Source organism: Saccopteryx bilineata, chromosome 6, assembly GCF_036850765.1.
Source record: "Saccopteryx bilineata isolate mSacBil1 chromosome 6, mSacBil1_pri_phased_curated, whole genome shotgun sequence".
Lineage (NCBI taxonomy): Eukaryota > Metazoa > Chordata > Mammalia > Chiroptera > Emballonuridae > Saccopteryx > Saccopteryx bilineata.
In genome coordinates, this window is record NC_089495.1 from 181,132,701 (window position 1) to 181,204,789 (window position 72,089).

General features: G+C 39.6%; 1 pseudogene; it reads left to right on the top strand.

Annotated features, from left to right (window-relative positions):
- The first annotated feature begins 38,713 nt into the window (after positions 1-38,713).
- LOC136309427 (protein FAM50A pseudogene) lies at positions 38,714-39,743 on the top strand (annotated as a pseudogene).
- Positions 39,744-72,089: the final 32,346 nt, after the last annotated feature.

Sequence of the window (72,089 nt, forward strand, 5' to 3'; positions counted from 1 at the left end):
ACGAGATTGCATTTTGAAGCTTCCTGTACTCTACACTTCTTGATACCTAAACTGACACAAATCCAGCTCAGTATAATGAATACTGTTGTGGTCATTGCAGTATTTGTTCACATTTCTCCTTACTTCCTGCCCCGAGTGTGGTGGTTCCTTCCTATCCTGTTGTCTTAGGATCACATGACTTGCTGTGATCTATGGAATAAGGGCTAGAGTGTCAATTCTGAATAGAGGCCAAATAATAAATACTATCATATGTGCCCAAGAATTCAGGCCAGATGGGGTGATAACAAGGGCATACTCAAACTTAAGATTTCAGCAGTTAAAGCTAAAGGTTGATCTAATTTCAAACCTGGTGTTAATATGCATAAATATTATTCGTTTTGAAAGTAGAAAGTGCTGATGCACATCTTTGGCAGTAAGGAAAGTATTTTGAGGCAAAGACTCCACACAGTGTCCACTTAACAAACCCTCACTCTTGTGTAGTGTTTGGTGATTTTTGGTGTGAAGTAACAGAATCAATGATCACATCTCTCCCAGTAGGTGTGAGCCACTGATCCCATGATCTGTGGTCCGTGAGCTGACCAGAGAGATATGTACTGTTCAGATTCAAGTTACATCCAATCAGTGACAATTCTGAACTTATATTTATGCAGTAAAAACAACAATAAACTATGTACGGTGACAGATGTAACTATCTCAATTGTGGTGATGGTCATTTCACAGTGGGTATGGTATATCATAACATCTAGTCTTACACCCTAAATATATACAACCGTTCTTTGTCATTGTACCTCATTAAACAGCTGGTTACTTTTGTGCTGAATTCCAATAGTTTAGCAAATAGAGAAAGCCACAGAAAAGAGTGAAACAAGTACACATGTGTACTACCCAAATTTAACAAATATTCAGTCAGTTTTATATTGTTTAAATAAAAGAATTAGGGCATGAAAGGTAAAGCTTTTGTTTTTCTCTCCTCAGTTCCTTTCTCAGAGGCAACCATTATAGTGAATTTGGTTTTTCTTCCTTATACTGAAAAGTATCACAATTCTTTTATTTATATTTTCCAGCTTTTTAAAGGTATAATTGACACATAATATGGTATAAATTTAAGGTAGATTGTGAAATATTACCTCATGAGGTTAACACCTGCATAGTTACTTTTTGTGTGTATGGTGAGAACATTTAGATCTGCTCTCTTAACAACTTTCACATATACATTACCATATTCTTTTTTTTTTTTTTTTGTATTTTTCTGAAGCTGGAAATGGGGAGGCAGTCAGATAGACTCCCACATGCGCCTGACTGGGATCCACCCAGCACGCCCACCAGGGGGCGATGCTCTGCCCATCCGGGGCGTCGCTCTGTCGTGACCAGAGCCACTCTAGCGCCTGGGGCAGAGGCCAAGGAGCCATCCCCAGCACCCGGGCCATCTTTTGCTCCAATGGAGCCTCAGCTGTGGGAAAGGAAGAGAGAGAGAGGAAGGAGAGGGGGAGGGGTGGAGAAGCAGATGGGCGCTTCTCCTGTGTGCCCTGGCCGGGAATCGAACCTGGGACTTACACACGCCAGACCGACGCTCTACCACTGAGCCAAACAGCCAGGGCCATTTACCATAGTCTTGATCGTAGTCACCATGCTGTACATTAGATCCCAGACTTATTAGTCTTCTCACTGCTAGTCGGTTCACCTACGTCTCCCCATCACCCCCACACACCAGCTCCTGGCAACTACCAATTTACTCTGTTTCTTTGAGTTCAGCTTTTTTTTTTTAATTTTTATTATTTTTTTTTAAATTTTAAAGGTAAGTCTCACCTCTTTTGGAAATAGAAGTACAAGACGGTACAAAATAGGAAAATAATGTCTCTGAGTGAGCCACCTGGGAAGAGGATGGGATGACCTTAGCATTCAAAGGGAAGAAAGACTTGGTGGGCCAGATTTGCAGAGGAAGTTGGATAATTCTCTTCCTCTACATATACATGTAATTTCTGTATATAGGAAAACGTAGAGCAAGAGGATATTTCAAAATCTCCTTAAAATGATTTTGCTTGAATCCAAGTCAGCATGTCCTAGGAGTTAGGTTCATTATCAAGGCTGGTACAAGTTTTTTCTGTTAGGTTTGGATGTGACCACTCTTTGAGGCAGGAGGTAGATAAGATGCCTCAACAGAATTACTTCTAACCTTTGGGTGTTTTAATCAATGACATCTTGATGTGTTCAGGTTTGAGTCTGGGTCCTACTTTCTTTTTCTAATAGTTGTGTCTACCTAAAAATTTGGACCAGAAATATTACTCTAAATAATGCACATAAGTATTTTTATTTTGATAAAATGTTGTTGTTGTTTTTGTTAACAAAAGAATTGAGCTTGATTATATTTTCTTCCCTCCAATTTTGCAATTCCCTGAATAAGACTCCCTAAGTCTTATCCTTTTGGAATAAATATTTTTTTATTTCCCCTAAGTATCTTTATTCTTATAAAACTACATATAGTATATATTATAAACTTTATACATACACACATATATTACATGCACGCACAGAGAGAGAGAGAGAGATGGAGAGCGAACACATGTGAATAATTTGTTGATGGGCTTTTTTTCTTCACATGACATAGTTCCTGACAGAATAATATGGTTCTCAAGATCCAACTGCATTTGTGGCAATGTCTGTACATTGTAAAATAATTGAACTGCAATTGGTGGCAATATTTCTGTCAGTTTTTATAATAAATACATTTAGGCTGTGTCCCATCTGGTGAAAATGCGAGTTGCTGGCTAGTGACTTGAATGTTTTTTGCTGTATCAGGAGGCAACTTACAATGGACACATCTCTAGCAGTTGATCAAAATAAAGGGAAAACTTAAATAACTTACATAATTCTAGGCTTTTAAAATGGATTAAATATTTCTACTCAATTTGTCAACACTTAGTAATGAAATGAATGGAGATTACTAATTAATGTTAATTTTAAGGGCTAGTATTCATTGTTATTTTTCCTCCTAAACCCTCCAAACCCAATAGGGTATTTATTATACAAAACTTTCTTTAATGGTTGCATACTTTAATAAATAAATTTGTTTTAAAACTGTCCTTTTCCTGGGTAGCAAAGAGTATATTCTGCATGATTTCAATTCTTTCATATTCATTGAGACTTGACTCTGACCCAGCACATGGTTTATCTTTATTAATGGTATAGTCTTGTTGGGTGGAGTGTTCTTTAAATATCAGTTTAGTTACATTAGTTGCAAATGTTCTTCAAATCTACAACATTCTTACAACTTTTTAGATAACTTTTTCTGACAATTACTGATATTCATAGGTTAGTCTTATTTTCCTTTTAGTTCTGTTAATTTATGCTTCATGCATTTGAAGCTCTGTAATTGGTTACATGGTTACATGATCCTGACTTGTTTTAGCTTAATGAATAAATTTGATGTTCCATTTTATCTCCATTATTGGCTTATTTGCTACACATCTTTGTTCTTTTTTGTTTTGAGTAATAGTTTTCTAGAATCTAGGGTGTACAACAGGGGTTCCCAAACTTTTTACACAGGGGGCCAATTCACAGTCCCTCAGACTGTTGGAGGGCTGGACAAAAAACAAACTATGAACAAATCCCTATGCACACTGCACATATCTTATTTTAAAGTAAAAAAACAAAACAGAAGTAGTACTGTATGTGAATGATACCGCACTTTGCGGTGCTGCCACATACAGTACTCCAGGAGCAACTAACATTAATTAGTAATCACCATTCATTTCATTACTAAGTGTTTACAAATTGAGTAGAAATATTTAATCCATTTTAAAAGCCTAGAATTATATAAGTTATTTAAGTTTTTCCTTTATTTTGATCAACTGCTAGAGATGTGTCCATTGTAAGTTGCATTCTGTGCTCCTCTCACTGACCACCAACGAAAGAGGTGCCCCTTCCAAAAGTGTGGCGGGGGCCAGATAAATGGCCTCAGGGGGCTGTAGTTTGGGAACCCCTAGATATGCATCCTTACCTACAGTCAACCTTCAAATAGTATTATATGACTTCAAGTGTAATGTTAAGAACCTTATAAATACTTCCATTTCTGTTCTTCTGTTCTTTGTATAACTTGACATACATTTTAGTCTTACAAAAATGAGAAACGCCACAATTGGTTGTTATTTTTCCTTAAACTAGGGGTCAGTTTTTTTTTCCCCCTAAAGAGCAAGAATGGTGGTGTAGGCCATATTGTCGCTATCAAAATTTTAAAACTACTGAATTCTGCCATTGTGGTTTTGAAAACTATCACATACAATACATAAATAAGTATTGTGTTTCAATAAAACTTTATTTACAAAAAGAAGCAGAAGTTTGTATTTAGCCTGTGGGCTATAGTTTGCTAACACCTGCTTTAAACAATCAGTTCTCTTATTGATATTAAAACACAAATAATTTCCTGTCATTGTGATGGTTTTCTTTTAAAGACCAATGGGTATGCATTCTCACAAATGGTGATGTATTAAAATAAGATTTTTTTTCTAATAAAAAATTACTTTTGGAAAATAAAGTGAAACATATTTACTGTTTTTTGTTCATTTCTTTGACTGGACTTGAGATTTTATCTGATATGATTTTCCTTCTGCCTGAGGAATTTCCATTAATATTCATCATGCCATTTGCCATTTTGCTATAAAACAAACAAAAAAACAACCCAGAATAGAAACATAAACTTCTCAGCATTTATATGTTGAAAGCAACTTTATTTTCAGTTTTTAAAACACTTACAAAGAGATAAAGATGCATAGTAGAAATGTTTTTTTGTTTTTTCTTTCAATATTCTAAGATTCCTTTGTGTTCTGGCTTGCATTATTTCTGACAAAAAGACGGGAAATTCTAATCTTATTTCCCTGTAAGTAATGTGCCCTCCCTCCTTACCCACTCCCCCTAACCTCTGCCTGCTCTTAAGATTTCCTCCTTGTCACTGGTTTTCCGAAACTTGATGATGATGTTTCTTGATACAGGTTATCCTGTTTAGTTTATTGTTCTTGGATTTATGAGTTTATACTCTCTATAGAATTCAGAAAACTGTGAGCTACTTTTTTTCCTGCATGTCCACTTTCTTTTATTTTTCCTGATTTCTGTGGTAGGCTAATAATGGCCCCTCACCCTAAAGATGCCCATGCCCTAATACTTGGAACCTAGTATATGTCACCTTACATAGTAAAAGGCAACATTTAACCTCACATTGGCAGATGTGATTAGGTTAAGGATTTGAAGATGGAAAATGGTACTGGATGATCTGGATAGGCCTAGTGTAATAACCAGGATTCCTGTAAGGGGGAGAAAGGCGAGCCAGAGTGAAAAGTGACGTGATGATGGAGCAGAAGTTGGAGGGATGTGTTTGTAAAATAGAAGCTTGGACACAAGCCGAGGAGGTGCAGGGATCTCCACAAGCTGGAAAGAGAAGGTAGGTTCTTTTTTTGTTTGTTTGTTTTGTTTTGTTTTGTTTTTTACAGAGACAGAGTCAGAGAGAGGGACAGATAGGGACAAGACAGGCAGGAGCAGAGAGAGATGAGAAGCATCAATCATCAGCTTTTCGTTGTGGCACTTTAGTTGTTCATTGATTGCTTTCTCATATGTGCCTTGACCGTGGGGCTACAGCAGACAGAGTAACCCCTTGCTCAAGCCAGCAACCTTGGGTCCAGGCTGGTGAGCTTTGCTCAAACCAGATAAGCCCACGCTCAAGCTGGCAACTGCAGGGTCCCAAATCTTGGTCCTCCTCATCCCAGTCCGACGCTCTATCCACTGCGCCACCTCCTGGTCAGGCGAGGAGGTGGGTTCTTGTAGAGTCTCCAGGAAGGCATGTAGCTCTCTGCCTCCCTTGTTTTTAGCCCATTCCACTTGTTTCTGACTTCTGACTACTAAACATTAAGATAATAATTTTTAAGCTGCGGAGTTTAATTTTTACAGCAACAATAGGAAACTAACACGACTCCAATCATCTGTGTATTAGAGTGCTTGAAATGGTCTCCTAGTCACTGAACTCTTCTTTTCTTTTTCTGTTTGATCAGTTTTATTCTGTGTTTGGTGTTAGATGGCTTCAATGGCTATGACATAATTAGTGAATTTGTTAATACTTCTATTTTTCATGTCAATGAAGAATGCCTATATCTGTATAATAAGATATAAAGTTATTTTTCTTTTTTCTTGATGAATAATTTCATTTTGTGGCTCAAGAATTTTCATAAAATCCATGTATAAATGCAACTCCAATACTTAAAAATAAAAACTTAAAATTCATCATGCTTTATGCTTTTTTAACCTGGTTTTTGTCCTTGGTGCAAGGAGGAATATCTTTAAAGGAAGAAGAGTAAGAATTTTGGCAATGTTATGCAAATACATGCCCACTTCATGAAACTGTAAATTTATCATATTTTAAAAAGCATTTCCCCCCAAAGAGAGGTTAATTCTTTCCTAATCCTCTTGATAAAGAATAGTTTAAACATGAAAGTCCTATCTCACTGTTCCAAGTAAATAAGTTACTTTTGAGCCACATATTGGCTCTGTGTGTAAGAATCACATACTTATTTTTCTGTCCACTGAATGCTTTGTTGGTTAATCTGGGTCCTAGTTTTCTTCATGACCTGTAAAATTGTCTTTTCCAACTTCTTGGCGGAAGCAGATTGCAACCTTGATGATGTTTCCTGTGGCCTACCCCTTGCCTTGGCTATGCTCAGATCATATGTCCATCATCGGAAGCGTGCAAAATGTGGTCTAACCACGAAAGAGACTTCCAAGACAAAATCATAAATAGAGATACTTTAGTTTAGAATGGCAAAATATCTGTACCATCTGTGAATGCGGAATTTGCAAAAGAAAAGTGAGTAGGAAATCTATGGTTTTCCTTTAGAACTTCCATATTCAAATGGACCCAATATAGAGGTTATTTAACCACAAAATATATATTTTTAAAATAGCTTTAATTATGGCTCTGGCCAGTTGGTTAAATGGTAGAGTGTTGGACCAGTGTGTGTATGTCCCAGCTTTGATTTCTGGTCAGGGCACACAGAAGAAGCATACATCTGCTTCTCCACCCCTCCCCCTCTTGCTTCTTTTTCTCTCTCCCTCTCCCTCTCTCCCCACCCCTCCTCCTGCAGCCATGGCTCGATTGGAGTGAGTTGGCCCCTTGCACTGAGGATGGCTCTATGGCCTCCACCTCAGGTGCTAAGAAGAGCTCAGTTGCTGAGCAATGGAGCAACACCCTAGATGGGCAGAGCATAGCCCTGTAGTGGGCTTGTTCAGTGGATCCCAGTCGGGGTACATGCAGAAGTCTGTCTGCCTCCCCTCCTCTCACTTAATACAAAAAACTAGCTTTAATTATTATTATGCTGGCCTTCTATAGACTGTTTTCTTCTGATTACAGCATAGAACACTTATATGCTTTCATTTTGTATACTGTAACTGAAACAGATTCTTAACACATCTGAGCAAAGAGTAGTAAGAATAATAATGAGTATAATTATTTATTTATATAAAACCTTTTATATAAATATATATTAAAACAATTATATACTATTTAATGATGAGAATAATGAGGGCATACCTATATAATTAATAATTTTTCCTATTAATGTTAAACATAAATTATGAAAAATTATTAGCCTTTTTAAAAGGGATGGCTTGAAGAATTTCCTGTTGGTCGGATTTAGTTAAGAAGTACTTGAAATAATCTGGGGCAAGGAGAGGGAGGGCTTGGAGGAAGAATAATTTCTACTTAAAATTTCATCATAGCTTTTCAAATACAAACAGAAGGACATATTTAGAGAGCCTAGAACTTTTTGAGCTCTTTAGCTTCAAGTATTTTGTACATCATTTAAAGTTAAATATAAACAGGAGAGATGGTGATATTTTAAAATGTGTAGAGCAGTACCACCTTATTAGTATGCTCTACAAATGCCTAATTTCTTGAAATGAAGAGAAAAGTAAATAAACTACTGTTTAGAAAATACCTCCTGGTCAATTTGATGCCTAAATGAACATAGCTTGGCTGATGATCTGTATTTTATTCACATTTAACTTAATCATTTTACTAGATAAAAATTTAGACAATATGAAAAATATTCTTTCTGTAGTTATTAATAATACTTGCGGGATGACGTCAGAGTAATGGCGGAGTAGGAAGCGATACCGATAAATCTCCCCCAAAACTCAACAAGATCTTCAACCAGAAACAGAAAAACCTATACTTGGAGCCTCCAGATGCTTCACAATACACCCGAAGGTATGGTCGAGTGAAAAATTGGCTAAATATATAACCAAATCCTGAAGGAAATAGGGAGTAAGAAATGCTCCGCCTTCCTCACTAACCTAAACAGGGCGGCTTTCTCTGGTAACTGTGAATATAGAAACTGAGGCGGGCAAAGGGGGTGAATACATCCAGGCCGCGCACAAAAGGCCGAACCAGGCTGTGGCACGGAGATCCTAGCGGAGGAAAAACTGTTCCTGTGGCAAGCCGGGCAATACAAGCTAACACTCGCGCCAAACCCAAACAAAGAAAGACAAGCGGGGCAGCCATTTTACCCGTTCTCCTGGTTGGTGCGCAGTTAGTGGGCGAGAGATCTCTTCCTAAGCCCCAGAAGTGGGTGTCTGTGTTGCCCCACAGAGAGGCAGGGTCAGAGGCCTTTCTGTGGGCCGAAAGCAGAATCTCTGGGCAGCCCCAGCGCCCTGGGAAAGCCGCGCACGGGAGGGAGCGAGAACTAATTCCAACGGTGGAAATTTTCCGTGCTGGTGAGGGTTTCACTCAGGGAACCGCGGCCGGCCTCATATCCTGGTGTGCGCGCGCAGATAGGTAGTGAGCGATTCCTCCGAGTGCCTCGGCAGGGCGCGCCCGTGTTATCGCACAGAGGGGCAGAGTCAGGGGCCTTTGTGTGGGCAAAAGCGGAATCTTGGGCCGCCCCAGCGCCTTGCAAAAGCCGCGCACGGGGACGGAGCGAGAGCGAATTCCAGCGCTGCAAATTTCCATGCGGTTGGGGGTTTCACTCAGAGCGTGAGACTACTGGCCGGATATCCTGGTCTGCGCGCGCAGATAGTGAATGAGAGTTTCCTTCAAGCACCCCGGAAGTGGGTGCCCGCCTGTGTTACCGGACAGAGTGGCAGAGCCAGAGGTCTTTGAGTGGGCGGAAAGCCCGCCTGATTATGCTAGCAGCTCTGACTGACTGAGCCTTACCCAGAGCCCTGTGCTGAGTGGAAATAGAGTGGGGAGTTGCCAGCTCTTTGAACCTCTTACTATCCAGGCAGAGGCAGCAACAACCCCATAGCTGGATTATCAGGCTACTAATTGAGGAAGGAAAGACTAGGAGAAAGGCTCCAGGAACATGGACTCTCTCACTGTCGGAGCCTATGAAAGCTAATGAGCCTTGACTCCCAACGAGACTAAAGCACAATACATGACATTGCCATAGAGACTTATCAACTGCAAACCTCTACCTGAGCGTGCCAAAGGGGCAGAACCTGGGGTACAGAGTCACCGACCAGGAAGAGGGAGAGAAAAGAAAAAACAAGAAGATAACCTCTCAAAATCAAGAATAATCTGCAGACTTTATAACCTATCCCATTTTATTATATTTGTTCGTTTGTTTCTCTTATCTTCATTCTTGATACTTTTTTTCCTCCTCCAATTTGGCCGATTAACTCTCTGCTGGTCTTACTCTCTCCTCTCCTTGAACTACACTACCCATAAGTGTTACATCTCCAATTATCTTTTTTCTCCTCTTCCTTTCTCTCTATGAGGGTTGCACTCCAAAACCCTTAACTCTCTCTCTCTCCTTTCTTTTTTCTTCTTTTACTGGTTCCCTCTTTTTTTCTCTCTCTCTCTTTCTTTTCTCCCTCTATATTAGTTTCTTCCTTTCTCCTTTACATCTCCTCTCATTCAAACCTCAATAACAAACAAATTATCTTATCTGGGACTCAAACTTATGTTTGTGGCATTTTGGGGGTTTTTTACTTCACCTTTTTAACTCACTAGCAGTGCTCCCATCCCTGGCTCTCCATTTTATCTAGTTCTTGTTCCACTAAATACAATAGTATTTTTTTAATTTGTCCCCCCATTTTTCTGTTCTCTTATTCCTCTCATCATAACTCTTAGACAACACCAACACCAAAAGGCAAATCATTTTATTCTTGACCCAAATTTTTTCCTTATTTGCTTTTTGTGGGTCCATACCGCCTCCCTTTTTTTTTTTTTTCCTTTTTTTTTTTTGCCCCTTTATTACTTTTCCCCAATTCAGGACCTCCATCACAGGCATTGTTTGTTATAATTCACAGTTCACCACAAGATTTTCTCAAGAAAAAGGGGAGTGGAGAGGAAAAAAGGAGGAGGGAATAATTTCCTTTTTTTAAAAAATTATTATTTTATTTTTCTTTATTTCATTATTAATTTTTTAAAAAAACAACAACTCTTTTTGATTTTTTATTTTTTTTAACTTTTTATTCTTTATTAAATCTCATTAATACTATCAACAAAACCACCCTCAGATGCCATTAAGGAAGAGAAAATCGAATATCATGGATACAAAAGAAAGAGAGGTAACACAGCTAGATGAGGAAAAATCTATGGAGAAAAAATTTAATATATTGGAAACCTTGGAGCTAAATGACAGAGAATTCAAGATAGAAATCCTAAAAATCCTCCGAGATATACAAGAAAACACAGAAAGGCAATTTAGGGAGCTCAGAAAACAACTCAATGAACACAAAGAATATATGTCCAAAGAAATTGAAACTATAAAAACAAATCAAACAGAGATGAAAAACTCAATTCACGAGCTGAAAAACGAAGTAACAAGCTTAGCTAATAGAACAGGTCAGAAAGAAGAGAGGATTAGTGAAATAGAAGACAAGCAACTTGAGGCACAACAGAGAGAAGAAGAAAGAGACTCAAAAATTAAAAAAAATGAGATAGCCCTACAAGAATTATCTGACTCCATCAAAAAGAACAACATAAGAATAATAGGTATATCAGAGGGAGAAGAGAGAGAAAATGGAATGGAGAACATACTCAAACAAATAATAGATGAGAACTTCCCAAGCCTGTGGAAAGAACTAAAGCCTCAAATTCAAGAAGCAAACAGAACACCGAGTTTTCTTAACCCCAACAAACCTACTCCAAGGCATATCATAATGAAATTGACACAAACCAACAGCAAAGAAAAAATTCTCAAGGCAGCCAGGGAAAAGAAGAATACAACATATAAAGGAAGGCCCATTAGATTATCATCAGATTTCTCAGCAGAAACTCTACAAGCTAGAAGAGAGTGGACCCCAATATTTAAAGTCCTGAAAGAGAGAAACTTTCAGCCATGAATACTATACCCATCAAAGCTATCCTTCAAATATGAAGGAGAAATAAAAACATTCACAGATACAGAAAAGATGAGGGAATTTATCATCAGAAAACCCCCACTCCAGGAATTACTAAAGGGGGTTCTCCAATCAGATACAAAGAACAAAAAAAAAAACAGAGCCACAAGTAAAAGCTCCAAGAAGAACACAATAAAACCAAATTTAAACTGTGACAACAACAAAAAGAAAGAGGGGGAGAAGATGGAGATTAACAGTAGCAAAGGACGATGGAGTGCAAAAGTACTCACAAAATAGTTCGCTACAATGAACAGGGTAGGGACCCTTTTCATTACTCAAAGGTAACCACCATTGAAAAAACCATCACAGAAGCACATGAGATAAAAAAGATAGCAACAGAGGAAAGATGTATGGAATACAACCAAATAAAAACAAAAGATAGAAAAACGAAAGAGAAGGATCAAACAAGACACAAAACTAACAGAAAGCAAGATATAAAATGGCAATAGGGAACTCACAAGTATCAATAATTACACTAAATGTAAATGGATTAAACTCACCAATAAAAAGGCACAGAGTAGCAGAATGGATTAAAAAAGAAAATCCAACTGTATGCTGCCTACAGGAAACTCATCTAAGTAACAAGGATAAAAACAAATTCAAAGTGAAAGGCTGGAAAACAATACTCCAAGCAAATAACACCCAAAAAAAAGCAGGTGTAGCAATACTCATATCGGATAATGCTGACTACAAGACAGGAAAAGTACTCAGAGATAAAAATGGCCATTTCATAATGGCTAAGGGGACACTGAATCAAGAAGACATAACAATTCTTAATATATATGCACCAAACCAAGGAGCACCAAAATATATAAGACAGCTACTTATTGACCTTAAAACAAAAACTGACAAAAATACAATCATACTTGGAGACCTCAATACACCGCTGACGGCTCTAGATCGGTCATCCAAACAGAGAATCAACAAAGACATAGTGGCCTTAAACAAAACACTAGAGCACCTGGATATGATAGACATCTACAGGACATTTCATCCCAAAGTGACTGAGTATACATTTTTCTCCAGTGTACATGGATCATTCTCAAGAATTGACCATATGTTGGGCCACAAAAACAACATCAGCAAATTCAGAAAAATTGAAGTTGTACCAAGCATATTTTCTGATCATAAAGCCTTGAAACTAGAATTCAACTACAAAAAAGAGGAAAAAAATCCCACAAAAATGTGGAAACTAAACAACATACTTCTAAAAAATGAATGGGTCAAAGAAGAAATAAGTGCAGAGATCAAAAGATTTATACAGACTAATGAAAATGACAATACGACATATCAGAATCTATGGGATGCAGCAAAAGCAGTGATAAGAGGGAAGTTCATATCACTTCAGGCATATATGAACAAACAAGAGAGAGCCCAAGTGAACCACTTAACTTCCCACCTTAAGGAACTAGAAAAAGAAGAACAAAGACAACCCAAAAGCAGCCGAAGAAAGGAGATAATAAAAATCAGAGCAGAAATAAATGAATTAGAGAACAGAAAAACTATAGAAAAAATTAATAGAACAAGGAGCTGGTTCTTTGAAAAGATCAATAAAATTGACAAACCCTTGGCAAGACTTACCAAGGAAAAAAGAGAAAGAACTCATATAAACAAAATCCAAAATGAAAGAGGAGAAATCACCACGGACACCGTAGATATACAAAGAATTATTGTAGAATACTATGAAAAACTTTATGCCACTAAATTCAACAACCTAGAAGAAATGGATAAATTCCTAGAACAATACAACCTTCCTAGACTGAGTCAAGAAGAAGCAGAAAGCCTAAACAGACCTATCAGTAGAGAAGAAATAGAAAAAACCATTAAAAACCTCCCCAAAAATAAAAGTCCAGGCCCTGACGGCTATACCAGCGAATTTTATCAAACATTCAAAGAAGACTTGGTTCCTATTCTACTCAAAGTCTTCCAAAAAATTGAAGAAGAAGCAATACTTCCAAACACATTTTATGAGGCCAACATAACCCTCATACCAAAACCAGGCAAGGATGGAACAAAAAAAGAAAACTACAGACCAATATCTCTAATGAATACAGATGCTAAAATACTAAACAAAATACTAGCAAATCGAATACAACAACATATTAAAAAAATAATATATCATGATCAAGTGGGATTCATCCCAGAATCTCAAGAATGGTTCAACATACGTAAAACGGTTAACGTAATACACCATATCAACAAAACAAAGAACAAAAACCACATGATCTTATCAATAGATGCAGAAAAGGCTTTTGATAGAATACAACACAATTTTATGTTTAAGACTCTCAACAAAATGGGTATAGAAGGAAAATATCTCAACATGATAAAGGCCATATATGATAAACCATCAGCTAACATCATATTAAATGGCACTAAACTGAAGGCTTTCCCCCTTAAATCAGGAACAAGACAGGGTTGTCCACTCTCTCCACTCTTATTTAATGTGGTACTAGAGGTTCTCGCCACAGCAATCAGACAAGACAAAGAAATAAAAGGCATCCATATCGGAAAAGAAGAAGTAAAGGTATCACTTTTTGCAGATGATATGATCCTATACATCGAAAACCCCAAAGAATCCACAAAAAGACTACTAGAAACAATAAGCCAATACAGTAAGGTCGCAGGATACAAAATTAACATTCAGAAGTCAATAGCCTTTCTATATGCCAACAATGAAACAACTGAGAAGGAACTCAAAAGAATAATCCCCTTCACGATTGCAACAAAAAAAATAAAATACTTAGGAATAAACATAACAAAGAATGTAAAGGACTTATATAATGAAAACTATAAACCATTGTTAAGGGAAATTGAAAAAGATATAATAAGATGGAAGAATATACCTTGTTCTTGGCTAGGAAGAATAAATATAATCAAGAGGGCTATATTACCCAAAGCAATATACAAATTCAATGCAATTCCCATCAAACTTCCAATGACGTTTTTTAAAGAAATAGAGCAAAAAATCATCAGATTTATATGGAACTATAAAAAACCCCGAATAGGCAAAGCAATCCTAAAGAAAAAGAATGAAGCTGGGGGCATTACAATACCTGACTTCAAACTCTATTATAGGGCCACGACAATCAAAACAGCATGGTATTGGCAGAAAAATAGACACTCAGACCAATGGAACAGAATAGAAAGTCCAGAAATAAAACCACATATATATAGTCAAATAATTTTTGATAAAGGGGCCAACAACACACAATGGAGAAAAGAAAGCCTCTTCAATAAATGGTGCTGGGAAAACTGGAAAGCCACATGCAAAAGAATGAAACTGGACTACAGTTTGTCCCCCTGTACTAAAATTAACTCAAAATGGATCAAAGATCTAAACATAAGACCTGAAACAATTAAGTACATAGAAGAAGACATAGGTACTCAACTCATGGACCTGGGTTTTAAAGAGCATTTTATGAATTTGACTCCAATGGCAAGAGAAGTGAAGGCAAAAATTAATGAATGGGACTACATCAGACTAAGAAGTTTTTGCTCAGCAAGAGAAACTGATAACAAAATAAACAGAAAGCCAACTAAATGGGAAATGATATTTTCAAACAACAGTTCAGATAAGGGCCTAATATCCAAAATATACAAAGAACTCATAAAACTCAACAACAAACAAACAAACAATCCCATAAAAAAATGGGAAGAGGATATGAACAGACACTTCTCCCAGGAAGAAATACAAATGGCCAACAGATATATGAAAAGATGCTCATCTTCTTTAGCTATTAGAAAAATGCAAATCAAAACAGCAATGAGATACCACCTCACACCTGTTCGATTAGCTATTATTAGCAAGACAGGTAATAGCAAATGTTGGAGAGGCTGTGGAGAAAAAGGAACCCTCATCCACTGTTGGTGGGAATGTAAAGTAGTACAACCATTATGGAAGAAAGTATGGTGGTTCCTCAAAAAACTGCAAATAGAACTACCTTATGACCCAGCAATCCCTCTACTGGGTATATACCCCAAAAACTCAGAAACATTGATACGTAAAGACACATGCAGCCCCATGTTTATTGCAGCATTGTTCACAGTGGCCAGGACATGGAAACAACCAAAAAGCCCGTCAATAGATGACTGGATAAAGAAGATGTGGCACATATACACTATGGAATACTACTCAGCCATAAGAAATGATGACATCGGAACATTTACAGCAAAATGGTGGGATCTAGATAACATGATACGAAGCGAAATAAGTAAATCAGAAAAAACCAGGAACTGCATTATTCCATACGTAGGTGGGACATAAAAGTGAAACTAAGAGACATTGATAAGAGTGTGGTGGTTACAGGGGGGAGGGGGGAATGGGAGAGGGAAAGGGGGAGGGGGAGGGGCACAAAGAAAACAAGATAGAAGGTGACAGAGGACAATCTGACTTTGGGTGATGGGTATGCATCATAATTGAACGACAAGATACCCTGGTCTTGTTATCTTTGAATATATGTATCCTGATTTATTGATGTCACCCCATTAAAAAAATAAAATTATTAAAAAAAAAGATAGATTTAACTATAAAAAAAAAATAATACTTGCTATAAAAAACAATTCTCACATTACAATCGCTATTATAATGAGCAGTATTTTGTTCCCCTATCATAGTATGTGGGACATGTTGTTTTACTAGGTGGCTTTTCTCTTAAGTGTTCACTCAGAGCTCCAGGCTTTTAACTCCAGCAGAGCGTCTCTGCTTTCTTCTGGACTTCCTTAGAATCCTGTGCAGTGATCTTTAGAATGCCCCACAAAGATAGTATCACCATTGCCCTATAAACATCCCACTTTTACTTGGGATTGACATCAGCGATATGTTGAAGAAGATGTCGCACACTTATATCTCCTCCTTCGACAAATAACAACTTGGACATCCATCCATGGACAAAAAAAAAAAAAAAATAATAATGCTTATGTGGGGTCCCATATGCTAAGGAACACAGGAGAAATCCCACTCACTAGTGCTTTGTGTAATCTGCCTACGGACCATGATTGGACTGTGGACATTGCAGTGGCCTGTGAACCAGTCCCAGACATTCTTGGCCATGGTCTGGGGCTCCTGGAGAACACTGGTCTCGGGAGTTACCTGCGGGTGGCCAGCCTTTGTGGAGATCCAGGTTTCCAGAAGAGAAGTTCCAGCACACCACTAGAGTGAAAGAAAAAAAAATACAAGTTGTACATATTGGAAAGGGCAAGATCAACAGTTTTGACTACCTGTTTCATCCCTCTCCTCAAGGTGGCGCTGCTCCGGGCCAAGAGAGACCACCTTGGCTAGTGATTTCCCCCCCAGGGGTAAGTGAGAGCATGTGTGAGCCATGGCTTCCCCAGCTGTGTGGGATGCTGCCAGAGAGGCCCCTTTCCCTCTCCCCGACCAGAGCACTGAGCAGCGGGTTGCAGGACTGAGGTGAGGATAATGGCCGATAGGATTCTGTCAAGGACACAGACTCTACTAACAAGCTCACAGACTCCCATCAAGAAGGCCTCCAGGCCTGACCAGGCAGTGGCGCAGTGGATAGAGCGTGAGCCTGGGACTTTGAGGACCCAGGTTTAAAACCTCAAGGTTGCCAGCTTGAGCTGGGGTTCCCTGGCTTGAGCCCAAAGGTTAATGGCTTGTAGCCCAAGGTTACTGGCTTGGTTGGAGCCTCCTGGTGAAGGCACATATGACAAAGCAATCAATGAACAACTAAGGTGCCCCAACGAAGAACTGATGCTTCTCATCTCTATCCCTTTCTGTCTGTCTCTCTTTGCTAAAAACAACAACACAGGAAGTCCTCAAGCAGGCCAGCAGGCCACTGGGGACTCCTTGCCCATAATACCCCTGTCTACCCACAGGCTCTCTGCACACTCCACTTGCCGCAGCAACACAGGCCCCCTCACCTGTGTGCTTTCTGCTTTGGCAGGTGGCTATTGAATATGTGCAGAAAGCTGCCCCAAACCTACAGGAGAGACTATGGACATGAGCTTTAGCACAGCCCTGGGGAAAGCAAGAGAGAGGCTTTCGGCACTGGCCTGGGGTGTTGCAGGATCAGGGAAAGCATACAGACTCTAGAATCCTGCCGGAGTGTGCAAGAAGCATGGGGTAGGCATGCCATAGGTCTGGGGCAGCCTCGGAATACCTGCAGGCCGATGAAGTTGCTTCTCTCCCAGAGTTGGTCAGTAAAGACCAGAGACGTGACTGCCACTTCAGATACCAAGATAGCAAAGCAAGGTTTTCAGGGACATGCAAAATCAAGGACACATGATATACCACAAGAGGAAATACAATCATCTTCTAGTCACAGACCCCAAAGACATGCCATCTGCAATTTACCTAATAAGAACTCACAATAGCTGGTTTAAGGAAGCTCAGTGAACTACAAGAAAATACAGACAATTCAACAAAGTGGAAAGCCAGCAGGACACCCTTGATCACATTCAGTGAGGGACTGCAGATGGTGCGAACGGTGGCCAGTTCCTTTCCAGCTCCCTGCCATTTGTCAGCCTGGAGCTGCCTCTTCTTTCCAAGGAGACTGAGTTCTACATTGATGAGATTGAAGTCCCTCTGCAGGGCGTCCCGGGAACCCTTCACCATAAAAGTCGGAGTGCTGTTCGTATTTCCCAGGATGCCGACAGGCTGATAGCGGAGAACGATCTTCATCCTCACGCTAGGTGCGGCAAAGTGAGATCTCTTACAGTAAATAATACTTCGGAGTTCTCAGACTTCAACCTATGGACAAAAGCCTACGTCATCTAAATAGGATGATCAAGTGATGTTTTTGTAAGTGGACCGTGTGGGACCCAGGCTCTGATTGCAGTGTTCTGTACGTGTGTAGTGGAGCTGGGTGTGCTATGGTTGGTGGGAAATGGAGCCTGTCAGGATTACTCTTACTTAAAAATCTTGTGGTGGATTAAGATGGCTTATAAAGGTATATTCTCTGTTCCTCTTCTTGCGAGGTGGTACTGATCCCTCCCCCCCCCCAAAAAAAAAGAAAATCTTGGCTCAATTTATCAGCCTCCTGGACCAGTAGAACATTGCAGAAGTTATGTTTGGAACAAGCCTGTGGCTTTCACCTGGGGTCTCTTGTGGTATTTTCTCTTGAGATACACCTTCTCCACATGCGGCTGCCACGCATCGAGAAGACCATGCCCCATGTGCAGCAATGGGTGGGTACTCGAGTCCAGCTTCCCAGCTGTCAACCCCAGCCCACAACGACTGACCACGAGGGCCAGCCATCTTGGACACCCATCCAGGGCGATGGGAGCCGCACATGCCATCTGACCGCAGCTGCCTGGGAGGCCTCAAATATCCGTTTCCCAGCTGAGCCCTGTCAGCACACAGAACCATGAAAGATCATAATGAATTGTAGTTGAAGCCGCTATGTTTGGGGGTGGTTTCTTACCCTGCAACAAATAAATGAAATAAAACCTCAGGGAAATAGTTAAATTTTTGGAAAGCTTGGGAAAATTAGCCAGTGATCATTTGTCCTCTCACTGGCTCGGAGAAACAACTTGAGGATTTTGTTTCAAATTAATATTTTTATCCAGAATATTTAGGGGAAAAAAATTTAGTGATAAGTTTATGAACCCTCCAAATCAGGGCTATTCCAATTTTCAGAAAAGAATTTTTGCTTGGTACCTTTTCCTATGAACTGCTTATAAGATTTTCTTGTTTTTTTCTTTCTCTCTCTCTCTCTCTCTCTCTCTCTCTCTCTCTCTTTTTTTTTTTTTACAAATTCTTATTTTTCCCTGTTCTTCACCTTCTGAAGACGGAATCCATTGGCATTTAAACACACCTGGCGTACAAAGCTTGGAGTGTGGCAGTTTGACCATATTTGCTCTCCATTCTCAGTAGAAATGAATACCCATGCTTTACAGTGTTCAGTATGAACAATAATCACTGGGGATTAGGTGAAAATGCAGATTCTGACTTGTAGGTCTGGGGTCATTTTGGGAGTGTATACTTCTAATATTCCCAATTAATATTGATGCTAAAAGTCCACTTTGAAGAACATGGGCTTAGGAGACCCTGATATTGAAGAGAAGTAGAGATTTAATACGAGGAGAGATGAGTTTTATGCTTGGAGAAAAGTAACTAACAGGTAAATGATTGTCATGTGTCAGATTTTATTACATTAAATTGGTCATTACCAGTAATCATTATAACAACTTCCTTAAATATCCAGGTTTATCATATAACATATTAAAAAGTAAACCTACTATCTGTTTGCAAATTGTTTGCTGTTAATACTGGAAATTATCTTAAATTTAGAACATAGATCTGTTATGTTTTGGCTCTTCCTGCCTTGCACACTCACACTCCTGCATATCCTCTCTTCTTCTGCAGAGAGGTTTTCAAAACAGGGAAGCATGAGATTGAATTAATGATTGTAAATTTCCCATTTGATCTATAGAAAAGTAGAGGACTGTTTGTTACATAAAGTATCTACATACGCACAAGATATTGATAGTACAGTTGACATGGTTTATGATTACAAGTCCATTTAGAGGGGCTGCTAACATTGAGGGCCTAATTAGAATACAGAGGAACCAAATGAAAAATGCCAGGCGAATGTAATGTTGGGGAATTTCATCCCAAATTGTGTTGTTTTGTCTCCCTGGGTGTCCATCCATCTCTCCACCACCTTGCTGTAACCAAATTTTCATTTTATTTTTCATCTAGCAAAATGGCAAATATATATATAATATATACAATATATACTATATATAATATATATAATATATAATATATATAATTCTGATTTAAAAAAATCACAAGAAACTGGGCATTCTCAAACATTGCAGATGGAATTCAAATTGGTTCAGTATTTTGAAGAAAGCAGAGCAATCTGCATCAAAAAATTTAAATATTTTTAATGTTTTATTTCTAAGAAGAAAACTGTAACAGTTATAAGTAAAGAGTTGTCTTTAGAAGAATGGTCATAATGTGTTCCAAAAACATTAAGTGGAAAATTTCAGAAATAAAATTGACCATCATAAGATATGAATTTTTGCTGCCTGTTCATTGAAATTTGTATGTAACCTTCATAGAAAAATACCAGGAATATACTTGATATAACCAAATGTTTACAGAGCTAGAATTGAAAGGATATAGCTGTACGTGAATTTATTTCCCTTTTTGTCTTTGATGCCCAGTCATGTGCCGAATATGCAATGACAGGGCAAATATGCAAAGTGGAATGGTCCACTGAGATTATAACGGAACTGAGAAAGTCCTATTGCCTAGTGATGTCACGGGTGTCGTAACATGGCAGGGCAATGCTTTCCTCACATGTCTGTGGTGAAGCTGGTGTCCACAGCCTATGGTGCTGCCAGTCGTAGGAAAGCACAGTACAAACAATAATGCACAGTACATAATACTTGATAATGATAATGACTCTGTTACTGGTTTGTGTGTTTATTATACTTTCAGTCCTTATTTTAGAGGGTCTCTTTCTACTTATTAAAAAAATATGCTTTAAAATAGTATGCAGTCTTACACTGGCAGCAGCCTCACAAGTTTTGTGCTTACTGCGTCTCTTGATTGCATCAGTTTCTCTTGTGCTTGATTCGATCTCATTGTTTTGTACAGTGTCATGCTATACAGGCTTGTAGCCTAGGAGCAGTAAGCTATGCTTCTAGCCTAGGTGTGCAGTAGGCTGTATCCTCTAGGTTTATGCAAGTGCACTCTGTGATGTTCGCACAATGACAAAAATCACCTAACAATGAGTTTCTTGGAATATAGCCCCATCATTAAGCTGCACATGCCTATATAGTCTTAATCATTTTCACAGAGTAGACATTTTTGGCCATAATATTTAAGATGTTTTAAAGCAGCTTCGAAACACTATTTTAACATGAAAACATTTCTTCCCTTTGGTTTTCTATTTTTCTTCTTTTCTTCCTTAGCAGATTTGCTCTTAAAAGAAAACCCCAGTGTTATAAATCCAATTTAATTATCTCAAATAACTTCTTTCCAGAAACTGGGAATGTAATTATCCCACTCTTTCACTTTAGTTCTTTAGCTGTGTGTTTTTTCCTAGATATATGTTATGTACTCCTCCTGGTCTAATTCTGTCAGCACTATTTTTTTTTTGTTTGTTTGCTAAATTCATCATCTTCTATTATCCATCTGCTTATTTAATAAATGTTTTACAACACCTACTGTGTGGCATATACTCTTCTTCTAGGTTCTAGGGACACAGAAGTGGAAGAACCAGTGGGTAAACATTCTCATGGAGCTCAGTCTCTTAACAGGTGCAGAAAGACAAGGAAGTAAATAAATAATGAAATACCTAGTATTTCAGAATGAAATGAAATGAAGTGAGGCGGCACTCGATACAGCTGGGAGCGGGTCAAGATTATGATGTAAAATAGGGTATATCAAGGAAGGCCTTTCTGAGCTGGTGATTCTAACAAAGACATGAAGGATGTGAGATAAAAGGGCCAGAGGAGAGAAAGAAGTCATATATTTAGGCTATTGAAAATAATTCCTTTCAAAATCCCAAATTCCAAATTTGCCAAGTAATCAAACTTTAATTTTTATTAATTGTGTATTGGCTGACTAGAAAAGAATTATTAATTTTTTAAAAATCTTGAAATGAAACAAAATATAAAACCCCCCCCACAACTCTGAAATCTGATTTTTCAAAGACATATTTCATTGTAAAGAAATCCAGAGGTCTAAATTAATAGAAAGCATGTGTCCAAGACAGATACCCTTCCCCGAAGGCAACAACTGTGACCTTAACAGCACCTTAAACTATTCGAAAGTCATCATAAGGCAGAAAGACACTAAGTTAAATATCGATAAATTTAAGTTATTGAAAATAGGGAGAAAAAAAGTAGAAAAAATAAAAGGCTCTTCATAAAGTCTCTCCTGAAATTTATGACCAAGAAATGGTAACTCATCTTTACGGCATCTCGCTTTAATAGAGTATTAAGAAGAAATTGCCCTCCATAGCTAGAAGTTTAGATGGGCTTCTGTTAAAATCCTCTACCATGCACTCATTGCTGTAGATGGTTTCCTGTCAGAAGACTGTGTAAATTAGCAGCTTGATGTTCTAAGACTGGGTTAAGTGGTCTGCCTCAGACAGGGCAGAATTTATGGCACGAAGTACAAATGCTTAAGTCATCATACAAGATTCCATTTTCTGACGCTGGTTTTACATTAACACTTGGCCTATCATATAGCTCACCACGTCCTCCCTTGGCATCAGGAGGAAATGTGTACTTTATCATAGAAAAAGCATGGGGGAAGTTGGTAATCTTTTTCACCGAAAGGCTCTTGTAATAAGATGGGGAAGGAGGTTAAGAAAACAATAGATGTGTAAATGTCATCAGAGGGTATACATCTGTAAACCATTGCCTTCTGAAATTTGGAAAGCGCGCAGGATAAACAGTCCTCCATCACATGTTTTCCTTTTGTCTAGCCCTCCTGTTGTCCGGAGTCTCGTGAGATGAAATGCACACCCCGAAACAGCATCCCCGATGAACCACAGTGGGAGGATATTACACTACTTTGTGGCCTCGCTTGCTCTATTTTCGCCCCCCGGTATTTTCTTCTGCAGGTGCCAGGTCTGGTTCAGGGCTGAAGCTCAAAGTTAAAACCAAATCAATTGCATACACAGGTGGTCAGGCTAGAAATGTGTTTGAATCTGAAAACCAGAAAAATGCTTTACGTTAGAATGGTTCCAGAAAGTAGTAGGAAAAATCTTCAGGAGACACGATGCCAGCATAAACAGTCGTGGGCTGCTTCAGACGCAGTTGACCCTTTCACTGCTCACTCCTTTTACACGTTTAGTTTGCTGGGTTTTTTTTTTTTTTCTTCAGTTTAGCGCGAAGCACAAAAAGTGGAGTATTTTGAATACAAAGGAGGGGGGTAGTTAGGGTTTGTAGGCAAGAAAATCAGAACTGGCAAAAATTCCATGTTCGAAATAAAAAAAATATATAAATATTTATATATACGCACACATTATACATATATAAATAGTGATAAGGTCCCATGCTTTCGATGGCTCCCTGGGTTAGGCAGGTTCCTCTGACCAGTGACTTTAAAACAGTTGGGATTGGGATAGCCTGTGGTGTGCTCAAAAGCTCAGACGTTACCAAAATACGTCAGCTACTACAAATTGGTGGCTTTGCGAGACTGTGAACCCAGGGACCGGCAGGTCTTTTCAGGAAGAAATCTGATATCTGATTCTGTGTATTGTGTGTGTGTGTGCAATTTTCTGTGATTTTGTTGCTTAATTTGACTCGCAGACAGCCAGATTGAGATCATACACCTCTGAGTGTATTACAAGCCCCTTATGGCCTTGCTGTCTCACCCACAAGCCCCTGACTGACTGAGAATTGAATGGGTAGGCTAGCGGTTGCAGCAAATTTAGCACACTGTAGGCTGGGTTTTTTGTTGCTCAGTAAAACTCCAGTTAGTTACCTTTCTATAGAGAAGGAATATTTCTTTTTCACAGAACTAATACTTACGTTAACATTTATAATTAATTGTATACTTAAAAAAAAACCACCTGGGCTCTTAAAAAAATATTTTTCTTAAAATCATGCTATTCTTGACTTGAGATATTTTTCTATTGAAAGTGCACTGAAATTCTAGTGGACCTTAATGTGGTAATTCAGGGTGCAGTTTAACAAGAAGTAAATCTGTAATTATTGTGTTAATCTTTTTTTTTTTTTTTTTACAGAGGCAGAGATAGACAGGGACAGACAGACAGGAACGGAGAGAGATGAGAAGCATCAATCATCAGTTTCTCGTTGCGCGTTGCGACTTCTTAGTTGTTCATTGATTGCTTTCTCACATGTGCCTTGACCGTGGGCCTTCAGCAGACCGAGTAACCCCCTGCTGGAGCCAGCGACCTTGGGTCCAAGCTGGCGAGCTCTTTGCTCAAGCCAGATGAGCCCGCGCGCGACCTCGGAGACTCGAACCTGGGTACTTCCGCATCCCAGTCCGACGCTCTATCCACTGCGCCACCGCCTGGTCAGGCTATTGTGTTAATCTTGAAGATGATGGTAAATATGCTTGAGACTCAAAAGGATATGGTCTCATAAGCTTCCAAGGACTTACTGGTAAGGACGAACTAGGCTTCCCTGAAGAACGAGACATCTCAGTTCAGAAGAGGCCACTGTAAGAACTGAGTACTAAAAGGACCCCACACATAGAGGTCCCAGAACATGGGCTGGTCAAGCATCAGGATCATGTTCACATGGCTATGCTATATTTGTAGAATTGAAAGAGGAGCTGTCTCAAGTTATTTCAAAAGACCTAAATTCCATTGCCAGTTCTGTCACTAATTCATAGGATTAATCTATTCCCTCTTAATTTTCAATAAAAGAAAGTCTGTCTCACACTTTTTTTTGTATTTTTTCTGAAGCTGGAAATGGGAAGGCAGTCATACAGACTCCCGCATGCGCCGGACTGGGATCCACCCGGCATGCCCACCAGGGGGCGATGCTCTGCCCATCTGGAGCATCACTCTGTAGCGACCAGAGCCATTCTAGCGCCTGGGGCAGAGGCCAAGGAGCCATCCCCAGCACCCAGGCCATCTTTTGCTCCAATGGAGCCTCGGCTGCGGGAGGGGAAGAGAGAGACAGAGAGGAAGGAGAGGGGGAGGAGTGGAGAATCAGATGGGTGCCTCTCCTGTGTCCCGAACCTGGGACTTCTGCATGCCAGGTGGACGCTCTACCGCTGAGCCAACTGGCCAGGGCCTGTCTCACACCTTTTTGAAGATGCTGAGTACCCTACCACATTTCAAATTAGTTTCAAAAGGGATGTTAGTTGAACTATATTGCTCTAAAAGCATGTTTAATTGCAAAGTCTAGGGTGAACGTTTTATTCTAACTTGACCCAATGTTAACCATTCCCGGATTGGAGTTTTAATCTGTCTGTGTAGCCTTGTGGATAAACATCAATGTGGCCCTTATGCTGAGTTCTCTGCCCTAACAATTTTCCTTCTTACTCCTGCATCACCTGGAAGTATCTTGACCACTCTTTATTTTATTTTAATTTTTTCTTTTTTCCCCTCTTTTTTTTCTTTTGTATTTTCCTGAAGTGAGAAATGGGGAAGCAGAGGGACAGATTCCCACATGTGCCTGACTAAGATTCACATAGCAAGCCCACCACGGGCAGTGCTCTGGCCATCAAGGTCATTGCTCCATTGTAACTGGAGCCATTCTAGCACCTGAGGCAGAGGCCATGGAGCCATCCTCAGCACCCAGGCCAACTTTGCTCCAATGGAGCCTTAGCTATGAGTAGGGGAAGAGAGAGACAAAGAGGAAGGAGAGGGGGAGGGGTGGAGAAGCAGATGGGTGCTTCTCCTGTGTGCCCTGGCCAGGAATCGAACCTGGGACTCCTGCACACCAGGCCGATGCTCTACCACTGAGCCAGCTGGCCTGGGCCTTGGCTACTCTTTATTATATGAAATGTTTCCTGACATTTATTTACAGTCACCAAGAATATTTATGTGAATGGAAAAAAATAATGAAAAAAAATGGACACATATGGACAATGGAAAAGATAACCAGCAGAAATTCAAGATTCTTTCCCATTTGGAAAGATCAACTCTGCCATCAAATAGATTTGGTTGCATACTTCTGGTTGGTTCCTGCTGACTTGTTGTTTATGTTTAAGGAAATCTTGGAAGAGTTACTAAATTAACTGTAAAACCACTGGGTATCAGCCACAGATTTCTGTTATCTATGCCTACGTACCATGTGCGTGCTGTGTGGGAGGCTCACTGGGGAACACGGCTATGGTGGGAGCCCCTGGTGTGGCACCCGTAGCTCTGCAGCCAGAGGGGAAGGTGGAAATAGCATGTACCAAATTCAGTCATGGTAAGACAGGCTGTAAGTACTTTGGTGGCTATAAAGGAGGAGACCTCACCAGAGGCCATAAGGCCTTTGTGATGGAGAGAAAGGCCTTTGGAGATGGCCAGGAGGTGAGTGTGGTTAACAACTGGACGAGGAGCGTACTGGGCACAGCAGCCGGGAGGTGGCTCTCTGCTGGACCTCTGCACGTCCTGTGCTGCTTCAGCTCCAGCCACAGCTGTTCCTTTTCCCTTCCCGGGGTTGCTCGTGCACTCTGGGAATTGTGGCCATCCTTTGCTGCTAAAAGTACAACCCCATTTCCTGAACATGTTTGCCTTTGCAGAATTCTCCTGAAATAAATACCAGCGGAATCCTTGAAAAGAAATAGGAATCACAAAAGGGGGGGGTCACAGGAAGCCTGTGTGAGAGAAGTGGGTGTATGCGTGTGTGTGTACCTGTGTGAGAGAAGTGGGTGTATGCGTGTGTGTGTACCTGTGTGAGAGAAGTGGGTGTATGCGTGTGTGTACCTGTGTGAGAGAAGTGGGTATATGCGTGTGTGTGTACCTGTGTGAGAGAAGTGGTTGTATGCGTGCGTGTGTACCTGTGTGAGAGAAGTGGGTGTATACGTGTGTGTACCTGTGTGAGAGAAGTGGGTGTATGCGTGTGTGTGTACCTGTGTGAGAGAAGTGGGTGTATGCGTGTGTGTGTACCTGTGTGAGAGAAGTGGGTGTATGCGTGCGTGTGTACCTGTGTGAGAGAAGTGGTTGTATGCGTGCGTGTGTACCTGTGTGAGAGAAGTGGTTGTATGCGTGCGTGTGTACCTGTGTGAGAGAAGTGGTTGTATGCGTGCGTGTGTACCTGTGTGAGAGAAGTGGGTGTATGCATGTGTGTACCTGTGAGAGAAGTGGGTGTATACGTGTGTGTACCTGTGTGAGAGAAGTGGGTGTATGCGTGTGTGTGTACCTGTGTGAGAGAAGTGGTTGTATGTGTGTGTGTGTACCTGTGTGAGAGAAGTGGTTGTATGCATGTGTGTGTACCTGTGTGAGAGAAGTGGGTGTTTGTGTGTGTGTGTACCTGTGTGAGAGAAGTGGTTGTATGCATGTGTGTGTACCTGTGTGAGAGAAGTGGTTGTATGCGTGCGTGTGTACCTGTGTGAGAGAAGTGGTTGTATGCGTGCGTGTGTACCTGTGTGAGAGAAGTGGGTGTATGCGTGTGTGTGTACCTGTGTGAGAGAAGTGGGTGTATGCATGTGTGTGTACCTGTGTGAGAGAAGTGGGTGTATGCGTGTGTGTGTACCTGTGTGAGAGAAGTGGGTGTATGCGTGTGTGTGTTCCTGTGTGAGAGAAGTGGGTGTATGCGTGTGTGTGTTCCTGTGTGAGAGAAGTGGGTGTATGCGTGTGTGTGTACCTGTGTGAGAGAAGTGGGTGTATGCGTGTGTGTGTACCTGTGTGAGAGAAGTGGTTGTATGCGTGTGTGTGTACCTGTGTGAGAGAAGTGGGTGTATGCGTGTGTGTACCTGTGTGAGAGAAGTGGGTGTATGCGTGCGTGTGTACCTGTGTGAGAGAAGTGGTTGTATGCGTGCGTGTGTACCTGTGTGAGAGAAGTGGGTGTATGCATGTGTGTACCTGTGAGAGAAGTGGGTGTATACGTGTGTGTACCTGTGTGAGAGAAGTGGGTGTATGTGTGTGTGTGTACCTGTGTGAGAGAAGTGGTTGTATGCGTGTGTGTGTACCTGTGTGAGAGAAGTGGTTGTATGCATGTGTGTGTACCTGTGTGAGAGAAGTGGTTGTATGCGTGTGTGTGTACCTGTGTGAGAGAAGTGGGTGTATGCGTGTGTGTGTACCTGTGTGAAAGAAGTGGGTGTATGCGTGCGTGTTACCTGTGTGAGAGAAGTGGGTGTATGCGTGTGTGTGTACCTGTGTGAGAGAAGTGGGTGTATGCGTGTGTGTGTACCTGTGTGAGAGAAGTGGGTGTATGCGTGTGTGTACCTGTGTGTGCATGTGCACACATATGTGCGAGAGAGGGAGAGAATGGATGAACGTAATTCTGGAGCCTGTGCTTGCCACCATTTTCTCACTTGGAAACTCCCTTTGTGTTCTAATGAGAGCACGTCGGCTTCAGATCTTTTCTGGAGATCATCTAGTGCAAATAAGGCAGTCTGGATCCAAACACATGTTCCCTTACTTATTAGGGGCGTGACCTCAGGTGAGATTATTAACCTCTCTAGGACTCATGTCAGAAATAACTCGGAAAGTTTTAATTGTCTATGTGAGAATGTGCTCAGAAAGGAAAATAGTTAATATATGGTCAGCAGTGAAAAAAATGAAAGAATTATAAGAGAGAGAGGGGAAAGGAAAAATTACAGACAATCTTGTAACAGTAAATCTTGTTTGAACATTTTTGTTAGTATCATTATAGTGATTGATTGGCAGCCGGCAAAGAGACCACTGTGGTCAAGGGTAGTCTGTCCTTGAGCAGGTTGTTCAGGTTTATTGATAACTACAACTTCAGCTCTTGATGTATTTTCAACCCTCATGCCACACCAAAAACATGATTGAGGGTTAAGTTGCGAGGCAGTACATGATGGGCCTATCTTTCTGTTAGGACTTTACTTTAGTGAGCAAAGGCCTGCACTATGCTTGGCATCATGATTCTTTGCTCAATTTCCTCACCTCTAATGAAGTTAATAATATCATATACTTAGCTTTTTATGAGGGTTAAATGATATATAGCATGAAAACTTCTGATAATGATACTTGGCTCAAAATAAGCAGCCAATAAAATGCTATTTCACCATCATCACCATTATCACCATCATTGTCATCATTATACTGAAGGACCCTGGTTTATAGAGCATAAAGAAATTAATTCAATTTTCCAAACCCTAGAAAACATTCTGCTATAGTGCCCATATCTTGGGTAAGGAGACATAAGCCCCTGCCTGCCTCCACCTTCCCATGAGTGTCTAAGCAAAAGGACATTCGGAAAAGAATCCCAATTCATCAAACCTTTTTATTAAAAGCACTTTTTACTCAGGAAGCACATCTCAAATAATCAAAATCGCCTGGTTTTTAAAATGAATTTTTCCATGGATCTAGCTCTGATTTTCATTCTCCCCTTTCTACTCTGTAATGGCATGAGATGTTTTCAAAACATGTCAAAAAGAGTCAAGTCTGCTTAAAGGAAAAACATATTCTGCAGACATCATCCAAAAAGCCTTTAGCAGAGAATCCCCAAACCAGTCATTCAAGAATGAAATTTCATATCGTGAGCAAGGAGCTCTAACTTCTGTCCAACCTTCACCTCTAAGTGAGAAGACCATTTCCGGCCAGCATCATTGAGAACTTCTCCAGTAGAACATCTGGTCTACCTGTGGCTACAAGCCTTGACCACATCACAGGAGAAAAGACTTGGCCCTAGAGTGTTGTTTGTCTTTCTTTGTTGCCACTTTATTAGAGTCAGTAGAAAAGAACTGACAAAATAGGGTATGAAAGACAAATACGTTATAAATACATTTTCCCTTTCAAATCCCTTGTTTGTGTGTTGTTTCGTTTTTCATTCCTGGCTTTGTCTGAACTTCTCTTAGAAAAGTTATTGCTCTTGTCCTAAAAGAATCAATGAAATTCTATTCAATTTTCCAAATGTACCCTATTTCTTTCTCTTATTTTTTTTTGTGTCTCTCTCTCTGTCAATTGATTCTAGAGGTAAACACTTAAAAAAAGATTCCTGTAGAATACCATTATTTCTAATGAATAGTTGTGGCAAATGCCTTTCTTTCTTTGGACACAAATGAAAATTTTATTTATACTGCTGATTATTACCCTGGCACTCTGCTTCTAATTTCTTCTGGAGAAAAGCACACAAAGGGGCTTTGGTTTAACCTGCAGAGCTGCTTATTTGACGGTTCTCCAGGAGAGAAGAAGGGAAAGCACCACTGAAGTCTAGTTCTCTTCTCTCTGTATCGTCTCCTAAGATCAAGAGCACTGACTCAGTTCCAGGGGCAGGTAGAAGAAAGTACAGGTGAGACGGCATGGGTAACATTCATGGAACACTGACTGTTTGCCAGAAAAAATACAAAAGGGTATGTTAATTTGTTTAAAACTCATACCAGCTCCATTTTACAGATCAGAAATTTTATACCTAGAGAGTTTAAATATCTTTCCAAGAAGTAAATTTTTAAGTTTATGTTCTCTGATATACTGTTTCTTGTATGTTGGGGTTTTGTTAAGGTACCAAGGTATTTATCACTTGAGGAAACATTTAAAGAATCATTGACTTAGAGACCCACACAATATGAATCTTTTTCATTAACTACCAATTCTGGATATGTCATCTCAAGCTCCTTCTTAAAAGTTTCTGAGACTTTTAATGAAGCTGAGGAGATGAACTGAGTTTCTAGGTGCTCATCAAAGGTTTGATGATGCTGATCATTTCTTCATTTTCTTTTTCTTTGCCTTCAGGAAGGATGCAGTAAAATGCTTATCTGCTCGCCCATTTCTACAATTATCTCACCCACTGAGAAAACTATTCATTCACATGAAGTAGATGCTTTTGGAATTTTGGGACTCATTCTGGATCTTTAATTGCCATTTTATTTACTCCTTCTTGGCCTGTTATTATCTTAAAAAGTCATAGTATGGAGAGGGCACCCATATGTAGTAATGGAAACCTGCCTTGTCATTGTTTTGTTGTTCTAATCTCTTACACCAAATCATAGGGGTTCGGTTTCCATATATGTCGACTAGACCTAGTCACTCTGCTGACCTCACAAGGTGACTGTGAGAATCAAATGTTCTGAACTATGGGCTTTGGGAGAAAGTACAAAGAGCTTTCAAGCACAGTGACTTAACCTCCTTGGGGAGTCCCTCTGCAGTCTGAACAGCTTCCATTTCTCTCAGGCCACGGGTTTAGGGTGGGACCAACAGAGATGGCAAGAGTCACTTTCACTTAGGAACAAATTGACTCCATTCAAAGTCACCCAAAGAAGTCCCACCTCAGACCCAAGTTATAAATTAATGAATAAGATTTATGAGAAAGTTTATCGGTTAATCATTCTTTGAAAACTAACAGGGCTATATTTGGAACAACAGCTGCAAGTGGGAAGGAATGTTTTTATCGCAATAGTCAATATTGTTTTGATTTAAGAACATGGCAGACATAAATCTGGGCATTACAAGTTCAGAAGTAAGTTGACGTTACTTACGGACATACCTTACATTGCTCTCTCTGTATGCTGAATGCAAGCTCCAGACCTTCATTAATCCAGATGAGCTTAGCAAACAACTGATGTCTGACCTAATTTCTGCCCTTTGATGATTGAAGGCAGATACATTGATGTGTGTTGTTGCATAAACCATGCAGAGAAATGACGCTATAAATCCCAAGCAATAAAATATATTGCAAAAGAAATAGAGCATGGATTAAAGACAGGTTATAAATGCAATACATTTTTTTTTTCATGCTTTGTAAAACATCATGTTGCCCTGACTGATGTTTTCGTATTTTAGATGTAACTGGCTTCATGCTAAAACATACATCAAATGGCCTCTTGTCATTATAGAATACACCAAATCGAAAGAGACTTGGACTCAGCAACCTAAAAGGCTTTTGTATGTATTGCATTACTGCCCTTGTATTTCAAGAAATAAAAATTTTCTGAGCCAATGAGGGTGAGTACATTAATTTTTCAGCTCTGTAGATAGAATCAGGCAGCTTATTCTCCAAACAGACTGCTCCCAGCTGCCCTGTTCTGGATCACTCCTCTCAAGTTCCAGATGTAGAGACAATTTCATTACTGGGTTAGCATGCAAAAAACGGGACTATCACTTCTGCTCTCTCTCCATTGCCAAACAAACTATTTTGGAAATCCAGCAATGTGTCAGGTTCAGTGTTCTGGTGCATATTATAACACCTGCCAGATGAAATAGAAAGAAGTGTGTTGGGGTGAGATGTACTTTGTTTGAACTTCCCAGATACTTACTAGTGTGACCACGTTCCCTTTCTTTAGAATTGTCTTCTTCTTACTTCATAGTTCAAAGTGGTGGCCACCATTAGTATTTTCAGGAGGCTCACAAGCTAGAATGGAGAGACGAAACATACAAATAACTTTTTTTTTTTTTTACAGAGACAGAGAGTCAGAGAGAGGAATAGACAGGGACAGACAGACAGGAACGGAGAGATGAGAAGCATCAATCATTAGTTTTTTCGTTGCGCATTGCAACACCTTAGTTGTTCATTGATTGCTTTCTCATATGTGCCTTGACCGTGGGCTTTCAGCAGACTGAGTAACTCCTTGCTCGAGGCAGTGACCTTGGGTCCAAGCTGGTGAGTTTTTGCTCAAACCAGATGAGCCCACACTCAAGCTGGCCACCTCGGGGTCTTGAACCTGGGTCCTTGGCATCCCAGTCTGATGCTCTATCCACTGTGCCACCACCTGGTCAGGCTAAATAACTCTTAACACAAGGTTTTTCATGATGCTGTTAGAGATACACCAAGATCTAGGGGATATCAGAGAACACAAGATGGCTTCCCCTGCTTGGTAATGGATTGCAGGTAGGAAGAGCTTTATTGAGATGACTGCGTTCTAGCTGAAACCAGATAGATAATGAAAGATGAGATAGTTTCTGACTGGTGAATGTGGATGGGAGGACATTCCAAGTGGACTGACAGATTCAGCAAAGTTTGGAAGGAAAGAAGTTACTTTGTTTGATTGTTTGTTCTGCCACCACGAAATTCTATGACATTTATCTAACTTAGGGCATTGTTACTTGGAGCATGATCTGCAGACCAGAAACAGCAGAGAAAACTTCATCCTTACTAAGTGAGAGTCTAATTTTAATAAGGTTCCTCTGTGATTCATATAGACAGTGAAGTCTGAGAACCACCAGTGTAGTGTGCATAAAGACTCCTAAAACATCAGGTCAAACAAAACATAAAACTCTAAGTTAGAAAGGTCATTAGGAACTGTCTAGTTTAACACTTAGTTGAGGAAGTTAGTTAAAAAGTAGTTGATTCTGAAAACTTGAACTTTTTTTTTTGCCAATACCAATGTAAAATGTTTTTCACTGCATCCATTGTATTGCATATTGACAGCCTTTAATACCAGATTCAAAGCTTTTTTTAAATTGATTTTTATTTTTTTATTTATTTATTTTTTACAGTCAGAGGAAAGTGGAAGAGAGAAACATTGATTTGTTTTCCCACTTATTCATGTATTCATTCATTGATTGTTGTATGTGTCCTGACCAGGGATTGAACCCACAAGCTTGGCATACCAGGATGATATTCTAACCAACTGAGCTACCTGGCCAGGGCACTCAAATTCATGGTTTTAACATGATATATTAGGAAGTGGAGAACAGTTGAAGATTTCTGACTAGATGAATGTGAGAAAAAATAACTGTGATTTAGGAAAATAAATCTAGTGGTAAAGTATAGAATAGACTGAAGGAGGAAAAAAGCTAAGCTAAAAAGATATTTAAACAGTCTTGGAAAGAGTCACAAGGAGAGTGACAGGTAGAGAAATGAGAACCACTTGGAAGGTGATGTTCTTTTGTGGTAAAGCTTGTGGATGTATTTGACTCTCCTTTGACTTTCTTCTTGCTCCAATCCATCATATAAAAAGCACCACAATGTTTCTCAAATAACAGTTCTACCAACCCGCTTTTACCTCAAGAATATTTAATGTTTTCCTGTGGCCAAAAATAGTCAACCTACCTACCATGCTTTTATATTCAGCCCACCAGCCACTGCCTTCATGACATTATCTCCACCTGGGGCTTCTTTGCTTTTGTTCATCATTCCTTCCTTCCTTCCTTCATTCATCCAACAATCCTTTTATATCACATTGATTTAATTAATCTCATAGTGAGTGCTAGGCTTTCTGTTATGATGGTCCACATGATTCTCTCATCTTCACAGGGCTTAAAGTTGAGCAGTTGTAGAGGTTATGCTATTCACTGGGCACACAGCTGGGTGGGCAGGATAGATGAGGAATGGGGTGCCTGACCTCAGATGGGCTAATATTCCTGTTAAGTGTGTTCAGGATCAAATGGTGGAGCCAGTGATTTGATGACACTGTGTATTATGATCTGTTATTTATGGATTTTGTTGGCTTGCTACCGTTAACATACAGAAAGTTATTATGGTGGTAAGGGTATATTCTTCTGTATTCATACCTACAAGTCCTGTACAAGAGGGAAAATAAGATATATTTAAACCAAATGTCAAGCTACATCAACTTCGGTCTATTGGATAATAGAAATGCAAAATGATTTCTGTAATTATTCCAAAAAACGTTTTAAAAAAATGAAGGAAATAAAATTATGTATTTTCTTGGGAAGTACTGATAACATTGCCTGACTTTTAAATTTTTTTTTATATGCATATTCATAGAAGAAGCAGATCCCACTGCAGAAGGACTTTATTAACGCTCATTATCTGAAGTGAGAGTCCTTAAGCTATAGGTCTTGAAGAACTGTAATTAACCATGTGTATTGGAGTAGAAACCATGCCACCGTTTAACAACATGAGACTTTTGTAAAAAATGACCAGTTTTCTTATATTGACCAAAATGTTAATGCTACTTTCTAATTTTTCTCAGATTATCTTGTGTGTCCATGTTTTAGTTAACCCTCATAGAAAGTAAGGAAATTCTTATTAATAAGCAGTAAAGCATGGGTTAAAAACCAGTGATGTAGATATATGATAATTTTCCAAGGAACAAAATTTAGTTCTACAACTTGTCAGTCTGTTTAGTTAAATAGCAGGGAATCCTCTGAAGATTTATACATGGGTGGAAGAATTTATCTCTTTATAGATGCTGAAACTGTAAAGCAAAGCATTCATTTCTCTGTTCAGTCTGAAGGAGTGTTACTGAAACTTGTGAAATGTGAGTGGTTGACTTAGTGCCGTGTGAAGTCTCGTTAGGGGATATTCCTACTCCCTTGGATTTAATATCAGTCCTTGCTGTTGGGAGAATAAATGCTATTTTTGGACACTTTAATTTGAGCACAGCTGGTTATCTAAGCTGTCTTTTTTAAGTTCAAGAAGTTCCATATTATGCTTTGACCTTTTAGAATAGAGAATAATGAAGAGTCAGCATACTCTAGACTACACCCAATTCTGCAAATGACTTTAGATGCAGAGAAGAATGACTAAGGGCGTGACCTTGAGGACTGGCTGTGTGTGATAAGAAATGTCAGAGTGTGGAATCTTTCTGAACGTGTTCAGAGGGACAGAAAGATGCTACTTATTGAAATTAAGGTAATGTGTGGAAGGGGAGAGCAATGTATATTTTTAGAACTATTCTTTCATTTTTAATACATTTATTGAAGGACATTTTCAGTCCATGACTTCATTTAGTTTCCAAACTTGATTTCCACTTTAAATTTTTTCCCTAAGCAAGGGCTGAATAATCCCCAAATTAATCTGTTCTTTTCTTTTGAATTTCCAAATTTTGGGGGTTTTTTTTTGTTGTTGTTTTTAATTTTTTTTAACTTTATTTAGCTTTGAGAGAGAGAGAGAGAGAGAAGGGGGAGGAGCAGAAAGCATCAACTCCCATATGTGCCTTGACCAGGCAAGCCCAGGGTTTTGAACCGGCGACCTCAGCATTCCCAGGTCGACACCCTATCCTCTGCACCACCACAGGTCAGGAATTTCCAAATTTTGAATAGCAGAACTAGATGAATAATTTTTAAGTCAAGAATGCTTAACATCATGGTTCTCATATAATGTGTTCCTAGAATATATGAGTAAATACTAGGGAAAAGACAAAATAATAAAATATATTTTTATCTTCTAAATAAATCTCTTTTCAAATGAGAAATATAAAAGAAAGACGTACCTTAAAGATGTTTCTTTTCCATAAGTTGCCTTTTCTTTAGAGGAATTAGTATTACATTCTGTAACTTTTATTAAATTAAAAAGAAGACATCACAAAAGCAAACACAAAGGAAAAGCCCTGATAGTCACATTTTCTTCTTTTATTTTGGACAAGAACAGTTATAAACTAAGACATATATTTACTTAATAACATATACATATATATGTTTCTATATATATTTATATATATTATATATAATAATATATATATGTAATATATATATATATTATTTTTTAAGTGAGAGAAGGGGAGATAGAGAGACAGAATCCCACATGTGCTCCTGCCAGGATCTACCCAGCAACCCCTGTCTGGGGCTGATGCTCAAATGAACAGACCTATCTTCAGTGCCTGAGGCTGACTCTTGAACCAATGAGCTATTCTCTGCACCCAGGGCTAGGACCAATGCAGCCACTGCCTGCAAGAGGGGAAGAGGGAGAAAAGGGGGCAGAGGGAGGGGAGAAAAGCAGATAGTTGCTTCTCCTGTGTGCCCTGACTGGAACTGAACCCAGGATGTCCACACACCAGGCCGACACTCGATCCACTGAGCCAACTGGCTAGGGCCTATTCTGATATTTTATTAAATTTCTCTTTCTTTTTTATAAAATGGCTTTGATAGTTAATAAAGAGTTTGTACGTGTGTGTAATATTCTTAGTTGGCCAGACACACACATTTTATTTTATTTTAAAAAATATTAGTAATCTATAAAACCCCAATTCTTGGAAACTCTGTCCTATTTTTCTAATGATAAGGTGTTTTTAAAGAATCAGGGATAATTTTCATTAAATTCTATGTTCTGTAGTGAGGAAAGCCTGGTACTTAGGAAATTGATTAATATATAAATAAGTGTTATGTTTACCTGATTTGGAAATAGTTGAACTGAATAAGAGGGACTGGAGTTAAACTTAGATTTTATAATTATGAAATTAAGAAATCACAATCACAAGAGTAATTTTAATGATTTCAAGATTTTTTTTATACTCTAAAAAAGAACAAAATATTTAAGTATATGAATATGGTACCAAATGCTGATGACTTCTGTTTTTGTTACAAGTAATAACAGCAGCAGCAATACTTGTGTCCTGCCCTTTGTTTGAAAACGATTGGGGATGGGTCTGAGAGTCATTGTGTTGGTGCTCACAGCGGCTCCAGAAGAGGGTTGCCAAACCCACTGTACAAACGGGGCAATCGAGATTGACGTAGCTGATGAGACTTTCCCCAGATCCCAGAGCAGGATCAGAGCTCCAGATCCAGTCGCAAGTGTGTATGTCCTGTCCCTTTTACCACGACCATTGGGTCTCGTCATCAGTTCAACAAATACCAAGGTGGGGGAAGTTATGGCAATCATTTTAACCTTTGCTTTACTGACCTCTTTAAGATTTTAGACAAATTTCCATTGAGCTATTGTTATTAGTTAAATATTCATTTCTTGCTATTAATTTTATCATGGAAAGTAATGGTCTGAAACTGTCCCTCGGGTGCACTGGTTCAGGAGGTGCTGGCTAAGGTCAGCTGCTGCCTATACCCTGCCCTGGGGCCACCAGTGTGAGCTGCAGAGTGATCCGCAGAGGGCTGCTACCTGTGCTGAGCTTGGAGGTGCCTGGGAGAGGCCATGCTGTGACCTGAAGCCAGCTCCCACTAATGCTAGGCCTGTGGCCACTTAGCAAGAGCCAGCACAGGGCACACCGAGGCCAGATGCCACTTGTTTGGGGTTTATGGACCTTAGAGATATTTTAAGAAAGTCTATACTGTGAGCTGAGACAGGTGTTTTATATGGAAAACCACTGGAAACATCTGGATGGGCTGGCAAGTGGGATGACGTGGGGTCTTAGGGAATCACCAAGGTGGGGTGGACAGTCTGAGCCAGGTTCATTGAGGCTCTGATACGGTGTCACCTGTGGACTGGGCGCGGGTGTGTGTATGTGTGCTTTTTTGGAGGGGGAAAGGGGCTTCTCAGCAAAGGAACAATGGCCTCAGCAATTCTGTTTGGGAGAGAGCGACCTAACCAATACTTCTCCCAAAACTAGACTATTCAGTTCCTCCCCTGTGTCCACAGTGTCTTTCAGGCTGCTGCCCCGGTGCTGCAGCTCAGACTGAGTGACTTAGATTGAGTCTGTGTGCGAGCCCTTTAATAGGCCTGCCTGGGCTCCAGCAGCTCTCTGTCTGCTTCAGGCACACTCCCTGCTGGTGTTCACAGGCTGAAGTGAGGGGGACTTCTCTTCCCACACTGGAACCCTGGGCTGGGGGGACCTGGTGTATGCTGGAACCCCTGGCTTCTCAAGGGGGACCTCCAAGGCAGAGACATCTCTCCTGATTTTTATCTGCCACACGTGGGTATGGGACCAGCTCGCTGGGCTTCTCAGCCCTTCCTTCTGTTTGGTGACTCTGCTTAGTATGTGAGATAGGGCAGGGTGGGGTGCGGCTCATCCCATGGTGGCCAGCGTCATGGCACCAGTATCTGCCAACTGCAGGGACACAGCAGTCGCTGCAGCTGCCGACTCTGCCAGGCTGCTGTCCTGTTGGCTCTGCCACTGTGACTTGGTGCAAGGCCACCGTGAGCGAGGAGGCATGCCAGGCAGCCGATGACGAAGTGAGCGAAGCACCAGGAGCAGCTGTTGCAAAGGAAGCGGTGGGTCACGGGGGAGAACACAATGAAATCCAACATTGACAAGACATTTGCAGATCTCACACTCAGCACCGTGGGACTTGGGACCCACAGTGACGTGAAGGCCAAGCGGGAGGCACTGGCAAAGGAGAAGTGGAAAGAGCTGCAGCTGAAGCTGGAGGAGCTGCGCGAGAAGGAGTACAAGGAGGAGGCCCAGCAGGAGATCACCAGTCTTGTCTGACCTGTGGTGGTGCAGTGGATAAAGCATCGACCTGGAAATGCTGAGGTCGCCGGTTCGAAACCCTGGGCTTGCCTGGTCAAGGCACATATGGGAGTTGATGCTTCCAGCTCCTCCCCCCACCTCTCTCTCTCTCTGTCTCTCCTCTCTCTCTCTCCCTCTGTCTCTCCCTCTCCTCTCTAAAATGAATAAATAAAAATTAAAGAGGAGATCACCAGTCTCTCCTCCACTGGGGGGGGGGGGAGGAGCAGGGGGAGGGGTGGAGCAGGAGGCCACGCAGGAGGAGTTGTAAAGGGAAGAGATCACCACAAAGAAGAGGAAACTGGGAAAGAACCCAGATGTGGACACAGGCTTTTTGCTGACCCTGGAGAAGAGGAGAATTGGCTCTGGGAAGAGCTGGAGCAAGAGTGGGAAGCAGAGTTGGATCAAAGTTAAGATCAAAACGAGGAGATGGAAATCACTTTCAGTTACTGGGATGGCTCTGGGCCCCGGTGGACAGTGAGGATGAAAAAGGGCACCACCGTGCAGTCGTTCTGCAGAAGGTGCTGGAGGTCCTGCAGAACCTGCAGTGAGCTCCGGTCAGCAAGGGTGGAGCGGCTCAGGGGCATCAAGGTCGACCTGATCATTCCCCACTGCACCAGCTTCCACATCATCGTCATCAGGTGCAAGAGAATGGGCCACTCTTTAATTTTGATGTCCTTGACAATGTGTGGAGTGATGCCTTTGAGTAGAAGGACAAGTCACAAGGTTGTGCTACGGAGCTGGAGAAGAACAAGCCTGCCAGTCGCTGGGAACCCTACTGACTGGGAGGAAGTGGGCCAAGTACACGATCCAATGAATGCAGAGGCGGAGCTGGCTTCCTCATGTCCTTGATGCAGGACTTCCGTTCAGCCAGACTTCAGGTGGTCCTGCATGATGGTTGTTCTTTAGTTTAGTTGTAATTTAGATGTGGCTGTGGGAGGACGCAAGTACCATGTTTATCTATCCATCATATTGACAGGAAACTTAGAAGATATTTTCAATCAATGTTTTCTTTTCCTCGATCTCATTTCCACTTTCAGTCTCCTCTCATACCACCCCGCTCCTTATTTCTGGCCCTCAGACACCCTTCTTATTTTACTTCCTGGTTCTCTAACACCATTCCTTTCCCTCTGTGAATACTGTTCAGAGTCTTCTTGTTCTTATAAAAGAAAAAAAAAATATGAGCATTGATGGTATCAACCATTAGTTGACTGGATCAATGATTTCAAATGAAACTTCAGGTATGAGAATTCATTATTTAAAATATTTCCCCAAATATTTACTTTGGAAAACTTGAAACCTACAGGAAGTTTGCAAGAAGGGTAAAATGCATCTCTATACCTTGCATCAAGTCACTGAATTTTAAACTTTTACCATTTTTTTAAAGACTTTATTTATTCATTTTAGAGAGGAGAGAGAGAGAGAGAGAGAAGGGAGGAGCAGGAAGCATCAACTCTCATATGTGCCTTGACCAGGCAAGCCCAGGGATTTGAACCAGCGATCTCAGTGTTCCAGGTCGATGCTTTATCCACTGCGCCACCATAGGTCAGGCCTTTACCATGTTTTTGATTAAACTCTCTCTCTCTGAGAGTCCATTTTTCATGTTAAACATATTTATTGGACCCTCATTATACATAAACTTTAATTATATTTTTATTCATTCAAGTTAATGATAATGTTTCCTGAAATACATCTCGGAATAGAGCAAACACTCCATCCTCACAGCCCTCTCCCAGGAGTTACAGGTATTAAGAGAGAAAGGACTGAAAGACCTCATGTTAGTATATTATACTAACATGTGAATGTTTAGCCACCTGAGGGAGCATTTGTGCTTAATAAAATGAAGTCATTAATCCTCTTACATCTGTAATAGGGGATATGGTGTATGTTAGGTCATTGTTTGAGGAACAAACTTGTGGTGATGTTTGCTTCCTCCAGTCCAAAATTATGTCCTTGGAGCCTTCCCTGCCATGGGATATGAATTTTAACTACACACTAGTATTCTCTGTATTCCAAACTCACCTTTAAAGGTAGCCCTGTGGTCTGGATGGGGCAAATCAAGAATGGGACACAGACTTTGAACATCAGAACTGACCCAGGAAATCCATTTTGTGTGTAGTGCTTATGTCTAAATGCTTAAGTGACATAGTCATCTTTTTGGGAAAAATTATGGTTTGGAAAGACAGGCCAATATTTGCAGCCATAAATCACTAATCTCGGATATGAGGAAGGCCCTGTGTATTTCGTAAAGTGAGGCATGCCTGTGTTCCCATTCCCCTCAAGCATTTTGGTTAAATGTGAATCAGAGTTTGGGCTTCCTCTTAGACATGCTGACCTGGGCCTCCCAGCACAGCTGCAGGCTTCTAAAGAGGTTGCAGTGAAGTGATCCTACATATCTGATGAACCACAGGATGTCAACAAGACACACCCATTGTCCCACATTTGGCAAGCTCTAAAAAAAGAATGTAGCAAGGAAAGCGTGCAGCTAGCCAAACCAACCCTGACCATAGTAGCAGGCTCTTCCAGATGGGTGCGGCAAGTGGACCACATTGAAAAGGAACAGGCCCTAGGACAAATCTGTGTCAAAGAAAAGCAAAACAGGGCTGAACTGTCACAAAGAATGATGGAGCTGTGGACCCTTTTATCTTCATCAGGGTTTGAGAGGGAGGTGACTGCACAGCATTGCTCCAGCCTCAAGTTTTCCCTTGACTTGAGACTCTTCAGACCGAGGGCAGGAGGTTTAAACTCACATTGACCATACCACACCTCACAGTCCAAGCTAGGGTGAGGTTCTGAAGTTGTAGCTGGATGAGTAAGGCCCAAATAACTTTTCTTTTTTGTATTTTCTGAAGTGAGAAGCTGAGAGGAAGAGAGACAGACTCCTGCATGTGCCCGATAGAGATCCACCCAGCAAGTCCACTAGGGGGCGATGCTCTGTCCATCTGGGGCTTTGCTCTGTTGCAACTAGAGCCATTCTAGCACCTGAGGTGGAGGCCATGGAGCTGTCCTCAGCTCCCAGGCTAACTTTTCTCCAATGGAGCCTTGGCTGCAGGAGGGGAAGAGAGTGATAGAGAGAAAGGAGAGAGGGAAGAGTGGAGAAGCAGATGAGTGCTTCTTCTGTGTGCCCTGACAGGGAATCAAACCTGGGATATCTACATGCCTGGCCAATGCTCTACCACTGGGCTAATCGGCCAGAGCATATCCAAATAACTTTTAATTGAGACTCAAATAAAAAAAAGTCATTTCCCATAACTGTTTTTCACTTTAATACACAAAGGACATAGGAGTGTTATCTTCTTCACATCTGAGGTCATGCTATTTGTTTTTCCCTCACCATACACATGCACAAACACACACACCACACACACATATGCAACACACAGGTTAAGAAGTTGGTGCAAGGCAGAATAACAACTATAGTTACCTGTGAATACTCAGGTAAACATAATATTCTTCCACGTCACATATGCAGTATAAAGGAGGAGGATATGTGCTAATTAAAAAGAACAGTCCCTCCTCTAAAATTACAGAATTTGAATGTGTGCTGTGAGCCATCACATGTGTCTGTAGCCATGGTTTCGGAGAGGTTTTGCAACACCAAATACGCGGATTCGTTTTGTTTTGTTTCATTTTTGGAGATTGAGTTCCAGGACTAACTTATTGTGTCTTGGAAGTTAAACATTGATTAATCCAGGTCAGTATGCCTGATTAATCCAAGATTTGGCCCTTGTCATTGTCAGGCGTGTCACCATGGTTCTCCCCATACCCAGCCTAAATCGGAAGGCCATCTTTGATTGTTCCCTACCATCATCTTTTCCATTCAGTTATTCAGGGGTCTCATACCCCTCCTCAATGTTTCTGTAGCCATTTCTCTTATCATTTAAATTCTCATTAGCCAACTCAGACATGGAGCCTCAATCCTTTCCACAGAGTTCTGCTGGGTATCCCTGCTTCGGTTTGTAATCTTCACAACTTTTACTCAGTTCTCAGGTCATAATAATGGTCTTTACACCACTGATTTTGAATATGTTAATGCTCTCTGCCATTTCCTATCTTGCATAACAGCTAAATCACCATTCTTGGCCTGATCTTCAAAGTTCCTGATTGTTTGCTTCCACTACAATAATGCCAACTTATTTCCATTTTCCTCTCCCACACACCAAACATGTTGTAGTCTGTGTTCAACACCTCCTGGACCCAAAATGGTCATTTCTTCCTGACAGTTTATATTCTACTTTTTTGGCAACAAAATATCATCTCCCATTGTCTTTCCAATTCCCTGCCAGATTGTAAAACCCTGGTGAAACTCACCTGCTGTGACTACACTAAACCTCGTTGATGGGATTCTGTGCTAAACTTTTCACCAATGATAACCTCAAACACTACACAGACACACAGGCACACTCCACATGTTGCCTTCAAATGCTCACTGTAGTTTCAGATGGGTTTGTTTAGCCAAATAATTAGAGAAGGAAATTCTTTGAAGAAAGGGACCATGTTATTATAAATAAATTTCTCCATATCCACCCTTAAACAGCTAGAATAATGCTATATACAGCATACAGAGTTGGGTAACTTCTAATTTAGAAATGAATTAGGATCCACTATAAATAGTATATTTTAAAAAATACATCATCAAAAAGTCTCAGACTTAGTTTTATTCTAGACTAATGAAGTTGCAATAATACTAAAAAAAAAATCCATGTCATTTTCACTCAATTTTGGAGTTGGCTGAGAGCTTCCCTCTGCATTGGTAGCTGTTCCCACTGGAAGTACTATCAGGCCAATGTCATAATTGTTTTACAGAAGAGAAAACTATTTCAGAGAACTTGATCAGACAAGATCATACTCATCTAACATGTAAGCTAGACTCTAACATGAATCCTAAACTAACCCAAGCTCAAATTATAACGGTTAGCTTTCAATCTAATTCTTGCCCAATTCTAGCTCTAGCCCAAATTGAACCCAAATCCTAGCCTTAACCGTAAACCTAACCCTGAACCTAGCCCTAGCCCTAGCTCTAGACCTGACCCTAACCTATTCTTAACCTAGCTATAATCCTAGCTCTAGTCCTCATCCCAACTTGAACAATAATTTTAATTCTACTATTAAACATACCTCTGTTCACAAATCATGCTCCTGATCCTAATGCAAAACTTAACACTAGCCCTCAATCTGGCCTTCAGATTCACATAACTAATATGTAATTAAAAACAAGAAAATCTACAAAGAAAAGCATACACAAAAAAAGGGAACTGAAAAAAATACTTTTTTTTCTGATACTGAATATCAGTACCAGATATATTCAGTACCAAAATATTTGAAAAGTAATCATGGTTGCTTTGTGTGGTTTTTTTTCCCCAATGAATGCCTAACTTTCAAAAAAAAGAAACTCAAGTGGAGGAAACTTTTCTTCTGAATAGATATGCTTATATGTTTCCTCCATAGGCTTTTTGGAATTCTTGATGAAACAAATGCAAATAATTTTATTTTACATTTAGAGATCTGAGGCTATAGCAAAATTGGGTGAGATTAGGTTAGACTCAGCAATTCCTATTTGCTGTTGAAATCATTAATGAAAAACATATCAGGAACCTAAATTGGACATTGCAATGGATTGAATAGAGGCCTCCAAAAGATATGTCCATATCAAATATTGCCTTATTTTGAGAAAAGAACTTTTGCATGTATAATTTAGTCAAAGGTCTCAAGCTGAGATGATCTGAAATCCAATGACAGTTGTCCTCATAAGAAACAGAAGAGGTGAAGATAGATGAGCAGGAGGCCATACGACCATGGAAGGAAAGATTGGAGCTACTCTAGGGAATGCCAGTAGACACTAGAAGCTGGAAGGTGCAAGGAACAGAATCTTCCCTAGAGCTTTCAGGAGTAATGCAACCACCTTGATTATGGATTTTTGGTTTCCAGAATGATGAGTAAATATATTTCTGTTGACTTTCAAGCCACCAAGTTTATGGTAATTTGTTACAGAAACCCTAGGAAACTAACATAGACATGCCATGATGTGGTCAGTGCTATAAAACCAGAGAGGTGAAGGTCATGAATTCGCTGAGTAAAAGTTCCAGTAGCAAACCACTAGGCAAAGAAAGCTTCATCTGAAAGGCGTTTGCTAGCAGTGAAGCTTATGCTCTAACAAAATCGGATCACCGTGCAATAAGCTTTTTACATGAAGGATGGTTTACAGTTTTCCCATGTTTACTATCTCCCATAAACTGCCCAGGTCACTGTTGAGGCAAAACTAAAACAACAAGTTTACTGTTCTTTTTTAAATTTTTATTGATTTTAATTTATTGTGTTACATAAATTCTAGTGTTACCCCAAATGCATCTGCCCTCCCCCATACTCCCCTCAATATCTCCCTTGCCCCCTCCCTACAGTGCCCTCCCCCCTTCCCTTCAGGTTTATCCCATCCTATCATCCCCTTTCCCTCTGTCCTCTTTTCCTCTGGTCCCTTTGATCCCTCCTCTGTCTCAATTCCGTTCCTCAGTTCACATTGTTTATTGGATTCCTCAAATGAGTGAGGTCATATGATATTTTTCTTTTTCTTTGTCTGCCTGGCTTATTTCACTCAACATAATAGTTTCCAGGTCCATCCATGTTGTTGCAAAAGGTAAAATTTCCTTCTTTTTCATGGCCCCATAGTATTCCATTGTGTATATGTACCACTGCTTTTTAATTCACTCGTCCACTGACGGACACTTCAGCCGTTTCCAGATCTTGGCTATTGTGAACAATGCTGCCATAAACATGGGGGTGCATTTCTTCTTTTGAATCAGTGATATGGTGTTCTTGGGATATATTCCTAAAAGTGGGATGGCTGGGTCAAAAGGCAGTTCCATTTTTAATTTTTTGAGGAATATTCATACTGTTTTCCACAGTGACTGCACCAATCTGCATTCCCACCAGCAGTGCAGAAGGGTTCCCTTTTCTCCACATCCTTACCAGCACTTATTCTGTGTTGTTTTGTTAATGAGTGCCATTCCAAGGTTACTGTTCTTGAGGAATTTCATAGATCAAGAACTGAATGAGCAAATGAGATGGGAACCCAGGCAACTCTGTCTGCTATAGCGGTGGATTGGGGGGAGGGGTAAGTGGAGGATGCTGGAAAAAAAACATCAAAGTAGAAATAGGATATCACTAGGAAGTTAATTTATCAAAATATGGCACTGGAGGCCCTGGCCGGTTGGCTCAGTGGTAGAGTGTCGGCCTGGCGTGCAGGAGTCCCGGGTTCGATTCCCAGCCAGGGCACACAGGAGAAGCACCCATCTGCTTCTCCACCCCTCCCCCTCTCCTTCCTCTCTGTCTTTCTCTTCCCCTCCCGCAACCGAAGCTCCATTGGAGCAAAGTTTGCCAGGGTGCTGAGGATGGCTCTGTGGCCTCTGCCTCAGGCACTAGAATGGCTCTGATTGTGGCAGAGTGACGCCCCAGATGGGCAGAGCATCGTCCCCTGGAGGGCATGCTGGGTGGATCCCGGTTGAGCGCATGCGGGAGTCTGTCTGACTTCCTCCCCGTTTCCAACTTAAGAAAAATAAAAAAGATGGCACTGGAAATATATAATACAGTTCCAAATTTGCTTCAACTTATTTTAGTTCCACACTCTTTGTTAACTAGACTAATCCTACTTATGCAGGTTAGTCTCTCAAGCAGGGAATCTGATCCTTAGTGTGTTAAATTTAAGGGATCTGGGAAGCTTGGTCCCAAAACTCAGCTCCCATCACTAATAGCAATGTGCTCTGACTGTCTTCTCTGTCATAGAAGCGTTTTGTGATCTTAAGGATTTACTTCCATGAAACACTGTGTGACGTTGACATCTTTCGCCTTGGGAGAGTGAGGTGATCAAATATTTCCCAAAGTCCTTACGATGATTGTACTAAAGGACATAAGGACACTCAGGTCATGGTGCAACTTATGTTCAGTTTAATATTTAAATGAATAGGTGAAGAAATGAAGGGAATGAAGAAATACATTAAAAGAGATGTGTGGGTATTGGAGGTTGTTCAAGGGGGGCAGCAATAACCTCAGAGAGGAAGTGAGAAGGTTCGGAGCTTAAATTCCTCTCTTTGTACAGATTCACTGAGGCCAGCCCTACTCTATAAAAATCGTTTCTATCCAGAAGCTCTTGGCAGTATACCAGATCACTAAGAGAAACAAGAGGATGAGCATAGAGGCGCCATTGTTGAAGGCGTAAGATGAGGAAGCAGTTGTGTTGAAAAGTAGAGCAGTCACAAATGAAACCCTAGATTTTCTCCTTCTCCCTCTCTGTAACACTCCCCTGATTGCTTCAGTCATCTTTATTGTTGTTAAATTTTGCCCTACATTTGTCTTTATGGTCTGGGTTTCACCTGGAGAAAAGCAGGGAGAAAATGATGTATTTTCTTTAAAAATATTGTTTACTACACACAGGAACTGCCCCGAATTGCCTTGGAAGCGGGGCTACCCGTGGATTCAGGCTCTATTTTTGAAGGTCAAAAGGATTCCAGGCAGGCAGGTTTGGTTTAGATAAGCATCCGGATTTGGGGATGGTTATCTGAAGCCCTGCCTGTCCTTACATTTCACAGCAGTGAAAGAACATCTACTCTTAGGTTCTAAATCAGCGCTGAAGATTCAATGAACAGAACATCTCAGCTTGTTTTCTTGCCCAAGTCCCTGTAATATTTCCCAGATTTGTGCTTTCCCTGTCCAAGGGTGCAGGTATCAGCGTGCCATCAGTACTTCCCATCCTGTTTGTAGATATATTGCTTCCTACCCTCTTAACTGATCCTTAAAATAGAGGTCAGCATGAAAAGGTATTCTGTTGTTTCCCATGAAGGGCATTTGAATGCCCAGAGTTCCAGATGCTAAGAAGCTAAAATAACAAAGGGAATTATTTGGAAGAGAAGGTGAGAAACTTCTTATCATGAGGTATCATTGCAAGGCTCACACAGCACATCGCTGAAATGGAAGGATAATGATCAGGAACAGCGTTTAGAGATAATGGAGTAGAGTTAGAATGAATACAGTCAGAATGAATTAGCTGCAAAAAGGAATACCCTCTGTAGAATTCGTTCCAGATCAGCTGTGCCCTGCTTCAAGAAAGTTATTAGATATATCTATGACCACAAAATGGGACTTCTAGGATGACTTCTAAGATGCAGGTCAAGTTCATTTTCTTAATCTGGGAGCAGTTACAAAGGTATGCTCCATTAGAGAAGATTCATCAAGTTTCTGATATGTACATCTTTATAGAACATGTCAGGAAAACTAAAAGTCTTTTGCCTCTTTATTTGGAACAACTACAGGAAGTTGTCACTAACAATCTCAAAAACAGTGGCCAGTTTCATAGTCCACTCAATATGGACTCCCATGTTTTGTCCTCCAGAAATTTTCCCAGCAGATTGAGCTTTGGAGTGTCTTGTGGGCGATATCCATTCATAGAATTTTGGAAAGCTCTGTTGGGAAAATGGGTTACAGGACATTGGTGGGCTTTATTGTTATTACATATTGAAGAGTCAGAGGATGATGAAAGAGACATCTCCAAAGGTAATGAATATGGAAGCAAATAGATATTGTGCTTTCCTGTTAGGAACTGCTGCTATCTCTTGTGCTAGAAGGGTGGGGATGTCACCAGGAAGTGCTGGAAGGATAGGGACAGCCATACAAAAACACACAGCAGGAGATAAGATCTAAACACCCCCTTTTAAAATTGATTTTAATTTATTGTGCTTACATAGATTCAAGTGTTCCCACCGAATAAATCCCTCCCACCCGTCTTCCCCTCAACATCCCCCTTGCCCCTTCCCCCCAGTACCCTCCCCTCTTCCCTCCAGGATTTGCTTTCCTGCTCTCTATAACACTGTAAACACCCTCTTTTTTATTGCTCCTCAAGTCCTTGTCCCTACCCCGTGTGTCCCTTGAGATACTACTCTGGTGGACTTCTTATGGGTTATGACTGATTTCTTTCAACTGTTGTCTCTCTCTCGTCCTGGTAACCCAGATCTCTGTCTTGCTTCTCCACTGATTCACTTAACTCCTTTGATTCCTCTAAACTCTGGTTGCCGTCCTAGTGCTGGTATCAATACCGGTACAAGGCCATGTGGTTCAAATTTCTCATTTGAATTAGACATTTCTAATTCAAATCAACTGGAAGTGAGCTTCGTCAAGGAGCTCAGGCACCTTGGAAATTCTGTGCAAATATTATGTGTACACACACTTGTGCATTTTCTTGAAAGCAGGCCTCTAGCATTTATTACAACTTTTTAGATATTCATACCTTTCCCCCAATGTAAGAATTACGACAATAGATTCTCTTTGGCATCATGTGGACACTTTATATTATGTTTCTACTTACCTTCCTTAAAGCCAATATACTCTTAATAAGGATCAAGGTTTTGGGGGTTCCAAATAGGAATACCCACTTCCCTCATTGCTCCAGATCCCTTTTACGGGAAGGTACACTCAACTTCTAGGTGTCATGAGTATCAGAAGCTATCAATTTAGTACTGTTTCCTTCTCCAGAGAATTAATTTCCTCCTGACTGAAGTCTTGGTCACAGGATATGAAGAGCCCACAGTTAGTGACAGAGTACCGAAGGCTTGCCCCCAGGCTTAAAGCAGGCATTGAGTCTATGGTGCAATTCATACTTCAGAGGTCTTCATCGGGTCAGGCTAAAACTCAGTTTTAGTTGAGAATATATCCTTGCCCAATTGGTTTCTTCTTCTTCTGCTCCATTCTGCTTGCCCCATTCTTCTTTTGCTGACCATTCCTGAATTCCTGTCTCAGGCTTTGCTTTTTTTTTTTTTTTTTTTTTTTTTTTTTTTTCATTTTTCTGAAGCTGGAAATAGGGAGAGACAGTCAGACAGACTCCCGCATGCGTCCGACCGGGATCCACCCGGCACGCCCACCATGGGGCGACGCTCCGCCCATCCTGGGCGTCGCCATGTCGCGACCAGAGCCACTCTAGTGCCTAGGGCAGAGGCCAAGGAGCCATCCCCAGCACCGAGGCCATCTTTGCTCCAATGGAGCCTTCGCTGCGGGAGGGGAAGAGAGAGACAGAGAGGAAAGCGCAGCGGAGGGGTGGAGAAGCAAATGGGCGCTTCTCCTGTGTGCCCTGGCCGGGAATCGAACCCGGGTCCTCCACATGCTAGGCTGACGCTCTACCGCTGAGCCAACCGGCCAGGGCAGACTTTGCTTTTATAGAACTCACCCCCCCCAAAAAAAAAAAAATAGCCCATGCTCTAAAACTCTTAAGATAATTCAGTGTAGCTGATTATCTCAGGGAGATACTATTGGTCTAATGGAGGTCATTGTCTAAAATCATTAACCTCAGATTACTTCTATGAATAAGGTAAAAGCCCTAATTTATAATATTCTTGAATATTTTCTCAGCCTATTTAGAACTAAAAATATCAGTTTGGATTTATATGAGATTAATTTTCATAATCTGTGGATGGCAGTTGCTATTATGGCCAACTGTAAATGAAGATAATTTATTTGACCTTTTTTTTATTTAAGGTGTGAGAAGGAGAGATAATGGGGCAGACTTCTGCGTGTGCCCTGACCAGGATCCACCTGGCAATCCTGTCTGGGGATGATGCTTGACTACCGAGCTATTTTTAACACTGCAGCTGATGCACTGAGATCAACCCAGACATCCTTAGTGCCCAGGCCCTATGCTCAAAACAATCAAGTCACTTGCTATGGGAGGGGAAGAAGGAGGGAAGGGAAGAAGTAGGGAAGGGGAAGAAGAAGGAGATGGTCACTTTTCCTGTGTGCCCTGACTGGGAATCAAACCCCAGATGACCATATACTCAACTGACACTCTATCCACTGAGCAAATGGCCAGGGCCTATTCGAACTTTTCAAATTAACTAGAAATGAAATTATGCTCTATTTTCTAACTGTCATATTTACTACTTGAGCTCCTCTGTCTCTTCTATTTTACATTTATGCAAGTATTTCAAGCCGTGTTTTTGGATGAGAAACGCTTGCAAATGTGTAGGGCTAGCCTCATTCTGGAAGAGCACCCAAATTTTGCAGGCAGGCAAATTATCTTGTCACCCTCACAATTTGACTCATTCCTTAGGTGAGTCAACAGGTGATATATTGCTGATCACCTGTTTTGGGACCATAGGTACTTGGCTGGAATGAAATTACTGTTATTTCACAAGTTCACAAGCCCAGTGGATTCATTCTCTCACTTATGGATCAAATAGCATTATGATGTTAGCAGAGTTATCTTCATTTTACTACTCAGAACCTTAGGTATGTTAACATTTTTTGTTCAGGCATATCTTGGAGATATTGTAGGTTCAGTTCTGGACCACCACAATAAAGCAAGCAAATATCATGCAATTCACACGAACGTTTTGGCATCCCAGTGCATATAGAAACTATGTTTAAAATACTGTAGGCCCTGGCTGGCTGGCTCAGTGGATAGAGCATCGGTCCCGTGTGCAGACATCTTGGGTTTGATCCCCGGTCAGGGCACACATGAGAAGCGAACATCTGCTTCTCTTCCCTTCCCTTTCTCCCTTCTCTCTTACCCTCTTGAAGCCAGTGGCACAATTGGTTCGAGCATAGGCCTCAGGCACTGAGGATAGCTCAGTTGATTTGAGCATCAGCCCCAGATGGGGGTTGCTGGGTGGATCTTGATTCGGGTGCATGTGAGAGTCTATCTCATTATCTCCCCTCCTTTTATTTAAATATATATATATTATATATAAATATTATATATATATATATTATACACACACACACCATAGACTATTAAGTGTGCAATAGCATCATATATTGTTAGGTGTGGGTTCAGGGCTCCTTGAAATCCAAAGCCCTTTTAAATTCGAATTCCTCTCACCCAACCTCCCCCTCCTCTTAAGCAATACCCTCCATCCTGAGAAGGTTCTGGGAAACAGCCTTGGGACAAGGCCATTAGGAGGGTTGGGAAAAGGAGACAGTCTGTGACCAATGGCAACAAACCAAGATATGCTAATCTGAGCATGTCCAAGTGCACCCAGCCCCATGCCAGCAAATGCCCGCAGCAACCTCTATATACGACACCCCCTTCCTGCAGCTCTGGGCTGATGCCACTAGGGTCTCAGCCCATCTGTTTTGCAGATGCATAAATAAACTTCTTATAAAATTCATCAGGTCTGTGCGTCCCTACTTTGGCTAACCTAATATATATAAAAGGCAATGTATAATTTAAAAACCCTTTATTGCTGATATTGAGACTATTTCATAGAGAGCTCTCAACTTTAAAAACAGACAATTATGGACATTTCACCAAAAAGAATATACAGATGGAAAAAAAAAAAGATGTGCAACATCATTAGCCATTAGAGGGTTGCAAACAGAAACCTCAAATAAGGTATCATTATACACTTATTAGAATGGATAAACTAAATAATAGTGATAATAGCAAATGCTGATGAGGTTGAAGACAAACTGTATCACTCATAGATCAATGGACCCATTATAAAATTGTATAGCTATGCTTGAAGAGAGTATGGCAGTTGCTTACAAAACTTAACATGTACTTACTAAATGATCCATTCTTGGGCATTTATTTCAGAGAGATTAAAATTTATCTGGACACAAAGACATGTGCACAAATACTTGTAGAAGCTTTCTTCATAACAGCAAAAAGTAGAAAAAACACACCTGTTCTTCTGTTGGTGAATGGATGAACAGACTGGCAAATACATAGCATGGAATACTACTCAGTAGAAGAGAGGAACAAACCATTGATAGCTGAAATACAATGGATGACTGCTTGGGTAATGCTCAGTGAATTGTGCTGAATGAGAAAGCTAATCTTAAAAGGTTACATATACTATGTAATTCTATTTACATAGCAATCTTAAAATGACAAAATTTTAGAAATGGCAAACACAGATTAGTGATCCTTACAGGGGAATGCAGTTTCCAATGGAATTAGAAAGAGAAGGCAGCATGACTTTGTCCTTGAACTTGTCCATGAATAAGATAGAAAAATGTGGAGATGGAAAAGTCATGTTAACCAATTCACTCTCCATCTCAAGTGGGCTTGATTATTTATTGTCATAACAGAAATGTCACAAACCCGTTTAGATGGTCCAGGAGGTGTCTATAATGTATACAACAAAGGTAAATAGTGGGGAAAGAACATAGGTTTTTATAAGACTGTTAACTTTTTCAGGCACTATTTTTAATGTTTCATGTTTAACCCTTACAATAGATTTATGGGTGAGATGCTATGATTAACCCCATTTTCAAATCATAAAACAGAGGCATAGAGAACCTGCTTACTAAGTACTAGGACACAGTCCTTTCCTAAAGTCATAGAGTGGTCAGAGTGGGAATTTGAATTTGGGACACTTCCATCTGGATTCTGTGCTCATAAACACTATGCTATAGCTTTGTCCTTGTTAAACAATCCGTCTTTCATCTCTCCTACTCCAAGTACAGTTTTCATAATAGAGAAAATCATAAATGGGATCCCCAGTGGTAGCCTGGAAGACACTTTTCTCTAGTTCATCTGCCCATCAGTTCGTAAACTGGTATTTAAGAATCTTGACAGTAAATGACAAGCCAAAGGAGTTCAGATGAGAAAGGTTAAACCAAAATCTATAGTTTGTGACTTGTTATATTCCTTTCTTCTAAATAGTACGATTAGACTTAAAAAATGCTGGAGATACTTCAGCAATGTGAAAATTATGAATCTAAAGTCGACTTATTTGAACTTTGTGTCACAATGTGCAGCGAATAAAATGTAATGCAGAAAAAAAAGTACCTAAATTTAAAAAAAAATTTTTGCACTTACTTAGCACTAGCAATGGTAGTAATTTCTATACGTTATTTTGTGTCACAGAACTTGTGCATGGACTATTGGCTTCTTGCCCTCATTGTCTTTGGAATGTAGAAACTAGCAGAAATTATTATTGCTTGTGTGAATAAGTGATGTTTTAGGAATTTCAGGAGGCTATGAATAAAAAGAGATTGAGTCAGAAATATCAATCATGGGGTCCTTCTTCATCGATTTTGTTTTAATAAGTGTGAAGGTATAAACTTAGCATTTTATTCTCATAGCCCTGTTCTTGTGATTAAAAACTCTTTACTTTGTAGTCATGGGCAGATGAGAGAATGCTCATAGTCGATATTTCATAACTATAGTCCCAGATATGTGCAAGGCATCAATGGAGGAAGCACAAAGAAATGGTGAAGCAGGAGTGATTAAATAGCATATGTCTTTAAAATACATTATTGAATATGTATTTAAGTCTTGGTAATTCTGAGTACTTAATTTGAAGCAAAGCTCAACAAAGGAAACAAACACTTAACTCCATTTTATCTTGAGTCTTACTGCCCTACAGTGACACCAAGATGTTTGGTATTATAGTAGATACTGTTAGTACCGTGTCAAGATTCCATTAATCTTGTAATGCAACCAGCTGCCCTGAGAGTTTGCTGCTGATAGTGCATAGCTGCCATCACTTCCCAAAACTCGCCTTTGGTCATTGGGGTCCATACCATCCAGTAATGAGTAGGAAGTGCCATTCCCACTGGAGACGATACCTGCTAGTCAATTACCAAATGATAAAGGGGTACAAAGCCCTACTCTTTTGTCTCAAGTTGTAACGTTCCAAAGCTTCCCAGGGGATAGGGCTGAGGCTAGACTTCTACTGAGTTACCAAACTGCACATACTCTTCCTCTTTCTTCTGTTTTCCGCATTCTTTAATAGGTTTCTCCTGAGTGCATTGCCTTAGTAAATCATTTTTTCTAATTAATTTTACTAGGGTGACATCATCAATAAATCAGGGTATGTATGTTCAAAGAAAACATGTTCAGGTTATCTTGTCAATCAATTATGTTGCATACCCATCACCCAAAGTCAGATTGACCATTATGGAAGAAAGTATGGTGGTTCCTCAAAAAACTGAAAATAGAACTACCTTATGACCCAGCAATCCCTCTACTGGGTATATACCCCCAAAACTCAGAAACATTGATACGTAAAGACATATGCAGCCCCATGTTCTTTGCAGCATTGTTCACAGTGGCCAGGACATGGAAACAACCAAAAAGCCCTTCAACAGATGACTGGATAAAGTAAATCATTTACACACACACACACACACACACACACACACACACACACACACACACACACTATGGCAGGGAAATGTAACATTCCAGGGAATGTAACCAAGACAAATACTCATGGAGAGGGTTCAGGCAATCATAGTAGGAGACTGATAAGCAATAGGAAATCGTTGAGCAAAGAGGAAGAAGTTGCAGAATCAGTGATATGGAAAGGGAATAATTTAAAATTAAAGTCTTATTTTGAAAAAAAAAAAGGAAAAAGTTGTATGTGGTATGCAAAGTGATGAATGAAATCACTTCTTACCCAGTGCTCTGAGCCAGTACACTCTGAATATTTAAAGAAATTAATTTTCTGCAGTGGGAAATTAAATGTGTGTGGTAGTATATTATAGCTAGAAATAGACATTTTAAGTTTTCTGAGCTACAAAATAAGCTATAAAATTAGAACTCTTTCAAAAGTAGGCACTATGTATATGTGTGGTGGGGAAGGAACCAAGAGATTCCTGGCACCCACGTCTCTAGTCATGTTTAAGAATTAGGTGTTTTTGCCTTTTTATAGCCTCTGAGAGAACTAATAATCTTCACAGTTTGAAAATTCTTTATATTAACTGAATGTAATTGCTTGCAATCCAGTGTAAATTTCCTCCATTTCTCCTGCCCGGTGTAGATTTAAAAGACTTGATGAATTATAATGTTCCCCTTTATTTAACCAGAATTCTCCTCCTTACTTTCATTCTGGGGGGGGCAGAAATGAAATGAGGGTTCCCATTCCTCTAAGCTTGGGACAGGGCTCTGTTTTAGTGCCTTCTGGTTACAAACATAGATATTCCAGAGAAAACATGCCGCTATCTGCACAGGAATGGCAGGAAGGAAATGAAGCCTCTAGAAGCAAGGAGAGGGTCAAAAGCTAACCTGGCAAAAACACAAGCCGATCATCTGGTAGCCTGGGCTAGTTAGGGGTCCAGTACATATGTTAGGACTTGCGGTTAGGATTTAATGCTGTCAGGAGCTCAACTGCGCTGGAAGAAAGACAAAGGAACTGCCAGGTGTCAGACAAGCAACAAGCCCGGAATGAAAGAGCTGAGCCCCTGGTCATTTACTGTGATGGTGTAAGCAGGAGGCTACAACCAGAGAAAGCACCAGCTCTCCTGTTCTGGCAGGCGGGTCAGCACAGGCTTAGGGAACAGGGCTGGCTCACTGCGAGGGAGCTCTGACCCCCTGAAGTGGGTTGCGGATGAAGGGGAACGACAGGAGTGGGAAAGTTCTAGAGACTGAGATGGCGGGAATGTCTTCAAGGTTTTGCCCTCCTCCCCCTACAAGGAGGTTCAGCGGAAGTGCCTGAAGAAGTTCTCAGATAGAGAGACCCAGGAATAAAGGTGGCTGCGGCAGGAAGGCCAACAAGTGAGAGAGTGGCCGGCCAGCGGCCTGAGACTGCAGCTCCCCTCCAGGCTGCGCCCAGCTCTCCCCGGTAGGCCCCCCAAGTGAAGCCTTTGTGACTGTCTATGGCTGGGCCGGAAAAAATCACACACATGTTTCTGATGAGAAGCTGGATTCCTCCTTACCGGTAAGGACAGGTAATCTGTTTTTGTGCTTCTTAGAAGGCAGATCACTAGGACTTACATCTTTGTGGTAAGTTAGGATCCTTGAAGAACTTTCTCTTTGGTCAAAAGAAGAATACTTTATACACTAGCTATACAATAGGAAAAAATAAAAACTTCTATTTGCCAGGATCTCTATATGAAACAAATTCTCACATGAGAAATGTATGGCTTGGGACTGTTTATTCTTTCTGTGGGTTTGAAGACCAGTTTATACCATAATTGTGGTGGGAGAATTTCCCCAAACTAGAGTTCAATGTATATAAGACACAGAGAACCAGACAGGTGCTTTGTAGCAACCTCAGAGAGCAAGGAATACACCAGATTTCCATGGAAGACATTAAATAACCAACCTGAGATGAAAAAAGAGTTGATAGGAAAACTTACAAATGACACACACACAAAAAACAGTTCACCATGAGGGATGGTGACATGAATGATTAATCGTATAATTATTAGACAGTAAAACCACAGAACAGAAAGACAAAGCAAAAAAACTTTTATAAGAATTCAGATAGAAAAAGTAGATTTCCTCGGAAGGATTAACAATGATACAATAACATAAAGTAATATAGACCAGGAAACAGTAAAAAAATGTTCATGGATATTTGAAAATAAGTGTCAGGAAGAAATCAAGTGTTAAAAGGCAGTAATAAAGTCTGCAGAAAAAATTGCATTAAAAAAATTTTTTAAGGAACAAAATCAATATACAAAAATAAATCGCATGGTTATAGATCAGCTCAAGGCAATTAGAAAATAAAATAGATTTAACAAAGATCCCATTAACCTTAGGAGCAAAACCCAGGAGGTATCTAGGAATGAAAGAGTAAAACATGTTTATGAGGAAAATTATTAAATTTTATTGTAAATCATAAAAGAAAACCATAATTTATTGAAGGTGATACCATGTTTATGGACAGTGTTAAATCTAATAAAATAATCTATAGATATATTAATTTTAAAATTATTCATTATTAAAACCATAAAAATTATTGGGGTTTTTTTCAGAGATCTTGACAAACAGATCATAAAACTTGCATGGAATAATGTAGGTTTTACAATGTATAAGATAAATTTGAAAAAGAACAACACTAGACATTTGTTTAACCACACATGAACACAAATGACAATGTTATCATATTAAGCCAATGAGATTTTGGTATAGACAGTAGACCAATTTGGTGCTTTTGTAAAACTAGGCCAATGACAGATGTGTGCCTGTTGTTGCAAAATTATTCTAAGCTCTTTTCAGAATACAGGTATTGATCGACTTACAACCTACGCAACTTAGGACCATTTGACTTTACGACTACAATCGCTAGCCACGACTACTCCGTGTCTGGCAGCGCAAGTGTTGCCCAGCTGGGTGTACAACAGTGCGGACCAGCTTCCGGCAGGACTACCATCTCCACGTGCACCATTTCAACTGTTATCCCAGACTCAGTACAGCAATTTGTGTTTTGTGTCTTGGATATTTTTCATCAACCCCCCCCCAAGATGTCTACCAAGAGGAAATTGTCTTTGTCTACGCCTCAGCCTGCCAAGAAGGAAAGAAAGGCCATCGATCTCGACATGAAAATGAAGGTAATAAGCAGTACGAAGGAGGAAAGAAAGTGAATGTGATCGCACATTATATGAAGTTATCACGCTCGACTGTGTCGACAATAATGAAACATAAAGAAAGAATTCGTGAAGCTGTGAAAGGTTCTGCACCCATGTGATCAACAGTTATAACAAAGCAACGAAGCGGGCCCAACCACGAAATGGAGGAATTGCTATATATTTGGATTTAAGATCAAATTCAAAAACAGACACCATTAAGTCTTTTTACTGTGCAGATGAAGGCAAGAAGTCTAGTTCAGACTCTGAAGGAGCGTGCTAAAGAAGATTACAGTCAAGAATTTGTAGCAAGCACTGGCTGGTTCCAGAGATTCAAGAAAAGATTCCAAGTGCATAGTGTTCGAGTGACTGGAGAAGCAGCGAGTGTGGATGAGGAAGGAGCACGTAAGTTTGTTGATAGTCTGAATGAATTAATTTCAGATGAGGGATATATAGCAGAACAGATTTTCAATGTTGATGAAACTGGATTATCTTGGAAATGGATGCCAGCAGAGAAAGAAGAGGAGAGGACAGAAAGAAAGTTCACCACTAAGGGATTATCAGAAGATTTATCTTTACTGAATAAACTTCTTATACATTTCGAAGCAATGGACCCAAACATCGAACGATTTGCAAGGATTGAATGGATGGCACACAATGTGTTTCGTCCGTATTGTGAAATTTATGAAGAAAAAAAGACACATACAATTCAGACAAAGGTCACCATGTTTATGAAAAAACCAATGCCAGTAACCCCAACTGCTGCCTCAGATGACATCAACAATCTGCAGCCAAGCACCAGCGGCCAATAAAATGTTTCGTACATGTTTATATATTTTATATGTTTTGCAATTGGGAAGATGTTTCCTATGGTATTTTTTACATCTGTATTTTGTATTTTTGTATGCACCTGTATTTTGTAATTTTGTATGTTTTGCAAATATTAAACCAGTTGTACTGGTAATGCAGTGTTTTACTTAAACCTGACGAATGTAAAAATAAGTAACAAAATGGTGTAGAGATGATACAAACGGCATAAAATGAACAAAGAAAATTATGATATATAACAATAATGAAAGAAAATTATGATAAAATATGACTTAAAGAGTTTTATAACATCATTTCACAGTACTGTACATATAGCTTACTCAACTTACGACCAAATCGTGTTACGATTGGTCTGTTGGAACCAATCGTGGTCGTAAGTCGAGGACTAGCTGTAACAGGGATCGGGCCCTGCAGAAGGCGGGCTCTAACTACGGAACTGTACTGCTTCCTGGTGCACTTGACATATCTCCTTAGCTCACCTACCATTATCCCTACTTTAGTTATTTTAAAAACATCTTCTGTAGGGCTATTTTGGTGTCATATGAATACATGTGTGTTTCAGTGGCAAGAGCAGAGGCAGATTAAGGTCAGTTGAGGCCACGTGGAAACTTGGTGTCATTAGAAAAAAGTGTCAAGTTGGGGTTTTGCGAGGCCCTTCAGAAGTTGGGGCCCAGGGTGTGCGACGGTGTGCCCGCCATTAAATCCACTTCCGGGCAAGAGGATTGTGGCTGGGCAGGTGCGTTTCTTTGCCTGCAGTCAGAGGGGTTCTTTGGGGCATGGCTGGAGTGAAGCTCTGCCACTGAAGATGCTTCCACTACATCTGCAGTTACCAGGACAGAATGGAAACCTCGGAAACAGGTCCCCGTGTGCATTTTGGAATATCTGCTCTACGACAGAGGAAGCATTATGGGTAAAAAATAAAATCACGTTACTATTCCACGTGATACGCAAAAGTAAATTCCAGCTGTATGCTCAATCGTGAATGATGAAAAAAAAATTAAGCTTTTAGGAGACACTACAAGAGAATCACTTGATGGCCACAAAGTGAAGTAGAATTTAATAAACAAGACAGAAAGGAAGCACAGACCAAAAAGGAAGCGAATGATAAATTGACCACATTAAAATGAATACAATCTGTGGAAATAAAATAACATCATGAACAAAGTTGAGATCCTCACCACAGACTGGCAGAAGATACTAACATTGAACACAGTCACAGAAGGTTTAGTAGCCAAAATACATAAGGCATTCTTCCAAAACAATGGGAAAAATATATAGCCTGAGAGAAAATGGGCAGGAGATGAATGGGCAAGTCTAAAAATGAGAAACCAAATGACAATAAACATAGACCATGATACATAACCTCACTATACACATAAACACAAATTGGCACAATACTAACATCCGTGTAGTCATTTGTCTTGTCAAAATTAAAATAGATAAAAATATTATAAGTCCATTAGCTTGTAAAGGAGGTGAGGATGGAAGGAAATGTACATTAATTAAGGTAGAATGTAACCATATCAGTTGAAGCAAAAACTCATAATCTCACTGGTTTAATACAATGTAAGTTTAGTTGTTGTTCATGTTCCCGTCCAGTCCAGGGGACATGTTCCTGGTTGTACAGCTTCTGATCTAGTCATTAGGAAGGATCAGTGCCTATTATCTTGTAGCTCAACTCTGCTCAGAGTCCTTAAAGGACTCTCCACGCAGCTCGGAGATGGGGAAAGAGACCACGGTGAAGGCTTGCTTTTTGGTCAAGGCAGCTTTAAGGGACCAAATGTTTCTTCAACCCATGTCACCAGGACCAGTTCTCTGGTGACACCTGACTGCAAGGAATAGAGGACATTGGAGTCAAGCTTTATGCTTAGGAGGAAAAAGAAATAGGACTTGGGGAATATGCATTATCTCTTGCCTCACAATGTAACACTTGTGTGTTTCTGAGGAGAATGTGCAATCATATAGGAGGGCAGTTTTCAGCAAAGTTGTAATTACATATAATCTTATAATCCACAATTCAATATAAATAAATAACCTAGGAAGATCTTATATATGTGTTCAAAGGAGCGAGAATTTAAAAAATACATATTCCTTTCAAAATGCTTATAATTTTGATAAATAGGAAGCAACCAATTTTTGTGTGCGTGTGTGTCTGTTGGGGAGTGGAAATGGGAATTGTGATTTATTTATACAATGGGACATTATAGAGTAGTTAAAATGAATTTTAAAAGTTAAAAATATTAATATAGATATAGTTGAAAGTGTGAATTAAGTTTATATAAAATATTCAATGATATAAAACGTATAAAAGCATGCATGCAAAATTTCAAATTTTACAAAACAGTGATTTCCATTGTTCACGAGTATGTGCACTTAACACTATTTTGAAATCATGCCGGAAAAGCTATGTGCCAATTTCAGGGTCGTAGTAAGCTCTCGGGAGAAAATGACATAAAAGGTGATTTGCTTTCTTAAAAAACAAAATGAAGATCTGAAACAAATCTGGTAAAATATTACCGTATATTAAATCTAGACTTTGTATACAAAGGTATCTGTTATATGCCTTACCTGATATATATAATATTTAAAGTGCATTTAATAAAATTACTGCAAGAGTAAAGTGAAGATGTTGAAGAAAGCGTTATGGGGACTATGCATGGGAAGATGAGGTATGGTGGTACGACTGACTGAAGCTGGAACAAACAGAAAGGACTGTCCTGGGTTCAGCTCCATCTGTTGTGGAAAAAGTCCAGTCTTGCCTTTGTGGTGCCCAGGAGAAAGTCAAAGGTCCAGAAATTCTGTGTGCTGGTTCAGTCTCTTTCCCCGTCTGGCTAGCTTAGCCTGTTTCCAGCTGTGCTAGGGTCAGTTACGCATTGCTGCACCCAAGTTCATGCTTGGAGCTCATGGTTGGAGTCCACATGGTTGTGGGCCCCGTCTTGAAGCCCACTTAGGGCCGCCGGTGGCTGCTATGGAGAGAGAAGGTGCAAAGGAATGGCTGAACAAAAGCATGTTTGCGGGGGTGGAGCTTGCCATTGTTAGGCTTCGATGATATTACCTCAGGCTTTCAAACTGACCAATCTCTTTCCCAGTCCTTTGCAGTTTATGTTACCCTCCTTCTAATCAATCCATTTCTTAGATCTTTGAGGGTTTGTGCTAGACCCTCTCTCTAATCCATCTAGTCTTTTTCCCAGCTTAGGTTCCTCCCCTTTATAGTTGTCATCTTGGCTCCTACTGCCCATGTCTCAAAGAAGAAGGACATCCCCCTGTACAATCTTGGCTTCTACTGGGCATGCGCCCAGTGCGGGGGACTGCCCTCTTTTTTCCTTTGTTAATTCGGACAGGAGCGTCACTGTTCCCCAGAAAGACCCATCCTCCATGCATGGTGGTGGTGGTGGGGGGTGTTAATCTCCTTGGGAGACAAAGCTGCTCTCCCCTGGAGTATGTGTGAAGTTGCAGCTTCTGACCTGGTTAAGCTTAACCAGTTTTGCTCCATTCTCTTTTATTACCATCCAGCAATCTGCGCTAACAAAATCACATGTATAAGATAGTTCACCACCAACTAGTCAGTCATCGTCCTCCAATTATTTCAAAACTTCACGTTTCTACATGTTACAGTGGAAAACGTTTCCACATAGTTTGAAAAGGAAGCTCTTTCAGCGGATGAAATGGAAAACATCTAAAAATCTTAAAGACGTTTTTATTACACTGTTTTGATAAAGGCAGATATTTTGTGTGTTTATGGAGGTATAATTACATAGACATGTTTGATTAGATCATTGACCATTGATGATTAAAGCAACCTTCAGCCCCTGTTCTGTCAGGGGAGGCGAAGGGGCAGGACTGAAGTTTAACATTCTAATTATGTGGTTTTCTCCCCTGGCAGCCAGTCCCCATTATTAGATGGGGGTCTTAAAGTCGCCCTATTAGCATAACAAAAACATCTTTATAGCACTCATCACCTAGGAAATTTCAAAGGGTTTAGCTGCTCTGTGCCAGAAAATGGAAAAAGATCAAATTAGGTGTCTGATTATAAATCACCACATCACAGCAGAACTTTTTATTGATTTATTGTTCTCCCACTTTCCCCAAAATACAAAAGCTAGAAACATAAGTTGTTAATAAACAATAGTTTATGTAGCTAAATAAGTGGCAATGGAACAGTTATGTCTTTAATCATTATCATATTTCTAATATCATGTTCAGTACAGAGGATCCATGGGTTACAACACAGTTTCGTTCCTATGATACTGACGTACCCCAAATTTTGGTGTAAGTCGAAACACGCTAACCTAAGTCACTTACCTATCCTAACACAGTTGTAAAATCATACTCTAGAACATAAAAACACAACTAAGCCACAGAAAAAGGAAAAGGACATAAATATACTTTATTGTACACTGTATTATGTATTCTTCCACTGTGTGCAAACTAGTTTGCCCATGTAGTCTCTATGTACAATGCTAACAGCTTAAGCTGAAACACTCACGTCTCAAATTTTTTAAGTTTTTATGGGAGTGAGCGTTGTAAACTCAAAACGTTGTATGTTGAGACTGTTGTAACCCGAGGACCCCCTGTATCTTGTGTGGAGTCATCTAACTAGTTGCAACTATCTAAATATTTGTTAGAGGCTGTTGTGTTCTCAGAAATCCGTGGAACTCTGACCTGGTGAGTAATGCTCCTTAATGACATAATCCTTAATTTTTAAACTGTTTCACCTTCTTTGCTATGTCTTGAAAACTTATTCAAATCCATTTACATTTTCTTGAGGTTATGAGTTCTAATACTGTGGTAGAAATCTACACTTCTTTAACTTACATTGTGTAGGGGCTTAAATTTTCTCTTGCTGAAAGTCATTGAAACAGCAGAGAAAATGCTCAAAGACAGCAAAGCATGTATGGGGTCAGACGCTTGCAAAAGAACCACCTGGAGTTAAGGAGTTTTCCAGCATCCTGATAAGAAGAAGGAGCTCTTGGGCCAGTTCATTGAACTCTTTCTGAATCTGTAGATCTTTAATAAAGATATAGAAAATATATAAACAGATTATATGTGTGTGTGTGTGTGTGTGTGTGTGTGTGTGTGTGTATATATATATATATGCTGTTACAGAATCAAAGTCCTTGAGCCTGAAGCTTCGAAAGATCAAAAATCAAGTCATCAGAGTTTGGAGTAAGGAAAGTTTTACTGTTCAAGAATGCACCAACTGAGAAGATGGGAGAATGAGAGACCTAATGGTGCCTCAGATCCGTCTCGCTCGCTGGACAAGGCCAAGCGTTTTAAGGGCTAGTAGGAACAGATCTGTAAAAATGCTGGTTGGGCAAATTTTAGTTGGAGGAACTTGGAACTTGGATGTTAATGCTGGATCTTCCTGGACAATGGACCCTTGGCTTCTGAAAGGGTTCTGATGTTCAGGTTCCTTTGGCTTCCCAGTGCAGCGAGAGGTCAAAGTTCTCTCCTCTGTGCATGTCCCAACTGTGTATGACTTGAGGTTTTGTTCTGTTGTTTCTGAAAGGCAACTCAGTACCTCATTAAACAGGATAGGACTGTTCTGAGCTGGTTCTGCAGTTATAATACTGGTTGATAGATAATACTGAGACCTACCCCAGAAGGTTTTTGTAAGAATTTTAATGTTTCGGTGTTTGTAAAGTGTTCAAGAGTTTCTGGCACATAGTAAGTACTTCATAAGTGTTTATTAATTAGAGTCTCACTTTTTAAAGAGCCTTGTTTTTTTTAAGCTGAAATCATATTTATAATTATAAATCTGAAACCTTCCAGACTTCTTGATGCCCACTTGACTAAAGAAATTAGGTAAAAATAAATTATTGAACAACAAATTATTACTAATGGACAGATTTATGACTGTACTTATTACCAAAAAAACCCCTAGCAAAACAAATCTTTCATCAGCAGATGACTTGAAAACCACAAATGACATGTTGGAAGAGAAGCTTATATCAACGAGAAATATGGGCTTATTTTTAATGAATTGACCTAAAACCTTTTGTCCATATAGCAGAACCCAGTTTCTGTCTGGTGCCAAGTTTTGAGAATGATACAAATGAATTTTTCTTAATTTACTCTATGATTTTTTATCACTATATTTAATGAACTTTAAAATTTTAAATAGTTTTAAATTTACAGAAAAGGTTCAAGAATATTAAAGAATTCCCATCTACCCTCTACCCAGTTCTGCCTATTTTTAGCACTACTGTGGTATTATACGCTTCTATAAACATTGGGGTGCAGGTTTTTGCATAGACATTAGATGTCAAATCAGTTAAATGAATGCCTGAGTGTACAGTTGCGGGATTGTATGGTAAAGTTATATTTAGCTGTAAAGAAACCGCTCAACTATCTTCCAAAGGGGCTGTTTCATTTTGCATTCTGTCCACCAATGAGTGAGAATTCCTGTTGCTTCACTTCCTAGGCAATGTTTGGTACTGCCAACTCTCCCCAATATTAGCATTCTAAGAGATGGAAAATGATATTTTGTTGTCATCTTAACTTGCATTTTTCTAATGACATGGTAGTAAAACATCTTTTTATGTTACTTGATGTCTGTATATCTTCTTTGGTGAGATGTCCATTCAGGTCTTTTGCTCTTTTCCAAATCTGGTTGTTTGTTTTCTCATTGCTAAGTTTTAAGTGTTCTCTGTCAATTCTGGCAAAAATCCTTTACCATATACGTATTTTGTGAATATCTTCTCAAAACTGTGCCTGTCTTTTAAATTTTTTAGCAGTTTATTTCATAGAGCAAGAGTGTTAATTTTAATGAACTCTAGCTTGTCAATTTCTTCTTTCATAGATCATGTTTGGTTTTGTTGTTATTTGTAGAAAGTCATTACCAAACCCAAAGTCACCTGGATTTTCTCCTTTTCTCTACAGGTTTTATCAGTTTGCTTTTACATTCAAGTCTTTGATTCATTATGAGTTTATTTTTGTGCAAAGTCTGAGGTCTGAATTTATGTTATTATTATTTTTTGCGTAAAGCTATCCAATTGTCTAGTTAAGTAAAATATTTTGAAAACATTATTCTTTATACAATTTTATTGAATTTGTTGGGTGACATGGTTAATAAAGTTATAGAGGTTTCAGGTGCATTATTCTATATAAATCGTCTGTATACTATACGCTACCTGAAGTCCAATCTCCCTCCATCACCATGTATCTCCCTTTACCCTCTTCTACCTCTCCCTACCCTTTTTCTTCTTGGTACTCACTATGACTGTGTGGTTATCTGTGTGTATGAGGTGGGTTTTGTTGTTGTTGTTGTTTTTTAATCCCTTAACTTTTTAATCCAGCCTATTCTTTATACATTGAATTGTTTTTGCACCTTTCTTAAAAATTAGTTGACAGTGTTTGTATGAGTCTGTTTCTGGTCTCTTTGATCTGTTCCGTCCAACAATACATCTTTTATTTTGCAAATAACACACTGTCTTGGCCAGGGTAGATTTTATAATATGTCTTGATAATGGGTATTATGAGTCCTCCAACTTTTTTCTTCATTATTGTGTTGACTAATTTAGGCCCTTTGACTTTCCAGATGATTTTTAGAATCAGTTTGTCAATATTGACAAAAAAAAGGAGTTTTTGAATTGTGACCAGGATTACATTGATTTTGTATATTAAGTGAGGAAAATTTGACATTTCAATAGTATTGGGTCTTTCAAATTATGAAACAAAATCTCACCATTAATTCTGATCCCCTTTGATTTATTTTGTCAGTGTTTTTATAATTTTCTGCATACATTTTGTGTACCTATTTTGTTAGATTTTTACCTAAGTAATTATTTTTAAAAAGTCATTATTGAGATATAATTCACAGGTCATATAATTCACCAATTTAAATTCAGTTTTAGTTTTTTTTTTAAATTATGTATACAGAATTGTGCACCTATTACCAAAAGCAATTTTGGAAGATTTTCATGACCTCGGAAAGGACCCTGCGACCCTGACAGTCATTCTGTACTTCTCCCACCTAGTCTTAAGAAAACCACTGATTTACTTTGTGTTTCTATAGATTTGGCCTAGTTTGTATATTTAACATAAAAGCAACTATACAAAAATGCAACCTTTGTGTCTGAGTTTTTTCACACATGTAATGTTTTCAAAGTTCATCCACATTGTAGTGTATGGGTGAATCACATTGGTTTATCCACTTGTCGGTTAATGAATATCTGGGTGGTTTCCACTGTTTGGCTAGTGTGACTAATGCTGCTATGAACACCAGGTTATACAGTTTTGCATGGATCTATGTTTATAATTCCCTAAGAGTTCAATTGCTGGATTATATGCTATCTCTATGTTTTAACTTTTTGAGGAGCTAACAAACTCTTGCAAAGTGGCTGTCTCATCTTACATTCCTACCAGCAATGTATGAGGGGTCCAATTTTTATGCATGCTTGACAGATTTTATAATCTACCTAGTATAACTATTCTAATGAATGCAAAATAGTATTTCATTGTTGTTTCCTAATGATTAATGAAGTTGAGTAGTTTTCATGCCATATTAGATATTTTTTACCTTCTCATACTGTTCAGAATAGTGCTTCTATGTTTCAGGTGCAGTTTGATGGACTAAGGATATATTAGGGACATATAAAACACACACATAACAAAAACAAGACATTGATGACATGGAGCCACATTCTAAATAGAGAAATTATGTATATTTGACTCATTGAGGTGGTAAGAGTCTTCTTTTTCTTTCACTTATGCAAGTAGGCCTATAATTAATATTTGCTCTCCAAGCTAATTAATGACTCTATGGTACTAAGTAGGAAGTATTAACCATAGTTTTACAGAAAGACAAAGATTAATGTTCTTCTATGATTTAGGGTTAACATTTAGCATTCCTATTGGCCAAGGCCTCTGCCTTATCCCATGTCCTAACTCCTCCTCCTCTTAAACAAAGTCAGAGGATACAATTCTCTTTTCTTCCAAAGTTAAGTATCCATGGTGGCTTTGAATCCACAATTTGAACCTGCACTCTTCAAGTCAGCCTGGGTCAGCCCAAGGTGTGGCCCTCCAGCATTCAGCACCATGGCCAGAGCTCAAAGATATTTTTTTCAAGTAAGAAGTCTGAAAACAGAAAACAAACCCCCTACACAGGGGTCCACAAAGGTCTTACTTTTCTCTACTCAATGTAGGCCTCCTTAAGTGCAAAATGGGACCCGGGTTATCTAAATGTAACTGACTGTGTGATACCAGGGCCTCCATGCCTAAACCAATGGTAGTCTTGTCTGGCAAGTTTCCCTTCATTGTCTTGGTATATATAGTTGTTCTTACTTGTAAAAATGTAAGTGATGTTGTTCACTTACTTTGTTCTAAGGCAGCTCTGTTGTAGGTTTAAGCAGATGATTCTGCTCTCGATCCTGATGGCTATCTATAGCACATATTTCACAATGTAGAATTTCCAACTAGTTGGAGAAATCCATCATCTCTAGTTTGTGTAAGTCAGAGTGATTGATATATATATTATATTAGTTGATATAAAATGTGATGATTTACAAATTTCAGTGTTAAGCATCTTCCAGAAATGAGCTATTCATTTCTTTACTGCACAGCTCTACATCTCTATAAGATATTACATGTGATACTAAATCTTGGTAGCAGAAGAGGCCCTCTGAGATAAAATAGATCATAATTGGTATAAATATTGATTTTTTTTTTCACTGGAAGCAGGGCTAGTCACTTCTTTCTAGGGGAATCACTCCTCTTTCATTTTGTCTGTTTGGTTCGTATAGAACTCATCTTTACTGCTTATTAGTGGAGTGGGCATGTGATCCTGCCCTGGCCAATCAGAGCCATAGTGATGAGCAGAGAAAGACATATGGCTTAAGTTGGACCAGTTCACATCAACTCCATGACTTTTGATGTATCTCTTGGGAAAGACTTTTTTTTTCCTCTTTGCAGTCCATGAGTGCCAAGAATAATATCATATTGGCAATTCTGGGGTCTATTTTTTTCCCACCTCATTGGAGAAAAACTCACTAGTAAATTAAGAAAATCAAATGAAAGAGAGAGATCAGATCTCCTGATTGGAGTTCTAATTACATCCAATTTATACCTGGACATTTTAGGTTTAGGCCAGTAAACTTCATGTTGGGATTGAGTTTAAGAGAACTTTCCTCCCTTGTAGCAGAAAGAGTCTCAGCTAATAGAAATCTATTCCATTGTTTTTATAAATCATCTTGAGCTTCCTTCCTCATGTAAACATTTACACTGGCCAACAGCAAAAATATACATGGATGTATAAATAAGAGGGCAATAGGATGACCTATGTGACAGAGACACAGGTTGTTTCCAAAACAGTGATGACAACCAGGCACAAAGTTTAAGAAACCACTTACACGAAAGGAAAATTTCAAATCTAATTTGGCAGTGTAAGAAATGACTTGATTTTTTTCCCACTAGACTATTAGCTAGCAAAGAACAAGAAAAGTTCAATTATGACTCATGTAATACTTTTTGGTATAGGACAGTATTTTAATTTGAGTTTGTTGAACTGAACTAGACTGAATTAGGAAGAAAAGAAGAAGAGTAGGAAAGAAATGTCTTTTGTCTGAATCTTTTTTTTTTCTGAGACATCGAATGGAACACTATCACTTTAACAATTACAAGTATCACAAGAATAACTGTTTATATTGTAACAGAGCATATTCTATAAACAATGACCCAGGAGACATCCACACATTGTACAAAAGTGAGAAACCTTGAAATGCCAATAAAGTGGATTTCCAAAGGAAAGTGATATATTTTATTTTCTTATTTCACTTGATCACTATTGGTTTTGATTTTCTAATCTCTCCTAACATCTTCACTACAGATGACTGGGCCTCTATTAAATAAACATCTCACTAATTTCTGAAAAGTGGCTTTTATATAATGACAAAAATTCTAAGAATCAGCAATTTGTCTGAAGGGAACTGAGGTATGCTTGTCATTTCAATGAACTTGCACCAATTCTCATAGCAGATTCTCTTCTATTTGCTGCCACAGACGTGGCAGGGTGGATTGCAGATGGAGTAGTCTAAGTGAGCATTTCCACATTTGTTGACTTCTGTTTGACTCTTCCACAAATCTGACTCCAGCCGTCTGAATTTTTTTTTTTCTGTTCTTGGAAAGAATTTCAGAGAAACATGCAATTTTTAGTCCAGTGGTGGTAATTATTTGTTCCCTGTGGATCCTGTGGGTTTTTGCTCATGGGGTCTTTTGCCCTATGAGCCAGATCATTGTTTTATTGGGAGCTGCTTATTCTTCTTGGAAAAGTCCTGTTAGGAATTCTTTGAGGTTTAGGATGAGAGTGCATTTCTTTGAGAGAACCTGCATATGCTCCTGCCAGGTGTCTGGGCTGGGGCCAATTTAAATTAGTCAGGGCTTGGAGTGGTGTGGATCACCCAGATAATGCAAATTTACATTTGAATAGTCAGGGACCACAGCTTGTAATTTTGAACTCCTCAGAGAGATTTCCAGGGCTCCAATCAAAGTCATTGAAGACTTCTGGGATGAGGGTGATAACCCTTTCAGTACTCAGGTTTATGACAGCAACAGCTTCTATGAGAACCCTCACCTTTGGGCTTTGACTCTTGTTCCATGGTCCCATTAGGTATTGAAAAATGAAGTTCAGGTTATTCTGATTTGATGTACACAGTCAGGCAAAACACCCACAATGCTCTTAAATGACCAGGTTCTGACTTTAAGCTATATCTAGGACTGGCAACTCTTTACTAAACTGTCAGTTCTATTTTATCAGACTTTTAGTTGACTTGTACAGGAAGATTGATCTGACTAACCTAGCCTACCATAATTCCGGAAATGGAAGTCCACATAATTATTTGTTAAATAATATAACTGTACAGGGAAAGAAAACCACGTATTTTATATCCTTCCAAAGACACAGATAGCTTGTAATAGAGTGGGTATGTGGGCACAAGGAAAAATGGAAGACAAATTGAAGACTTTTTTCCCTTTGATCTCTTATTATTCATTGAGAGAGATGTTAAAATCATACTATAACTTTTTATTTATTTTTCCTTCTTGAAGTTCTTCAGACTTTTTTCTTTTACATATTTGAAGCTATATTGTTAGATGCACAGAAATTTATTTATTTTTATATTTTTGTAGTTAATTCAACTTTTTATTATCTTTATGTGTTCTCTAAAACTCCAGCTATACTTTTTCCTTAATGATTTAATTTCTAATTTTAATATGTTGACATATCAGCATTTTCCATACTTTAACTTTTAGCCTTTCTGTTTTCCTATTTTGGAAATGTTACTTATGAGGGGCACATGTGGTTATGTTCTAATTTTATCCTGGATGACAAATCACCTTTTTAATTTCACCATTTTCATTTAAAGCAATGACTTAATTATGCTTTGAACATGCTCCTTGTAGTATTTTATCTACTTTTTTGTCCTCTTTTACACAGTGGATTATTCTATCATTGCATTTTCTGATATAAGTTTATTATTTACATGTTCTCTTATTATTCTTTTAGTGACTACTAGGCATTTTTTCCCATTACAGCCTGATGTGAATGATTAATTTTACTCTTTCTAAAATAATTTAAGGATCTGAAAACCCTTATTCTCCATTTACCCCTTTTCTGATATATGCAATGTTTTTATATACAGGGGTCCTTGGGCTACAACAGTCTCGACACACGATGTCTTGAGATTACGATGCTCACTCCCATAAAAACTTAAAAAACTTGAGACATGAGTGTTTTAGCGTATGCCATTAGTGTTGTACTTATGGACTCTGTGAGTGAACTAGTTGGGTTGTGCGTGGCAGAAAAATATGCAGTGCAGTGTATAGTACAGTATATTTGTGTCGTTTTCCCTTTTCTGTGGCTTTGTTGTGTTTTTATGTTCTAGATCAGGGGTCTCAAACTCAACTCAGCATGTGGGCCGCAGAGCAAGGTCACAGCCGTTAGGTGGGCCGCACTAGGTCTACAAAAGGCAACTGTTACGCAACACTTTTCTCACTGCAGTTGAAAACAACAACAAAAAAAATCAGTACAACAAGCACAATCGTACATGCAGTTTACTCAGTG